Source organism: Melozone crissalis, unplaced genomic scaffold (assembly GCF_028551555.1).
Source record: "Melozone crissalis strain CALT ecotype California unplaced genomic scaffold, PUWL_Pcris_2 ptg000004l_1, whole genome shotgun sequence".
In the NCBI taxonomy this organism is placed as follows: Eukaryota; Metazoa; Chordata; class Aves; order Passeriformes; family Passerellidae; genus Melozone; species Melozone crissalis.
Genome location: NW_026535782.1, coordinates 10,226,231 through 10,298,319, shown reverse-complemented (window position 1 = coordinate 10,298,319; position 72,089 = coordinate 10,226,231).

Sequence of the window (72,089 nt, the reverse complement as noted above, 5' to 3'; positions counted from 1 at the left end):
GCTTCGTTACAAAGGGCCATACCTGATGACAACTAAATGCACTGGACTGTAACTTCAGTTTGTAATCCTTTCTTACAGTCTTTTGACAGCCTCAACTATAAGCTGCACAGTTTTTATTGTGTTTTTTTCTTGCAGGAGTTTTTTAGCTGGCATTACTCTTCTCATTACCAAAATCCTAGAAAGACTATTTTCAATCCCTTGTTCTTAATCTTTGTTTGATTTCCACAAACAAATACATTTAAACAGGATTGTTTATAAACATACTGTAAAGATTTTATTCATGTCACCTTTACAAAGTGATAGCAGCTGCTCTGTGGTGCAGAGAATACATCAGATTATCAAATGATGAAACTTCCCCAACTACTGCTGATATCAATATTGTATCTATTCCCTGATTTATATTACTGATCAAATAATCTTTCAGTGACATTAGATTTTCTTGTCCTGAGAAATACACATAAAATGGATTTTACTTCATCAGAGAAATATGATTTCAGCTGTTTCCCCGTCTCCTTCTGCTGTTGTAGATTTTATACTGGTTCTCCCCAACACAAATAGGAAATGTGGTAGGCAGAATCAAAGCTAGTATATGTCATGTTCTTTTTACTAAGGGAAAGTTTAACACGGTTGGAACTTTTGAGAATGTCTCAATTATACAGAAGCTGTAATATTTAAAAGAATTTTGAAGACAGTTAAATACAATTTACATGTGTAGAATTGAAAAAACTGAGTAATAAAAAAGAGGTCTCAGAAAAAGTATGGAGACATGGAGTCTGGGTAAAAAATCAGTGTTGCATATGCATGGTCTACAAGATGTGGGAATTTCAGACTATTTACAGGATAAGCCAGTGGAGGTCACTAAAATCTGTTTTCCTCTGAATTCAAAGAATCTGGGAACAACCACCCATGGCTCTGTCAGAGTGAAGGGTGTGCTTGATGGGGAGGGGCAATTGCAGCAATTTTTAACCAGCTAGAACAGCTGGTAGGCTGTGTCTGGGATTTGGCTACATAAGCAGCAATTCCATGCCCAAGGGTCTCTTGGTGGCCACTAACAAGTTTTTTTGTTAGGATAACTAGAAGACTGGCATGTGGGCTAAGACTCTTCTTGCACATGTCTTTCTTTACTTTCCACCTTCATGTGTAGCATGTGCTTCTCTTCAAGAGCTTTTAGCTGTGCTAAGACAGAAAATAATGGTCTGGGGATGCTTGAGGTCACCAGGAAGCAGACCAAAAGGACAGCTCTGGGATTTTTTTATTCCTCTTGACACAAGTTATGTTTTTTCATCTGATTATTCATTCTTCTGGGAGACACATTCCAGCTCCATAGGTGAGGTACATGAAAAATGCTACTGGCTCAGAAGTTTTTTGTCACACTTTGTCAATTTAGCCACAACTTGTGTCAATTTAGTGTGTAGGTAAATGACTGACACAGAGAAATCAAAGATCTTGCAACCTTACATTATTGGGGAAATTTGAATTATGAGAATTTTGAATCAAATCAATGCCTCTATCTCCCAGTGGGCTGTCCCTGGGCTTCCCTTCAATAATTTATTAGTTCCAGAGTTTTTGGCCAAAGAACCACTTCTTTGTCCTATGTGTTTGACTGTACTGAATAAATTACTGCTGCCACAGCATCTGGGACTTGGCAAAAACTGTCAGGTATACAGTAAAGATACAACTTTGTTCTGGATAACTCATTAGAGCTGTCCTGCCCCTCCCTGAATGCATAGATTTAGCAAGATTAAAAAAAAGAAACAATTTGGTCTACAGGGTTAGAGTTGCACCAATTCGCACATGATATCAAAGCTTGTCTGTAAAAAGAAAGAAGCAAGAGAAAAAAATTTTAAATGGTGTTTATTTAATAATTCATACATTTCAGTATGGAAATTTCAAAATTTGTTTCTTCCTTTTAATTTAAAAAAATAAACTCTCTTGGTATATGTTTTAATGTCTCTGGTGTTAGGCTACTTTGTGAATTTGTTCTCCCTCACTTCAATCTGTTCATAATCAAGACTTATTTCTGTCAATAAGTGGGTTTTTACCTGAGACAAAAAGCTGTATTTTAGTTTGATAACCTAGTGTTTTCTCTTTCCATGGTTAAGGTAATATCTTAAATTGCCTAAGAAGAGGTCAGGAGAATTCTGGCTCCATCCATCTATATTTTTATCCCAACAGATCACAAGGACTAGAGCTCTGTCTGCAAACGACTTTTTTATGATATTACTCCACAGTTTTGGAAAGCTGCATGCCAAAGTCTACTGGATTAAACTGTTTATTAAAATCCTCTTATTTTCCCCATATTAGCTGCATTGCAAAATTTTTTGAAATTTTGCTGAACTTCATTCAACACAAATGATGATGATTCAATTGCAAACATATGTATTAGTGTGCTCAGCTTCAGTCATATCCTTTGAGCATCATAGTGATGAATTTTTTCTTGTATGAATTGTTCACAGGAATGGATGATATCAGAGAAGTGATGCATCTAAAAGTTTCAGAAAAGCAAGTTAATTTTAGAACACCAGACACCCCACAATCTTTCCAGTAGGAAAACATTAACCAAAAGTTGGTTCCATCTCTCTTTTACAAGACTTTCAAGTAGTGTTTGCCCATTCATGTTCAAATTACATATCTTCAAAGAAGTATTTTTTAAGAATAGTTATGGTGTTCAATGGAGAGTGAAAATATTACATTATTACAAAATTCAATATGCACCTAAAATACTTATATATCTATCTATATAGCTATAGTTATATCTATTTTACAGTAGCAGATCTTTGAAGTTAAGTAGAAGGTTTTACAGCTAGTCAAAAGCAGTCCTGGGGCCCTTTAAATTTTGGAAGCCTGAAATTTGATCTAATGGGTGAGAAGGAATGAGAAATTTCAAATGAACAGATGGAAAAGTGCAAAAAATCTAATTTCATAATAAGCCAGAGAAATAACACAGACACTGTGAAGAAAGAAAGCCAAAGCAATAAAACTCCTACAAGAAACCCAATAAGAACTTTTCAAATAAATGCACATAACCGACAACATTTTCAAAAAAGATTATGTGGTTTCCATTTCCACAACAATTGATAGGTTCAGAAAATCCAGGTATTTTTTGTGGCTATAAACTAACCCTCTCAGCTAAGTTTACATGTTTGACTATCAAAATGGGCATCTATAAGCTGGAAAATATTTTAACAGTATCTTCACATGCTTTATTGCCACAATAGGAATGAATTTTTAAAACTATATTTGAATATTATGTTGGGGCTTTAGCTACTCATTTATCTTTAAACTAAACAGGAACAATGAAGGTGCAAACTCCACTTAGCTCTATTCTCTTCCCATGGACTTATTTAAAAGTTCTATTTTTTACAATTTTAATAGGCTTCCCTGGTTCAATTCTCTTTGGGAAAAAAAAAAAAGTTATCAGCAGAAAGAAGCAAAAGCATAATTTCTTCTTTTGACAGAAAGTACAAGTTATGAGTACTGGAGCTACTTAAGCTCAGCAGAGACTCTCAAGAGAAAAAAGGAGTTTCAATCTCCCAGCTTTCTGCACATTTCACTGCAGGCTCACAGATGGTAGCTCAGGGACTATGATGCAGAAGGATGGGGATTACTTTGATGGAAAGGTGTAACCTTGTGAATGATTTATGTGAGTGCTGCTATATGCTCTACATTGTATTCGGTTGGTAAGGATGTCAAAATCTGATTTCCACCTTCCTAGAAGGGTGAGAGTTCAAAGAGTTAATGTGAAGGCCATCAGCAGTCAATTTGTCATAGGATTTTATGAGCTGGATAGGGGTAGAAGAAGCATCTCTCTCTACAGCCTAGTTTAATCTCACACCATCTATACTGTTCTAGTACAGAGTTTTGGTGAGATACCATACGGATGAGACATCTTTTCCATTATTTGGATGATCTGAAAAAATGCACTAGAGAGGATCACAGTGTCAGATAAATTGATTTGTCTATGAGAGACTTTTTGAATTGTATAATTTGGGGAAAGTAGAAAGGGGAAAAATAGAACAATGGAAGAGAAGGGAGTACTTTATCCTCCTGGTTTAAGGAAGACATAGTGTTTTTCAAATTCTCTATCGCTACCAAAGGTTAAAAAGTACAACAAGTAAAGCAAGTTAGAACAGCAGTCTCAGAGGAGTTATTAAATTATCACACTGGTGAAACTTGTAGAAATCTTTGGGTTGAATAGTTTGATCCATTTTGTAAAATTATATTGTCTTCAGTCAAAAGAAGTGCTAAATCTTCAGGGGCACTCCTGATTATATTGGGATTGCAGAAAATTGTCCTGGAGACAGGTAACTTGAGGCTCATTTTCTTTTTTTCACTTGGCGTATCTCCTTCTATTTTTCAATGTTCAATGTTCAGTGACCTTAAGCAGTCAACTAGGCTTTTGAAAGTTCCACTGTTTCCTAATCACATACATGAAGTTTCTGGCAGCCAGTAACCCAGTTTTGAATTCCCTTCCATTCACCACTATATCCTTTCAGCTCTTTAGCAACCTATGACAATTTTATGCTGAGAGAAATGCTATGATAAAAGAGCTATTTTATACATTTTAAATTAAAATAGTGTAGTTCAATTTAATGAATTTAATGAATGCCATATTTTGAATTCAAAATAATTTTTCACCAATATATAAAAGGGCAGAAAACAATTAACAGACAATAAATACGAACATTTAAAATTGTGCTCTCTTCTTCAGAAACTATTGATGACTTCATCTTCTACTGTTTAGGATTCCTTTTCCTTCCAGCCATGGTGTCTTTTGAGTTTCAGTGAAATATATTTCATCTTTTATTATGATTATAAGGACACATATGAGACTTTCAAACTAGCATTAAGTACTTTCCTAACATTTATTTTCAGCTTTTGTGTGCGGTTTCCTTAATTTTATACTTATTTTAAGTAAATTTAGAAAAGAATTCTAAAAAGGTTTCTAAAAATTGCATACTCTATTTTTATGGGGACAATTTGTATATTTTAATAGCTTCCTTAGAAAAGTCTAAATATCTAGAAAATAAATATCTCTGTCTTGGACAAAGTTCTGATTGATATTATACTTAAGTTATATGATACATGCAAGACTTCAATTGCTAATATTACAGGAAAAATCAGAACTTTTTATAGATCCTGTGCAAATGCAATGGATACTGACTACAGATCCAGTGTGTGGACTATAAATTTTGATCATTTTGATGATTTTTCAGTGAAGTCATTATTTAATTTCTGATAGATGGACTATGTTATTTCAGGGTTTCTGATTAATATGGTATATCTTTCAGTTCTGGGCATAAGAGAATGATGTTTGGTCTCCTTTACTGAATTTCCTGGCCTGACACTTTCTCCCTCCAATACCTGTATTTAATGTTGTCTATCCATTTGCTTCACTAGGATTACTTACTGTAAGAAGTCTAAGCAATGGTAGAGATATTTTCAGATTCAAAGGCTGAGAGAATTAAAGCTTTTACTTATTAGAGACTAAGACAGCTCTTTTTTATCTTAACAGAAAAGTAATGAAGCTGCTGAGGGCAACCATTGGTTCTGACCTCAGGGAAACAGGCAAATTTGTTTGTACCCTGTAGTGTTGATGTAGAACACATCAGAAACTACTCTTTGAGAGGTTTTAATCCCAGCAAAAACAGATCTGGAACAGATAAATCTTAACAGTGGAGAAACGTCACTCAAAAGAAATACAAGATGTGTGAGGAAAAGGGTGATTATAATTCATAAGATAAAATGTTTGTTTATGCTCAAGCTGAATAAAGTATCAGTGGTAAATTAGAGACTCATACTCTCTTAAAATTCTGATTAGCAAAAACAACAGGATAGAATTTTATCCTGGAGGAATCTCCTCTTAATTACTGAGAGCAATGATCCTTCATGTTTTAAAATAAGTGTGTGTGGGGTTTTTTTCTGACAGCTGTTGAATTCATTTCTTGTATTCTAAGGAGTTTTAAAGCTAATTGCTCAACTAGCTCATCTTAAAAAAATCTAAACAGTGTGAAGACTTTGTAAAAATATGAATGATTGCCATGAACAAGATGGAACAATCCAAAAGTTAGGCTTATCAGGCAGTTAAATTCTCATATTTGGTTATATAACCACTTTTATTGTGATTGAGATCATCAAGTGATTATTTTACTTCTTTGTTTTCTGCTTCAGAGTGTCTGGATAATATCTGAAACGTTCTGTGAATGTTTCAGATATTTGAATGATTAATATATCTGAATATATATCAAAGTTTAAAATCTAGATAAATGTTCTGTGAGGTATCTTATTAATCCAGAGTTTTTTATCTATGTCTTTCTAAAGTGCATATATTGCAGTCTAGATTAAAGACAGTTAGTTAAAGAATGGAAGGTGATAAGACAGACAGTATTTCCCAATATATGCAAAATTGGGACCCACGTGGGAGTAAACCTATTGTTTGAGTACAGTGTCTTGCTGCTCATATTCACAAGACTTCCACATATATTTTTATTTTGCTTTACAGATTGCCTATTGAAATAGTTTATTCTATTTAAAATAAGCAAAGATATAATTGACTTTTCTCTGATTGTATTTCATAGTGAAGACTTCCATCTCTGGAATAATTAATAGTGTATTTTCAGAAGAAAGATCCTTTGAATAAAACTGAAAATTTATCAGGCAGATGGGGAGGTGTTTGTGTTTTTTTAATGTATGAGCCTATGCCATTAAAAATACGAGCAGAAATTTTTAAATGGACTCAATGTCCTTGTTGAATGTGGGACAATAGACTTTGGGACTGGACAATTTTCTGGGTTTGTTGTCATCTCTGCTGTTGTGGAGACAACAGGTTGAAGAAGTTTCTAGAGGTTGCCAGCTCCATGAGAGTTCTATTGGATTTCTGTAGAGAGAATGTGATGAAAAAATGAGTTATTAATACAAAATCCCTGTCCATCAGGATAGGACTGGATTGCTAATCACTGCAACTTGTCTGACACAATCAAAGCCCTCCTGGCTTGATGTAGGTATATGATGATTTTGAACAGGTATATTATCTTCAAGCCAGCCTTAAGGAATCTCAGATGACAGTGAATTGTTGTGCATCTATCATAATAAAACAAAAAATGCCTTTAGAGACAAAAGGAATATTTTGTGAGAATAAATTTATGCTATAATTTTTCACTAAGCATAGGTTCCCCCTGTAGCCAAGACTGATATAGTGATGAATGAACTAATACAAAATTGAGAATTTTTAAAATTTGCTTCACTAGTTATGATTTCTAAAATGTTTATTTCAAAGAAAACTTCAGCTCATTATTCTCTATTAACTGGTGCTGATTTGTTTACTAAGTCCTTTTCGTGTTTCCTTGTGGACTGCAGAACTCAAGTCTTATAAACGAGAGCATAGAAATCAAACTCAGTTTTCTTTTTTTTTTTTGTTTTGTTTTTTAATCAGTGATGCTCACAAACAGTGACATCAGACAAAAGGATATGGTAAGGTAACTGTAAACCTATTTTGTGTTATGCCACTTGTGGTTTATATCAGGGTCTGGCAGAATTTAGGCATAATGAAGAGAGAATCACCAGATTACATTACAAATGATTTCACTGCCCAGATATTGAAAAGCTCTGTCCCAGATATTGTCCCCTCTCCAGGCCTACTTGGAGTTCATTTGCTAAACCCTTGGCCCTAGACACTTCAGAAAGCTTTTTTTTTGGTAAATAGGGAAGAGAAGGGTAAAATTCTGAAAAATTTCTTTGACGATTATTTTATCTTCAGTAGCATTCTCAAACTCTTTCATATACAAAACCCAAAGGTTTGGGGTTTTTTTTCCCCTTAAGATTCCACAGTAATGTTTTAATATTAAAATATGTTTCCAAACCCTCACTGCATTTTCTGTAACAGTAGAAGGGAAGCAACAAGGCTAACTTTAGACTTTATGAGGGTAAAAAAAGAGAGACTCATTCAAAGGATGACTCTTTGTGATTATTAGGCTCCTGCTCTCAATAACTCTCTGAAAGGATTAGGGCAAGTAGATTATAAACACCTTTGTAACATACACTCTTATCAGGGAGTTATAAAGAATAAGTCTAGCAAAAAATTCCCCATGTGGGAGATTACACCGGATTTTAACTACCAAGCTTTTTATCATAAAGTTAAGTAGTTAAGTAAGACTTGGCAATATATATTTCTAAAAACCCCATGTGGATGAGAGAATAGCTGATATGAGCTCGTTTTGAGCTAGAAAATATCTATTTTATCTTGCCTAAACCTCAACAACATTCTATTTTTTCCTAAACTTCTTTTGTTGGCAGTGTTATCTTTGATGTGAGAATAAATCGTGTATTTTTTTCCTACACAATATAAATTTATGTGGAAATAAGACGGTGAAACAATAGTTATTATGTGTAGTTATCTTCCAAAAAGTCCAATGTAAGTGCTAAACAATTCACTGCACTAAAAAGACACTTTTAAAAACACACTTTTAAAAATACTTTTAAAAACAACGTGTCAGGAAACCTCAGGTCAGTTTCGGAGTGCAGCAGATAACTGTAAGGGAGAAAGGGCACTGAGCACTGGAATTGTTAATCAAGAACAACTACAATTAAGATATAATATTATAGAGGCAGGACTGGAAAGATGTGCTGGTTCTGCCTGGGTTAGAATTCATTTTCTTCCCAATGGCTGTGGGGGGGTTTGGGGGGCTGTATTTTGAATTTGTGCTGAACATAGAGTTGATAACATAGAGACATTTTTGTTATTGCTGAGCAGGGCTTGCACAGACCCAAGGCCTTTTCTGCTTTCTGCACTGCCACTGGTGCAAGAATAACTGGCGAAGAAGTTGGGGGTGTATGGGAGGCTGGGAGAAAACACAGAGGGACAGTTAACCCAAACTGACCAGAGGGATATTCCAGACCACATGGCATCATACTTGGTATATAAAGTGGGAGGAAAGAGAAAAGGACATTGGAGTGATGGTGTTTGTCTTCCCAAGTCACTGTCACGTGTGCTGGAGCCCTGCTCTCCTGGAGATGGCTGAGCACCTGCCTGCCCACGGGAAGTAGTGAATGAATTCTTTGTTTAGCTTTGCTTGTGTGTGGCTTTCGCTTTTTCAACTAAACTGTTTTTATCCCTACTCTCAAACTATTCTGGCTTTTACCCTTCCAATTCTCTCCCTGATCCCACTCGTGGGGGAGTGAGTGAGCAGCTGTGTGAGGCTTGGTTGCTGGATGTGATAAAACCACAACAAAGGAACACAAACACTTTTGAGTTTTGGAGAAGGAAAAGATTGTTAAAACAAATTCCTTCCAAAAAACTAATTACAGTTTAAAACATAACAGACAAAATGGAGTTGCCAGATTGCTGCTTTCTTGAAAAAGTAAGAAACCTGCTTTATCTCATGCTCTGCTGTATGTAAATTTTTAAGATACAGTATGGAAAGTAAGTAATACAGTATATTCCTGTGTATATTAACAATTCTTGTGTATGTGAGTGTGCATTTGGTTTTTTGCTGTTTAATATACAATAGTCACATAAAAACTGCTACCAGAAAAGCAGTTGTTATTACTGGCTTTGAAAACATGGGGTGAAAATGAGGCAGCAACTTTGCATTTAGAATCATTAAAGATATTTATTTGTTAATAATGATGCCATTTGTTTTGAAAGTTTTGAGTATTGACAATTCTGTAGGACCTGGTAGTTCTAGAACCAATAAACCCCCAAATATAAATGTCCTCACAATGTATACCATGGAATCTAGAAAAATTCTTTCTAATTAATTACTGCCTTGACTTTTTTGACTTTTGTCCTGTTTTAACAAAGCTGAACTTGATTAAGTTCAGTGCAAGTCATTTTTAAAAATCCCTGCCAGTTGCAGGGGTATTTGGTGAATGGAAAATGCTGCACTCATTTAGCAATTTTATGTCTCATCTTCCTGGTGAACTTAATCAATTAATTTGATTTAAGTGATATAGTAAGATTGTCCTATAGAAACACTGTTGATTATAAAGGGACTTTCCTGTGTATATGATGTTAAAATCGAAATCTGTTATATATCTATTAGTAAATGATAATTCAAAATGTTTTCTGAACCATATAACATTTTAAATTACATTTTTATTCTTGAAAGATTTAGTCTAAGTGAAATTTATCTTGGTAGTTCAATGTATTTTTACCCAAGTCCACAGGCTGGGAAACCATTCTAATTCTTCCTTAGACAGTATTATTCAATGTCGAACTTAAGAGGTTTTTTTTCTGTACAGTTTTTCCCCGGCAGCTTATAACTTCCATTTAACTCTTTGCAGTCAGTCCTTAATAATGGGCAAATTTTGACTGAGACATATGAAAGCTAGCTATTATATTCTCTGCAGAAACATTTTATAGATCTTCGGGGAAAATATCCCTGTATCTCAGTCTTATAGAGATTTCATTGACTGTATTTACTACTTTCAGTTTTTTTACCAAGGTTTTTTTAAATAATGAAATGCTTAAGTATATTTTTGAGCTAGAAAAACTATTTATAATGAATTTATTTGCTCTGAATTTAAAAGTTTTCTGAGAATGGAGTAAAAATTTTTTAAACCTGATCTCAAAACCCTTTTTCCCTTTAAAGATAAATCTTGCAAGGCTTGGTTATGATTTTAAGATAAAAAATTAAAACAATAGTTACTGCAAGGCAAGTCTATTAGAAACATAGCACTAATTAGAGAGAGATGACTGCACAGTGCTCAAATACTTTTGTGTGATTATGTATGTAGAAGAGGTTCAAAATGTTAAGACTGATGCCCTGGTGAGCAAATAGATGTTCAGTGAGTTGACAAAATGAGTCAGATGATATTTAGTTGTTCCTGCCCCAGTAAAGCAATAACACAGATGATAATTGTAGAATTTTTAAAAATCCACATTAGACTGCCATCTACCAGTCATAACTGATGGGGCGTTGATCGACACAATTTTTCCACTGTGTTCACAGAATTGTGAGTAAAGTAATGCAATTGGCAAATTCTCTGTTGAGCAAGGACCATCCATGTACCTTCCTATCTATGTTAAAGGCTCACCATGGTAGATCAAACAACCTCTTGTTGCCTGGTACAGCATTATTTTGAAATAGAGTGGGAAAGAACTATGGAATGGTGAGCAGGGTTCAAGGAAGGTGGAATAACTTTTGCTGTTCACCATTTATTATTCTGTTATTTGCTAACAAAAGAACCCACCTATAAATTGTCTGACAAAGGATCTGAATGGATGCTTTTTTCTCCATAGGTTCCACATCTATCATCATGTCATGTTTCCAGTTATGTTCTGTCATAAATTACTACCGCAGTAAATCTTGACAAATTTTAACAAATAGAGCTATGTCTCATACTAGGAACATATTGGTTAAAAAAAATTCTACTGTTCTTAGGAAAAATCCAGTGATGCTCCAGAATATATGAAATCTATGTTAACAAATGTGAACTTAACCAAATGTCATGGTTTAACCCCAGCCAGAAACAAAGCCTCTTCAGCCTCTCTCTCAACCAGGAGGATCAGGGAAAGAAGAGGAAAAATGCGAAAACTTGAAGTTTTGGATAAAGACAGTTTAATAGGTAAAGCAAAGTCTGTGCAAATGAGCAAAGGCAAGTAAGGAAACAAGTCACTGCCTCCCATGGGCAGACAAGTGTTCAGCCATCCCCAGGAAGGCAGGGCTTCATCATGCATAATGGTGACTTGAGAAGGTGTGGTGGTTTTCAACATTAATTTGGGGTTTTTATAATTAATATTTATATGTCTATGACATGGTGAGCAATGGGGGTCTATGAGTTGACTGTGCAGCATATGAACAAATTGTATTCTAATAACCTTACTGTTTTCTTTTCATTTCTGTATATTGGAAGAAATAGTGAAAATTAGCAAAGCAATGTTGCAAAGCCAAAGAGAGGCACCTTCACAATTTCTGAAAACTGTGAATCTCCAAATAAACTGCTGCTAGCTTTGATTAGTCTATTGTACACTCAAATAATTCAATTCCTCTCATCTTTCATTGACTGTATTTTGTCTGTATTTAGCTGTGTCAGTGTGGCATGATCCAGAGCTGTCATTGATAAAATGTATCCATCAATTCTTGAAAAGAGAGGAGAGGTTCACAGTAAAGAACAAGCATTTGTTCAACACTTATAAACAAGAAGTACTTGATATGAATTAGTTTATACAAGTCACAGTGGTTTTCTATGATGCAGTTTGAACATGAATATTTTTACAGAATTGACACAATTTATTACATAAACAAAACTACGTTTAAATCATGCCTATAACACCCAGAGAGAGGTCTGTTCTGACAAAGTGTTTACTCTCATTTTCCAATCTCAGTAAAATTTATCGCAAAGTCAAATGTTTCTGATATCTTTATGTGAGAGGAAATGAGTGTCAAGGTTACACAGAGCAACAGTAACTCAATATTCAGGGGTTTTTGTTTGTTTGTTGTATTATTTGAGTCATATATTGTTTCATCTTAGGTAAAAGAAGTGGGCTGGAAATTGCAATACATTGCAAAGAAATAGCAAATATGCTTGAGATTATACTTAGGATAGTTAACTTCTTTCATTTTGTTATTTAGTCCTCATTTTATGGTCCTAGTCATGACCATACTTGTCTGTCCTCCCCTCCCTCTTCTTCCTCCCTTTCCTTACCACACCATCTAGTTTCATTTAAACTTTTCTGGATGGTGGTTTATGATTAGAACAGTTTCCCTTTGTCAGTCTACTACACCTTCCCCACTTTCTCAAGTTCCTTATTTAATTACTTTTTAAAATAAGATTCCTTTCAGCTCTGTCACAGGGTCCCTTAGTAACATTAACAGGGAGAAAGCTCAAATTCATTAGTGTTAAAACATAAACTGATAAGATTCATAAGTGCTCTCATCTATTGAATGCAGCTGTCTCATAATACCGTGAAGATTTTTGTGTATTTTGTTCAAAAGAGAGTCCTCACTGATGTAATATGAAATGCAATTCTCTTCAAAACAATTTAGTAAATTGTTATTCAGTGGAAAGGTGTGATGGGTTTGATTCTTCACATGAGAAATTCAGTGGAGCAGACTGCAGATGGCATTTCCCTGCCATCATTCAATGATGAATTCAATGAAATTCTTGATTCAAAGGACTTTGCCACAGAGTCAGGGGCCAAGTTTATTTGTCTTAGGGATCAGGAAGATTGTCTTCATGTATATTGAAGAAGAAACATTCTACTGAAGAGATGCATGTAATAGAGCATTTCTGGAGAGAGCATTGGGCAAAAGTTATTAAAATTTAAATCAAAACAATTATCTCTTCATAAAGTAGATAAACAAATATTTAATATACTATTGTAGAAGATGCAATTATGTATTTAACTTGTTTACTGAAGTCTTTAGACCAATCCAATATTATATCAAATGATGCAGTTAGTTAAACATTTAGATTAATAAAACTTATATTCATGATGAGGTACTTCTGTGGTCTGGGGCTGTAGTTTTTAGATATATTTTTATTCATTATACTTTGCTATTTAGTATCTTCTAATGAAATATGAGGTTTATTTCATTTTGTGTAAGTAGTGTTTCTTTATGATGCCACACAAGATAAATTTTTTGTGGAACAAGATATATACTTCATGTTGTTTTTCTGTTACTTAAATGACACTTAGAGACATGACTCTACAAGAAATTCTGTGTTTTCAAACTGAAAGACAATAACTGCACTGCTCAGACCTTTGCCTTTAAGAGCATGGATCATTCACTGGGCTTTTAGTGATCTATTTATATATTTGGAATCTGAACACAGAGTTGTGAATTTGGGACAACACAATTCATGTGATGTGCTATTTCCATTGCAAGAATATTAAATAGGAAGCAAAATGCTTATCCTATAGTTTAAATGTTAAGATGAAATTATTTGTGTATTCAGACACCCAAATTAATACAAGCAAGATCATTAGTTTAAAAAAAAATCACTCTGTTTCATTTTCTGGATTTTCTTTGCAGGAAATCCAGATTTTCAAAACAGGTTTTTCTCAAAGACTCAGAAACTAGTCATTCTTTTTCTTTATTCACAATGAAATTTCACGCCCATACTTACCACTTTCTTTTGTACTTGAATCCATTGCAGAGCATCACATTAACAGGGTTTTTTCCTTCTTGCTGATTATTTAAGATTTTAAAATACCTCTGCCTATTTTTCCCTTTTAGCTTTTAAAAAAAACCCAGAAATCCTATTTCATCAAATTGAAATATCTTAAAGTAGTAAATTGAGCCCAAGATCTTGTGAAAAAGAATTCTTTGATCAAATATATATTTTAATGCTGTTTGGGTTCTGATTTAAAGAAATATTTAAATGCAACAAAATAAAGTTGAAATTCAATGACAACTTCATAAGCCATATGTATTCCAAACCTCAAATGACAGTTTACAGTATATGGATTGTTATATATGGATTGTATAAAAATTAAAGGAATGTTCTCCAGGAATGACAAAGATGGAAGATAGAAACTATTAGCAGCAATCTTTGTTATGCTCCTAAAATGGCTACAGATATATGATGAAAAAGTTGCTCTAGAAGAAAAATGGACCAACAACAGTTTCTTTTTAAAAAAAATTGTTGGTGTTTTAAAGTCATTTCTACAGTGAAAATTATTTTGGAGCTGTCAGAGTAATAGTGGAGCCTATGTTAAGGGACAATTGACAGGAATCCCAATTGTTAATCTGGTCCTAATTTGCTGCACGTGAGGGTTAGAGAGGGAACTTTGTTCTGTATGAAGAAGGTGCAAATGGATCTAAGATATCAACAGCCTTTGGGTCACTGACATAGTTTATGCAATTCAAAGTTTTGAAAGAAAATACAGCAGGTTCAAAAGCAGTAGCTGTCTTTGAAGTTTGAAAGCAATTTCTTCCCACAGGAGTATGAAAAATACGTCAAGTAATTAATGTTGTATGATATAAAAGCTTAACACAACTATAAAAAGAATTATGCTATATTTAAAACATTATGACACAATAATTTACTTTTTACATATTCTGTATAGTTATTCAAGGAGATGAAATATTTCAATATTTTATACAGTTTTCAAGAAACTTCTCTAAAATATGTGTGCTATGAGTCTCTCAATAACCCCAGTGTTTACATGACTTCTCTGAATTACTAAATAGTCACAAAATTAACATCTTCGATAGAACAGCTTAAGAATGGACCACTCTTCAACACTGTACACACTGGTGCCTACAGATTCCCATAAAAATGCATGTGATCTCTGATCAAAGCCTTTCATTTAGGCAAATGCAAAATTTTTTGTATCAACTCTGAAAGTTGTATCTACCTTGTGAAATAATTGACTCAGATTAGAGCAATAAACAAGGAAGAATCAGGACTCAGTTTTGTCTGCATGATGTGGAACTTTCTGGACCACAGTGTAAACTTAAGTACATCAACAAATTAAGGAATGGGTCTCATACTCGAATCATCTCAAATTTGTACTTTAGGGAGGTTTCTGTTCTAGGTGTGGAACTGCAGTGTAGAAGCCCTCTCTTGGTGCCTTGAGCATGGTGCTCACTTCCAGGTGGTTTTCCTGATGGTGTTTTTGCTGTTCTACCTGAGAGTTGAACACTGGGATGCCTATGGGTGAAATCAGAGAGTCACTGGAAGCTCTAGTATATTTCATTAGTCTTGGTTGGGTTTTTTGAGTGAGAGAAAAACTATGCGATCTATACAATTTTAGAACTGAATAATTACCAATAATATTTTCACCTCTCTGTCCTTTCACTAAAATCATGATATTTTGGGTCTCTGTGAAGCACAGAGTTTCTGTTGGATAATTTAATTTTTTTTTAATTTAATAAATCCAATACATAATAACTTTTAGGGAAACATTGCCCTTATTTCAATTATTACTTCAAAGAGGAAACTCAGAACTTTACATTTCTCACCTTAGATGAATTTTGAAACTAGCTATTGAAAGAAAATTCCACAAGTACTTCCATGCATACAATTCAAGCATTTTACAGTGCATACTAAGTGATATTTAAAAGACACAGGCAGTGGTGTTACTCTAGATATGCAATTAGTGCAAAAAAGACATATGATTAAGATGCATTTTTATTTACATAAAAAATTTCAGTCTATGAATTTTAGATTATAAACTGAGAGTAGATTTAGATTGGATATTAGGTAGATATTCCTGACTGTGAGAGTGGTGAGACAGTGAAACAGATTGCCCAGAGATCTTGATACCCCATCCATGGAACAGTTCAAAGCCAGGTTATATGGAATTCTCAGGAACCTTGTCTAGTTAAAAGTGTTCCTGCTTAAGGCAGGGAGATTGGAACTACATTAATTTTAAGGTCCCTTCCAGCACAAACCATTCTATGAGTCTATGATTCTGTGTTCCCAGTTTATATCTGAATTCAAGTTTTTCATTATCTTAAACTCTGTTTTATCAGCTGATAAAGAGTACAAATTCCATGATTATTGCCCACTCAGCTTCATTATGTTGTCAAAAGTTCTGTGGAGAGTTGTCAAATATAACCCAAACATTACGTATCAATTTTGGGTATAATGCCAGTCATTATACAGCTTCGGTCTGGCTTTCAGGCTTTGAGCAAATGACCAGAAGTCATATTTTTCTTCATTATTTCCACCTAATCCTTGTTAAGGTAAAAAAACCCCACAACTGAGCTTTCCATGGTAATCTTGGTTATTTAGCTAATGTGCATAATCTCCACAGCTTTCTTTGCAGCTGTCAAAATGGAAAAGCACTGATTTTCCATTGTTCAAGCTGACAGTCTGAAAGATGAATACTGCTCATCCTGATTCATAAAATACTCTTCTCTCTTTGTTTTAATAGTACTCGGCATGAAAAGCATAGAAGAATGGAATGCCTTTCACCAGTAGTAAACTCAGGAGGAACACAAGTGACTAAAATTTATTAGATAGTTTCAACCAGATGAAAAAGTTTAACAATTGTAGAAGATTATGGTCTTTTTAAATGTAAATGAAAAGTCAAGTTTTATTGGGAACAAACAAGCAGGATTCTACGATTTTTATTTCAGAGCTATTGCTCTTTGGTGATATAAAGTAATTTTGAGTGTGACATATTCCTATTGTAATTGTGTGAATTATGTTACATGGATATTTTACATTAATTTTTTGGGTTTTCCATAAGGTAAAAAAAAAAAAAAAAAGACATTTTCAAATGTCATTTTCAAATTTCCTGAAAATAGGGTAGAAAAGGTACTTCCCGCTTCAGCCAGCCATGATGGAAAAGCAAAATTGCTGTTCAATCCAGAAATTCCTTAAAACCCAATGATATTTTCCTATACATCTCTACATGTACCACAGACTGTCATTTTCTTGTAAACATAATAATTTCTTGTTCACATGTTAGGTGAAAATTGATGTGCATTTACGGTATGTGAAGTGAAAAGGTAAGTTGTTTGATTATTTCAGTATTTTGTAGCAATATATAATTGGGCTGCCACTCACTTGAAAAAATGATTCACCATTTTGCTTCAGACAAAAAAGATTTCTATGACCTTTTATCTGCTAGCAAGTGTAATTCATTAAAGATGTCACCTTGTCCTAATTTCTCTTAAACGCCCTTTATTTGATGAACTAAACTTTCACAGATAATCTCTTATTTTCAGGGATGAAATACACTGTAGCTACATTTGCCACAGGTTATTGATTTATGTCATGAGGCAAGGACAATATGGAACACTAATGTGTAGTCAGGGCAATAGATCTAATTCTTTGGGATTTACTGACCTGGCCAGTCTATACCAATAGTGCATTTAATATTAAAAATTAGTTGCTTTGGTATCTGATTCATGGATTTTGAAGAGGTTCTCTCAGGGTATTTACTGCTTGTGAAAATCCCATTAATTCACTTGGAAGAAGTGCTAAGAGGCAGAAAAGTGTGCCCAGTTCTTGCAGGGGAATCAACGTAATTTTGAACACACACATTTGAAAGAGGGAGTTTAAATATTTTGACTTTTTTTAAATTTTAGACAGTTGCATTCATCTTTGTAAGTGGCAATGATTAGTTCAGAATCTGTGGGTTTTTTCCCCTTACATAACCATATTTATAGAAATCCTTCACAAATGGTGGAGAGAAGTCAGGAAAATGACCTCAAGATCAGCTCTCAGACTGCAGTTTTGCTTTGAGGACTTAGTTTATGCAAACATCAGAGCTTCTTCCATGTTTACTGAAGCTTGATATCATCCACATCAAAAAGACTCTCTTTAAAAGTAAAGTGCATAGTTCACTAATTGCCTGTTCTATTTATTTGTGTGTGCTTTGACAGTGAACCCAAGATGCTTCTTGTTTATACAACCATTGTCAACAAAGCTGAGTTTATGCCCATGGCATTACCTACGCAACTTCACAGTTTTCATATTTTGCCTTTAGTGAGATTTCTGAAGCGCCTTTTCCCCTGTACTAAATAAACAATCCTTTCAAAATAGGAAATAAGATCACTTGCTTTTAACAGCTTGTCCTGAAGCAATGACAGAAATATTAATGTCTTATGATGCCTCAAGATAAGCATTACTGAAAAAAATGCAATTCATATTTTATAATCTGAATGAGAGAGACATAATGAATTCACCTGATTTAAAAAATGTCAAAATCACTTTTACTATTAAAATAAGTAGTTAAGAGGCTGAATGCAAGTTATGAATGATGAAGTACTGTTTTTTATGAAATGGAATATAAGGAGACCAATACATTTTTTTACGCTAGTATTGTGGACCAGTGTGTGGGCAGAACAGATTCATAGTTTCCTTGTAAGTCAAGATGAGAAAGTAAACTGTATTTTCCGCCTGTTCAGATAAGATCAGGAGTAATGGCTTTTACAGCTGACTGCATCTCCAAATTCATAGACCTGACATTTGAATTTCATATGTACAATAAGTTACAGAACAATAAAACCATTATATGCTGTGATACATACCAAATGGCTTATGAGATTTTGATTCAATAAAACAATTCTATGAAGCAAGTAAACACAGAACATATTAACCTGTATTTTCAAGACATAGATGGCAGACTCGATATTTGTCTGAAAATTTTAATGTTAAAATAGTTGATTTATTTATTTCTCTTTTATGAAATAGAAATCTATGTACCACTAGACTGAAGATTCAGCTTATAACAGCTAATATGGAAAAGTTTTATGTAATACAAGACTGACTGATTTACTAACAGATTTTCTTATTTGTGATTATAGGTACCACTAAACATGCACTGCATGCAGCCAGCTTGACAAACTTTTAGGATCGTAATGTAGGAAATAAAATTTCTATCACATTCTAAAAGAAAAAGAATGAAAAGAAAAATATGGTTGCTGGAAGCTATGAAAGAAAATACTGAGGAAGGTCAAAAGGGGATTTAAAACCCACACTGGCTTTTGTACGGCTTTTTGTGAAGCTGATTTACCTCAGATATTAGAGTAACACTTATAATATTGGTAGAAAATGTTGAGAGCTGTTCAGAGGTGAAGCAAAGCACATCAATTTGATTGAAGCTCACTGTTTGGAGACAATGAAGAATTATCGACCCCAACATATAAAAACCCAGTTCTTTTTAAAGTAGGTACACTGAGTGCTGAGAATTGCAGCTTATTCAACCTGTGGTAATGGTGTATGTCAAAATTACACAGTCCCAGGGAGGAATGGAAGCAGTTTTGACTGTTCCAAACTAAGAACAAAAAAAAAAAACCAACCAAACAAAACTGAACCAAAACACACTAAATAAAACAAAAAAAAAATCAAAACACCCCAAAACCCACACAACCCCCAAAAAACCTAAACCATAAAACTTTTACCAATGCCATTGCACTACTCTGTAGTACAGACTATTTCAGAACAATTTCTACTTGTCTCTCATTCATTTCTTTCCATTGCTGATATTTCTTTAGAGTTCCTTAAGTCCTTACTGCCTACAGAGATGATGAATGTGATTGGGAAAAAATTACAGTAGAATGTGGGATTTGGGTCTATTTTTTCTGGTTTCATCAAGCCCAGGCCTGAAGCAGTTATTAGCACAGACAAAATAAATTTGAAGGTAGCACATTTTCCTACAAATTAAAGCTTAAAAAGTGCATATTTTAAAGTGCTACTACTGTAGAAAAACTAGAGTTTATGACAGAAAAAATGCAAGATATTCCCTTTTAATCATCAGTTACAAATTCTGCTTTCAGTTCAAAATGAAGGAAATTAATGGTGATAGAAAAAAGGCTGCAAGTTGTTGGTTTAGAATTGACTGTTTATGCTTAATGAAGCGGGATGGTTTATGAAGGCAAAAATGATACCAACATTAAAATTGTGTATAAAACACCTGTCAGTAGCTCTTATCTGGATGCTGAGACCAGGCTAAAGTATTTTGATTCTTATTTTGATTATTATCTTGCAATTTCACAGGTGAATTGCTGAAAACTAAAATAGAGAAAAGACATGTTTCTTTGTGGATATTTTTCACTGACTTCTCTTTCGCTTGAAGGGAAAATCCAAGTATGACAATGAAAATAAGTTTTATTGGCCGCTTTTCTTGGCTAAATGTCTTTATTAATGAATCATCCTAATAAACAGACTTTAGTTCTGGTAGTGCTGGATCTTAATCATAGCCTGAATTTTTTCAATGGTGTGATATACTGTGGTTTTGAATTTAATTCTTAACTTCTGCCCTTAGCAAGAAACACCAAAGAAAATAATGTTGAACACCAATAAAAACCCAAATCCCTTTCAATCTTGGTAGAACACTGACACATGTGCCTTATCTTGCTTGTATTTATAACTCTATTAAATATAAATTTAGACATACTGAATAAATAAGAAAATTTACTTCATTATGATCTCTGCATATTTAAAAGGGGACAAAAGCAAGAAGAGAGCTGCTTTATGTGCAGTAGGAAGAAATATTTAAAATATTTTGGGCTATTGTAAATGACACCTTCCATCTAGAATGGAAGATGTCTTTACGGGCCACTATCACTTCAGTATTTCTGTCTATAACACTGAAAATAAGGAGGCTGGAAGCCTTTGTAAAGCCCAGAAGTTATCCAGATTTTTTTTGAGTGGAAGGTCCAGGAGTTTGTATCATGCTAGAAAACTTCAGTGTGTCTGTGAAGGTGTTTGATAGATATTTAAGAATGAGATATTACCACACTTCTCCTCTTCCAAGTTTACTCAGATGTGACACACAATGGGGATAGTATCCCCTGTTATTGGGGATATTTTCAACTTGCTGTGGTTTTACTCGAGAAAATGTTTTATTTTCCAGATATTCTCTTCAGCAAGCTCTTCCAAAATATTCACATGCAGAAGACAGCAAAAGGTTTTAAAAGTAAACAACATGTATTGTAGTGCATATATTCTTCTAACTTGTTTTTTTAATTCTCAGTGTGCTACAGCTGGGTATAAATGCATAAAATATGCACAGTTATGCAGCATAAGTTGATATTAGAAAGTTTTTTGACAACTGCTATGTTGTCTCAGATTTTAAAAGTCACTCTCAGGACCTTTTTCTACTGTGACACAAGGATACTATGAAGTTAATTGGCAATAGAAAGAAATCTTACAAAATCCAAATATCATTTTATCATTGAAACAAAAATGACTTCAGCATGACCCTGTAAAGGAGTGTATTGATTTTCAACTTCTATTATTACTGTGCTTTACCTACCTATGATTCCAGGTCAGCTCAATTTTCAGAAAGGTCTGAAGTCAAATACAGATTTACTCTTCCCACAATAGCAAAAAAAGAAGGCTTAGGTGTGTACACAAAAAGACTTAATACAGGGAAGAAATTATTATGGTATCATTTAGATTTTTTCTTTTATTCTTTTGGCATAATTTTATTGATTGTTTTAGGAGAAGACTAGCAGTATAGGAGCAGAAACAGGGAAAAGCACAAGATCCATCGATCTGTACAGCATTGTAACTTTGCAGAGAATCCTTTAGCCTCCATAGGTGTTTGAGGATATCAGCAAAAGTGTGAGAAACGGTATTTAATAAAGGAGATGTGGAAAATACAGATTTTACCTATTTCCAGAAACTTATGAGTGTATTGCCATCTCAGTGTTTATTTTATAAGTCTGATTATACTGAAGATGTTACTGTGCTACATTAGAACCTAAACACCTCAATTAAGATCAGGTTCCCACTATGCTAAATGCCAATATACAAATTTGAAGATACTAGCAGAGGATATGACAAAGAACATATCAATATTTACTGTTTATAAAGTAGAAGTTACTGGGATGTTCTAATAGTTCTTTGAAAGGTAGACCTGAAAACACTTCAACAACAGTCAACAGAGAACTTGAGCAACACAAGAGGTTCTGCAGTCTTTATTAATAAATAAGATGTCCACTTCACGTAAAAATTTCTTTGGTCCAAACATAGCCAGGTGAATCTACCATGTTGGAAATTTCTAAACATTTTTTTCACTCTTTCCTAAATTCAAAGTATACCAATAGTTTTTTCCGCATCCAAAAATGTAGGATTATGCTGAGGCTGAGGCTAAATACAATTAATTTTAATCCTACTAATAAAGAGTTTACAAAATTTGAAGATATGAAAATTACTGTGCTTTGAAAGTTCTTATTTTGTTGTAGCGGCCATATGGGTAATCCAAGCAAAGGATTACAGTCAGAAATGAACATGTGTGAACAATTATCAGTGATGCCAACAAGGGATTTATGATGTAGCTGTAAATTAATGTTTCATATGCCTCATTGCATGTGAGTAAAGGTGGTAAGAAGATTCCCCAATGGAATATCACAACGTCTGTCTTCTCATGTCTATGGATGGGGATTGCACACAATCTCATTCTCTTGTCAGCATCTAACCTAAAAGGAAGCTATGTCACAAGTCAGTAAGCATATCAAATCCTTTAGGATTAGCACATTAGGTAAAAAGAGATCCTTTGGTAGCTCTAAGGGAATATATTTCACTGTCCTGGATACTCCCCTAGAGAGGAGCATGCACATGCTTCTTTATGGTTCTGTTATTCACACCAGTCCCTAAAACACTTGTGGAAAGTTCTGTGTGATTTTCAGCTGACTATAATGAGCCCAGCTTTACATCTGTAATTGGTGTTCCACATTGGCAAGTTCAGTTTAGGGGTGTGCAGGGGTCTGATTCAGGGCTGAGTCTTCCTGAGGCGTCAGCTGCTGCATAACGTGTTCCACTACATGTGAAGGTGGAACACTCCTCCAGCACTGACCTTTCATCAGCTTGTGAGATGTAACAGCCAGAGCTGGCAGCGCTGCTATCCTTATTAGAAAATGTCAATACATACCTTGCTGTTAGATTCAGAGTCTATTTGTACAACCTTTAACCAATACTAGACATGACGTAGGTCAATGCAGTATCTTTGGCACACAGGTTCAAAAGCTTTACTTCAAAAACTTTACAACACAAATCATATGTCTAAATGTTTATCATTCCAAACATGAGGCCACCATGCTTTGAAAATTTCAGAAGGATCTATATCTTGTTTTCTTTCTTTCTATCTCTGTGAAAGTTCTATCTGCAATGATTTCTCGTGGATGATTTTTTTGTTATCAAACACAGCGATTATGCTTTAAGAAATAATCTTTGATGTTGGTCTGTTACTTACATCCTTATAAAACTCATAAAATAAAAATACATTAGTTCCTGAAAGAGGATGTTGTTTCTGATGAGTCTATTATTTCATTTGTTTGGAGAGCCAGATACATACTTCAGGCTTTATAGACATTATATTAAAAATATCATGACACTGTCCATAGAGGAAAAGTCCTTCCAGTTCAAATACACACGTTCTACTAGAATTCAGGTACCTATATTGAAAGCCATATATAGATTTTTCAATTGTTTAAGAAATGAAATTGTCCCTTAATATTGAAGAAATTAGAAGGTTTGAGTACAGTCACTACGATGAGAAAAAGAATGTTGTGTTAACATGCCTCTACTGAAAGTTCATTACTTGTTTATTATGGTTTTTTTTCACAAATCTGTCTGTATAATGAGGGACATTTATGTGTACAATTTTCTTGAGAACTGGTTCATCTGATGAAGTGAATTAGTATGTGTAAAAGAAAAAATAGACATTTACTTCTCTTTATTGAAATAGAAAAAATTGTTTGAGTCAAAGGCATCATTAAAAAGATTCCTTGTTCAGGACTATAACAGCTGTAGTTACTGTGGCAGTCAGAAATAGAAGTGGAACTTGTGGGTCTGACATCTGATCTCATGTGTGTTCAATGTTAATTGTTCAACTGTTCAACATGTGTGGAACAGGGAGTATGATCAGTACCAAAGCCACTCTGAAGACTGTAGTATTAATAAAGGAATTTAAAATATCTATTTAGCACATTTTCCTAAGATTTAACCACTGAGATTTGCTAAAATAGTTTTATTTGTTGTGCTTGTTGTGTCTGTTTCTTTACTTGTCGTACTGCACGTGTAAGGGAGAGTAGCGCTCCTTTGAGGAAGGAGAACTGGCAAAAGAGACATAGGAAAGCTGTGGAGAGAAATTATGTGATTAATCTTTTCTGACTAGGCATCTGCAATGTGGCTATCTGCTTTTGAGCTTTTAGTCAGTGCAGAAAAATAGGTACACTCAGGATGTAGCTCATCTGACTTATTTATAGATAGCTGTTTTAGGATAAAATGGATTGCTCCTCAAAAGGGCCTATGTCTCTCTACCAGCTCTGAAAGAGAGTTAGACACTTATTTTAAAAGCATAAATCTATATTATAAATGCTTGTGTTTTTTCAGATGAATCCTACTGATTGCCTGTAGTGAACGAAAAGAATGAGAAATTTATTTTATTCTAATAAAACTGTGCTCAGTATTTGAGCAAAATGTTTATGGTAATCCAGATTGAATCTTTTTGAAGTGTTAAATATAATTGAAGAAAAGCAGTGTAACACTAAATTGGAAGAAATACCAGTATAATATTAAGCATGCAATTGGTCCTAACACAAAACAACAATGCAATCAATGGCATGTGTCTGAGAGGATTTTTTTTTTGTGCACCACCCGCACAGGAGTTTTCACAGCTGCAGAAACGAGATGGCCTCAAAAGGGAGGGAGGGGGGATCTGTGAGGGATGCCAGTCCAGTGTGCATCACACAGCACATGCACTAGAGCGGGGTGGGAGCGTGTCTTGCTGCAGAGTGCAATGCAGCACGGTCCAGACTCTCCTGGGACCACCGTGCTCAGTGCCAGCCAGGTGACAGGCAGCACGTGCCACAGCAGGCATTGGCTTATTCACTCAGCTCTGGCTACAGCAACTTGAGTCAGCACTTACCACTGCACTCCAGGCACGTGCCTGTCCCGGTGTGGTTAGGGCAGGTATCTCCAAACTCTATGAATTTAATAATAAAGTAGCAAAAAATGGCTGTGATGCTCCATCTCTCTGCAGTGCTACAAGGTGGACTGCAACTGGTGAGGGAGGCCAAAGTGCTAAACATTGCCAGACACAAATGTTAAAAATCCCTGATTTATGTAAAACTCAATAAAAGTGGTTTCATGATACGTTATTTCTAGCATAAATGCATGTCTTAAGAAACCAAATTTTGCAGACTGGAAGATCTAGGCAGTCCAATTATATAAATCTCCTCAAGCTGAAATATGTGTGAGAAATTTAGACACCATTCAAAGTTCATTCTTACACAATTCTGCATTTTGAATGAATCTTGTAAATTCAAAATTGTTCCAATTCTTTGCACAAAAGTAAGAACAGAAGAGAGTATTTTCTACATACTTACCAATATAGAGATTTTTATCATTGCATATACTATATATCTATTATAGATATAAAATATATACTACAATTGCTTATATATAGATAGGTGTCTGAATATATCTCTCTGAAGATATTCAAAACCCATCTGGATGCAATCCTACACAACTTGTTCTAGCTAACCCTGTCCTGAGCAGGAGGGCTGATGCTGATGACCTTGAGAGGTCCTTTCCAACATAAATGATTCTGTAATCATATTAATGGGTTTAAGTAGTAGGTTTTAAACCAAAGAGAATAGAAGAAAATATGACTTAACACTTTATTGGTTTTCCTTTTGCTTTTCCCCTCAAAAATATTAATCAGAATCAATTATAGTAGAAGCAAAATCATGAAAAATGTCTGCAAACAAACTTCAATCAAAAGCCCAGATTTCACCATAAATCACAGATTTCTCAAGTGAGACTTTGGATCACGCTTACATTTACATTTAATTTTAATTATAAACTCAATTCAGAACTTTGTTTTACATGAGAACCAAGGTGCATTCTCTTCTGAATCTCTGTGATCCTTCTCAACCTTGGCAGCATCCAGTTGTCGTGTTCTAATTAATTTTATTTGTTAGACCAAGGAAAAGAATTTGCAAAGATTACTGGGAAAACAAAAGTCTAAAATACAGCCGTGGATTGTATAAAATCGTTCAGAAAATCTCACAGGTTCTTAGAAAGACAGCTGTGATTAATGCTCAGTTCCACTTGTAAAATTCACCAATAAGGGTGGCTAATGACCTTATTGGGATCTATTCTTCTGTGAAAGCTTCTTCTCATCACTTCCCTGCTAGAGTTGCGTGTAAGTCTGCTGTGAGACTGTGTGTGATCACATGAAAACTACAGCTCTTTCTTGCTTTTGAATTCTAATAGGAAAGGGAATCAGGTGAGTCAGTTATGGTTAATTATGGAATGCCACAGAGGATGGAAACCACAAAATTTCACAGTTAAAAAGTATTCAGGCTCAGACTCAGCTTGATGCTGTGGGTAAACAGAGATAAGAAGGCAGTGGAATGGTCTCCTTCCAAACTTGTGCAGTATGTCCATGCTAGAGCTGCTATCAGATCTGTGGCTGATGTAAATTGACACAGTACGAGAAATTCAGCAGTTTCACTTGCAGATATCAGATAGGGATGCATTCCAAAGGAGAACAGCATGCTGGAAGGTAGAACTACCAACAGTCCTTGGCGCTGCAAAAGTTAACAAAGGTGAATTCCAGACTGAGACACAATATTGCAATTCTTTGCTGACTGCTGGCTATTGATTTTAAAAAATAAATCAAAACACAGTTTTTTACAGAATTCATTTTCTTTTTATGATTTTCATATGTTCATATGTTGTCACCCCTTCCTGGCACATTACCTTGCTATTTATAAGCACTTCCCTCATTAGCATGGTTCCAATCTACTGCAGTTGTCATTATAATGTTATTTTTCAAGTCACAACTGTAGTTGTGAATGGTTATTGAAACCTGTATGTGGGTTTCACATATGCAAACCTTGTGGTAAAAGTGCCACTACAACAGTCACTATATACACTCTAAAAAAACCAAATTCAAACCATGACATTAACTATAGAAAACTGGGTATATTTGTCTATTGCTGTTTATGTCCTTCCTTTGCAGTCTTTTTTTTTTCTCTTTTCACACTGTCTGGGGATTATTGGATTTTTTAAAACATGGTTGCAACGTGCACTGCTCTAAAATATCTAATAAAAGGTATTTTTTCCTGTTTGTTTGCTTTTCTTCTGTTAGATATAGTTAAGAAATAAATGTAATCATTAAATGCATTAAATTTCCCCTTCTCTGATCAGATTTGCTAGCATTTCAAAATGACTTCTATATTAATGAAATGATAAATTTGAAGCAGGGTTGTGATTCCTTTTGCAAAGTTTTGTATTATTTTGATAATGAATATGTCCTTAAATTCATGCTCTATATTATTAGTGCTTTATTTTGTTGTCACAAACTAACACTTTATATCAAAATTAAGATGTATTAAATGTTCTTATAATAAGTTACCGTTCATTTGGACAACTATCCATTAATAAATGAAGCGGACAAGAAGACGTGTATCTCTGAGGGATTTTAATTCTAATTACTAAAAAAGAAGAAGAGAAATACTGTACTAAACAAATTCTACAGTTTGATGATGAGTAGGCAAATGCTGTAGGTGACATAAAAAACAGACCTCAGCTGAACATTAATACTCCTGCACATAGTCCTTCTATAAACTGTAAAGATTATTATTTGTTGCATTTCCTAAACAATAATTATTTTTAAGGACCATGTTTCACTATTTAAAATACATTCTCTCCCAAACTAGTACTCATAGGTGTCATAGCTTCAACAGTTTCTTAAGTAGCCCATAGAGCCCCTGTCTTAGTTTCTGGCTGAGTTAGGCAAAAAAAGGAATCTCATACACAGAATTACTGGAAGATATAATCCTTCTAAATCTCACTAGAGAGCCAAAATAAGTAGGCAGAGAAAAGTCCTGCTGAACAAGCATCATCAGGGAGGAAAAAATATATCCTTGGTAATGGCCCAGGCCCTTATTTTGTGTTTCTAATGTACATCCCTAACACAGGCACTTGTAAATCCATGTCAGGTACTTTTCCTGGGGAAGAGATCAGGTCTTCTTAAAATTAACACCTATAGACAAAGTCAAAGCTATGAAATTAATAGGTCTCCCTGAAAACCTTTCTAGTCTAGTGTTCCAGGAGAAAGCTGGAATTGCAAAAGATGTCTGACTTCAGCTTCACGCTGGAAAGCCTTAAAAACCCCCAAACATGCTCACAGTACTGTTATAAAAGCTCTCTTGAAAAGAGATGCAGGTGAGCTACCATTACTGATCAGTGACAGCATCAGGGATGCCAGGCTTTGGGATCTGATTGGCATCTCCCTTGTATCTGTAGAATACAGTATATACACAGGAAATTGTACCTGACATTGAGATATATGACACAATAAGTCAATACTGCTAATCTTTTTTTTCTTTTCCCCATGCAACATTTTTTTGTTGTTGTTTGCTTTGTTATTTCATTTAATATACTTTCACAACTGTCATGGTTTAGGGTGAAAAAAACCCCAGGGTTTTTTTGTCTTTCTGCAACTCAAATGTTTTTCTTTACCACGAGTTTACTAAAGAAGCACTTTCAAGAGAGCAGATTTTTTTAAATGCATGTACTTGTGTGTGCTAGCACAGGCGGGACTCAGCAATAAACCCAAAACCACAGCTGTAATGCAAAAAGGAATTTTATTTTCATTACCTTGCCAATGAAATGATCCTGCAAGCAGCACCCAGGCAGAGGCACACAAGTGGGGACACAGGGACTGAGAGTGACTGCTCCTTTTGCCTGTCCATCAGGGACCCACACCACTGTAGTTACCCCTGTGTTCTGACCTTCTGTGCATCAGGGCAGGAATCTCAAGCACAAGAGGGTGTCTCTAAGTCTGTCAGAGACCTGTGTTAACTTCCTTCCTGTAAGACGAAGGTTTTATTCTCAAATGGTTTACAGTTTTGTCCATTATGTATCTATGAAGATCACAGTGCTCATATACGAACATATTCCAGCTGTGGCCTTTGCCAAATGTTCCATGAAAATCTTTGCTTTGTGTGCACTTTCTTAGGATGAAAAAACAGCATCCAATGCAGCAAAAGTTCACAGTTTACAAAAACATATTTGGAAGTGCTTTTCAAGGTTAATATGATGATAGTGAAAAAGATATTCTCTTTCCTATCTCCTGTTTGTCCATTCCTGTCCACTCTAAAGATATTTCTATCAGCAAAAGGCAAAGATAAAGGAAAAGAAAAAGATTTTCTGAAGAGATGCTCTGAATTAAATACTCTGAACTATGACACCTATGGGTATTACTTGGGCTTGTAAGAGACATCCTTGGTACAGACCTTATCTACCATGCTCAAGCAAAAACCAGCAAAAGGAGCATTTTATTTTGGAAGCACATTTTAAGTTTGAGAAAATATTTAATTTTTTATCAAGGGAAATGTTAAAATCATTGCTAAGTCATAACTTCCTGTGATTATTCTGTTCTAACTCTCATTGGAGTGGACTGCTTACTACCAAGGGGTCCCCTTAGAAAAATCATAAGGGAAATTCTATGTCCTTGAAACTAGAGAGAATTCTGACAATTACTCCAGCAGTACCTCAGTATGTCCCCAGATATCAGAGGAGCTGTGCTCAGGTCTGTATGGAGTTAGTGGAGGTGTGCTGCCCAGCCCCGACAAACTCTGCAAACTTGTGAGGCTTTGCTCGTGAGTGGGTTTGCCAACACAGATCCAGGTGCTGGACTAGGGACTTGAAGGAAAACCAAACCAAAGAAGGAACACAGAGAAGCAAATTTACAGAATGAGAAGCCAAATCCCCTACAGGTGGATTCCATGAAAGTTATCTGTATAGCATTTCTGAAGTAGATGAAAATCAGAAACAAGGGAATTGGGAAGTTTTAAACAATAATTTTAAAAATAAAAGATTTTTTAAAATGTTTTCTAAAATTTTAAAAATAAAAATAAATAATATGTTCCACTCTCCTGGCCATTCTCACTAGGATTTCCTGCATAATCCTCTGTTCCAGGAAGACACGACAATTCACTTTGTTCATCAGACTGTGCAGAAATTATGCAGCCTGCCCTGATTATTTCCTATGTAGCATCAGGTCATCCTATTTTTGTTCAATCAAGGCAAATAGAAAACTTTTGGTCAGCTTGGTTTATACTTGGCACAGTATGTTATTTAAAGTCTTATTTTTCTACTTGTAAGAAAAACTATATTATAAAAAATTAGGTGGTTTGTAGCAAACAGATTCTTTCATAAGATGTTTTGAAGGTGCTTAGAGGTTTGCAGTGTTAGAAATTGTTTGCAGAATGATAAATTAATGGGCAAAATGTATGTGTAAAAGGTCACAGTTCTATTACGTGCAGATAGAAAGATCAACATAATTTTTGCTCAGTCTTATAAAGATAAATCGTGCTGTTGACAAAGCCAAAATATGCGAATGTCAACCCAAATATTTCATCTGCACAAGAAAAGGTAAAACTAAATCACACAGTTTTAATAGAAAGATATGGGGAAATTTTATTTTAAATGCTTATATTAATTAACTGGTAATACCATGTTCCAGTTTTTGCATTAGTATTTTGAGTTCTCTTGGAAAAGAATTTGGACCAAGATACTTATGAATCAACTGGGCATCAGCAGATCATCATATAAATGAAGATATGAGGAGCATGTGCAGGAGAGAAGTATGTAAATGTAACTGAATTCATACATCTACTACAAGGAAATTCTGATTTCATTGTAGTTGAAAAACTTAAACTTACTTCAGTGCAACAAAAACTAATGCATAAAACCTCAGAATGCAAGCTATTTTAGTGTGTGCTTTCCTGCAGTAAGTGCATTATTTACACAGAAATTACTGTTAAATATATGGTTTCATGGATTTTCTAATGTCAGGAAGCAACGTGAAAACCTGAAAACTTCCCTCTATGTTTTTTGTTTGTTTGGTGGGTTGGTTGGTTGATTTTGTTTGGGTTTTTGTTTGTTTATATTTTTTGGTTTTTGCCAGAAGAAATAAAACAATGCAAGAGAAAAATTACCAAAGGCACATATAAACATAAAATATTTGGCTAGAAGGGAAGATATATTTTAGGAGAAGATGGATCCTATAGGCTGTTTAACCCTTTTGTCCTGAAACTACTGCACAACTTATCAAATTTGATATTTGGCTTCTCATATTAAAGAAAATAACTATGAAGAGATATAAATATAGAGTTTGTAATAAACCAAATTTTTGCAGTCCTTTAAGATGAACAACAATTTTTATGCTCAAGGAGTACAATCTCAACCCTGTGGTTTCCCTAAGGTCAATAAGATGCTGTAATGCAGTTACAGCAATCAGAAATTACCTTTAATAGTTTTAATTTTATTTTCCATTGTAATTTGAGGAAAAAAAATTTGAGAAAATCGTTATACTTTTCTTACCTTTCTTGAATCAGCCCATTTTATCTAAGACAGGGCAGCATACTCACTAGACAGTGTATTTAATAGGTTTATATGCGGTTCAGTTCCCTCTCAGGCAGGAAGTGGTGGATTTACAAGTTTCTAAGGAATTCACAGTGCAAATTTACTGTGCTTTCTGCTTATGAAGGCAGGAATAAAGGTACATACAGATACTTAGAACTGAAGGGGACAAAGGAAATGGAGAAGCCTCAAACTTGGGAATGTGAGAGGAGGATTTAGTGCAATGCTATTTTCTCACCTGTTCCATAAGCTATGCTCTAAAACGTAGGGAGACACACAGTACAAAACAGTTTATGGCTCTTCTGAGAACTTCTTTGCACAACTTGAACTCTTTTTGCACTGTCCATATTAATGAACCAAGCAGTTAAACTGTAGCAGGAAGCAGCTGCACTGCTAGGATATTTATTCTTCTGTAAAGAAGTTTAGAAGTTTGTGTTAGAACATAACAGTAGTTGTGTTTGAGTCAAATGAGTAGTTGTGATTTCCCTCAGAAGGATTACTTTCACAAATTTCTTTCTTAAAAAAGTGTTTAACCCATCAGGACTGCAGCTACTGGCATCTGGAGCCAGTGAGACCAGGTTGCAAGTTCATACAGCACTATGACAAAGAATATGATATTTTTAATCCAGTGAAATGAATTTCTGCTTGTTTCACAAAGAAAACAAGTTTGCATATGTGTGTGTGCATGTATAATTTCAATATGTACTGAAAAGTATGATATAGATTCAAACACAGCTCAAAAACAAGTTAATTAAGAAAAAAACACTGACTTGGGCTGAAATGGCCTAAGATTTTAATTAATTATTTTTAAACACATTAACATCTGCTTATTTGTTTTGCTGTTGATAATATGAGTATTGGTATTGACATTAATTGGGGCCAGTTGATTCTCAATTTGGAATCTTGTTGCTATATCTATCATATGACTCACTTTTCTTTCAACTTTGTCTTTTGCAGAAGGAACAATGACAATCAAAACTCAGTTTTACTTTGACAAAACCTTTCAAATTTTGTTCAGGAAGAGAAAGAAACTGAAGTATATGTCACATGGGAATACCGACATCAGGAAAACTCAACTGTTAGACGGAACATACGGAAAATTTTTCTCTGAATGCTTATTCACTCAGTGTCAGAAGGAAAATTAGGGCAAAATATTCAGTCTGAAGAGGGAACTTGAAAGACTGGAGCCAAACTTAAAAAAATTAGTTATTTTATGTATCTAGAACAGAATAGTGGTGAATTTCCTCAAATCCATTTGGGAGCATCTCTTGGCTTTCAGTTGTTTACTTTCTTGGTAGGCTTTTCAGGGGCTATAAAATTGGCTAGATTTTGGGATTTGGTCTAGCAGTTGGCTTCACTGAGGAGGAGATAATTAGGAATCAGTGTGTATCCTTTTTATCCTGGACTCTTAAAGTGGAGGAATATTATGAGGGAAGCAAACCACCTTTTTTGGATTTTCTTATCCTGCTTTTCCCAAGAAACCATTTCGGTTCTATGTGGTGTTTATACAGCAACTGGGTACCTGTTTCTTGTGTTGAGTAGCCTTCAGAAGTGTCAGATAATGATCAGATCATTGCTTATTATTTTGCAATGAGATAGCACCTTTAGTTGGAGGACATCCAAGAACTTGAATATGCATCCATTATCTGCATTTTCCTGCTTGTCAGCTCTAGGAATCAAAAAATGAAGTTTACCTGTGTTTCTTTCTCTTTTCTTTACAGGAAAATATAACAGGCCTGTAATCCTGTGAGCCTGCATAAAGATAATTGAGAACAGGAATATTAAATTTGTCTGGTACTCAATAATTACTCTGGACCTTGGCTATATTGTCAGGGTCCCAGCTGTATTGAATAGAATATATTCACTGTAATTTTGGCCTGAAGTATCTCAGTCTCATTCTTCCACCTGCACTATTTGTAGTACGTGCACTTCGAACCCTGCAAATTATTGGTTGGCATTAAAAATGCCAAAGTCCTTATCCTTGCGTCCAGTTTTTGGCTATGACCGCTGAGTTTATGCCAGCTTCCTGCTCAGTGCCTGGTTTTCTCTGTGGTACAGGTCTTCCAGATGCAGTGCTGACTCCAGCTAATCCATAGCCAGAGAATCAATGCTTCCTGAAACCAAACTCCTGGCATTTGAAATAAATAAAGATTAGATGTCCGTTACTGAAAACCAGGTTTTGGAACATTTTAAGCCCCTACATTTGAAACACTAACACTTGAAAATATTATCTGTTATTTGACAGGATTAGTTAAGCTTTTATTCTTTTCTTTCAATGTTTTTTTTTCCAGATGGGTTTGCAGGTGTGGTGGTGGCTACTTGCTGAAATACAGACAGATTTGTGGTGGCAAGGCGTGAAATACAACCTGGGTATTCAATAGTGTGTTCTCTAAGCTTTAGGATTCCTTGTAGTATGCTCAGAAACTCCATTTGAATTTAGCCATTGGCAAAAACATTTGCAGATGTGGAAATTGCATTTTAATTAGTTTGTATGACTACACAAGGTAGGTTTGTAGCAGGATTTACCATAATTACTAGCAGCAAAATTGATCTAATAATGGCCATATGGGCATTTTTCTGTAATTATCATTATTATCTAATCAGCTTCTGAATGGTCAAAGAGGACTTCTGGGGGCAGATTATTGTCTTGTTGAGAGATAAATGAATGGAAGTGCACTGATGTATTCTTCCCCAGACTATTTTGATCACAGCAGACACCGGCCTCATTAGTGCTTTGAGAAATTCCTAGTTGAAAAAAACAAACCCAAACCCTAGTGTTGGCCAAATTCTTTCATTGCTGATAGTCCCTCTTACTACTCGGTATAGCAGCAAGAGCTGCCTCTCCCAGGGAGAGGTCAGTTTCTCTGAACTGCTCCACACAGAGCTCAGGGCGGTGTGGGACTAAAGTCACCTCAGAATTTGGGTTCCCAGGTGAGCTGAGAGTCCTTGAGGTGGGCAGGAAAGGAAAAGGATGCTGCAGAGGGAGCTCAGTGCAGGGCATGTCACCCCTCCACATACAATTCCTGGAGGACTCAGGTCCATGAAACTACCTGACAGCTGCCGATACAGTTTGGATGATCCTTTAAGGTTCTGCTTCATTCTTTCCACCTGTCAGCTTTTTCTGCACATGATATGCTGTAATAAGAAATGTACCATCTCCCCAGAAACCAAATTGATACAGAGCTTCTCTTGCCTTTGATGTAAAGATGTCAACATTGCTTCAGAAATTGCTATTTTCTAAAATTAGTTTCAAATGCATGTTAAATTTTTATTTAGAAAAATGTCATTTTGACATAAGAGATGTAAAAAAGAAACATTCTTTTTCTTTTACCCTGATATTTGCTTGTGCTTAAAATCCAGCCTTTCTGAATTCATTTTTTATTCATTATTTCTCAATGAAATAAATTCTGTCTAAGCAAAATATCTTCTTTATTAAAATCCTTGCATGGACCTTAGATTTTCTTTGCTTCATTGAGATCTGTTACTTAGCTTTCCTCAAAATACTTGCAGGTTTTGGATTAATATTAAAAGGCCCACTATGGAGACAGAAATCTACACTGGCTGCTGTTCCATAAATATGCAAAGAATTGTGCTCTCCTACACTTTTCCTAAACTACACTAGATTATAGGACAAGAGACTGATTTCTCTTTTCACACCTGCAGCACTGAACACCTGCTCATCACTGAACGTCTGTATTTTTTGTAGGTTTAGTTTCTTGCTGAGTGCATGCCTGGAGCATAAAGCAAAAGTACACTTTTTTTTCCCCTGACAGTGTACCTGTGCACTTACCTGAGAAATCAAGTGAAAATATATCTGAGATTCTTTTTTAACTGTTCTTGATACAATTGCAAGTGTTTCCAACAAACAGAGCCAGAATAGTAGCTAAAAAGATGCTACCACCTTAAAAAAAGTAAAAAAGAAAAAAAAATGTTCAAAAGGAATTTTCTTTTAGTTTGGCTTCTTTTTTTTCCTTTCTAATTCCTTTTATATGCAACAATTCTATTTTTTCTCATCCTTACTGATGATGGCTTTTGTTTTACTTCACTCCTTTTATCATAACCAAACAAAATAACCTAATTCAATGTATCTGTTTGATTTTTTTTTAAGTTTTTCACAGGCTATAAACGTTGCTCTTTTGAAAACTGAAATATCGTCAGTGAGACTGATAGAACACACTCTTTTATTTTAGTTTTTGCAAAGCTGTAATTCAAATTCAAATGCACACTCTAAATTCCTCCTTTTATTTTTAAAGGGTTGTTTGAGATGGATTGGTATATTTTTTCATTCTCATTTATTCATTTCATATGAAGAATCAAAGCTATGAGTCTTATGTTATCAGCTCCCATGATAAACTGGGACAGCTGGACCCTCTAAAGTCAGGGTCATCCAGCTGTCACTATTTTGATTTAAAAGACATAAAAGTTTTCTGCTGTGCCAGGGCTTAGGAACCTTAACAGAATTTTCCAAGCTCAAAAATCTCCTCAGTGTGACAAATGTGTTGAAAGATAAATTAAGGTACCACGCTCAAGTTCTAATACTGCAAAATTTTACATACATAGGTCAGTCTCTACAAGGCATCAATACTGTGAATAGTTTTATCCATATCTTTGAGAATAAGTAGCCCATGGAGCTACTGCATGTAGTGTTTTGCAGAGCTGGTGCTACTGCTCTGATTTCTTAATGCTCATTTACAGTGGTAAAATTTAAAATAATTTAAAATAATTTAAATACTCTATTACTGTGACTTTTTTTCTGGCCTAAACACAGTACCTTTTGTATTTAATCGAATAACTTATAATTGTAAAATTAATGTAAATGTCCTTAAGTGTCATTATGTGTCACTATCCCCTGGGGTAATAGATCATAGTATTTTCAGAGTTACAATCCTTCCAATACTGAGACAAAGGCATAAATAAAAACTGAATCTCTTCATATAAGCAGTTGGATCCTGAATTAAGAAAAGACAGAAGAACGCAGAGGCACCTGTTAGGCATTTTGGCAAATGATAACAAGAAGCAAGTCATGTTAAATGCATGCATTTAACAGATTATCTTCTTTCAAGAGGACCACTTTACTAGAGAAAATGGAAATGACAAATGATAGTAAGAAGCCATCCAGCTACATAATTATTAAATCAGTTCCTGTCTTCCAACAAAGTGTAATTACAGCATACATATATGAGTGTATGGGGGAGAAGCTAGTACAAAGCATAAGCCAGAATGAAACCCCAAATTATCCATGATGTCCTGGTACATTGTAATTCTCTTTAAAAACATTTAAAAAAAACCTTGGGAAAAGTCAGTGCTACAGAACTGCCTGAAGACCCCAATTATGTATCCATTAGTAGTTTTCCCAAAGAAAATAAAACACTTAAAAAATTAAAACTATCAAAGGCTTTTTTTTGGGTGGAACTGGCATCTAGACAGATTAAAAGCTATAGGTGGACCTACAAGTGCTTGGCAAAAGAGTGGCACATACAGCACTACAAAAGACACTGAAATTCTCCTATTCAATGCTTTTGGAGATCTTAGCATCAAAGTGTTGACAATCATCAGCTTCTTAAATAGTATATAGACTAAATCCAATTATATGATCTACTATTGTCAAAGACCTTAGAGTCATACAAGCTACTATAAAAAAAATCAGCTCTGTTCTATCCAAATCCAGCACACCCTTGTGCAGGAGGAGCTTTAGAAAAGCTAAAATATCCCCTGTTCCTTACGTAAACATTCCACAAAAAGAGTTATAGAGACAGGACTTTCAGAAACCTTTCCAAAGAAAATGCAGTGCCTTATGAAATGTATAGGTGGTATGTATCTAGACCTAGTCTGGAGTAGTGGTACCAGTCTCAAAAAAGATCAGATGTGCCTGGCTTTTATTAATTTTTATGCTAATAAGAAAGGTTTTCAAAATACCATGGTCCTTTCAAAAATCTTTTCTCTGCTGCTGAACCCAAACCTCTCACTTTGATGCTTGAACCTCTTCAAGGATTAATTCTGGAATGGGAAGGACAAGGTCAGCTTCTAGTCTCTGTCTCACATTTAAGCTCCACAAAACTATGTGTGCTTTCATCCTTGTAAATCACCTGCTTGCAGTCATGCCTTCCCTGGAGTACACAGGAAATCCAGCACATCCAAAATATCAGGAGCTGCTGGTAGAGGCAATCTCAGCACTTCTAAATTATATTGGGTGAACAGTACCTGTTATTGAAAATGTTCTATGAGTAAAGCATTTTTTCACCTCAGGAAGAAATCCACATACAGGGTGGGTGCCTCAGGTAACTGATGGGAACATTTCCAGCTTAAACAAAGGGCAGGTTTTATTTCTGCAGCACAAGATTCTTCAACATGTCTTCCAGCTGTTGCAGTGACCTGATGCATTTCTTTCCATCAATTAAAAAAAATGCAGCATCTACTTATGCTATGAATGAAATGGTGATCACATTGTTCTCTAAAAGGGGTTTATTCCTCTATTATTGAGCTTGTCATATATAGAAATTTCTGTTGCATAAAACATAATGAAGAAGCTGCCAGGAGTCCTGTGTCTTGGAAAGCTGTGAGGTGAAATAATTGGGCAAGAAGGTTTATGTGCATCTTCTCATCTTTATACAGAAATCTAAACAGCATATTTAAACATTTAAAACCATATGAAAAAGCCTGCAATGCCGAAGTATAATGCAAAATTATGAACTTAAAGTACATAGATGTAAAAACAGATGTGTATAAGGCTCTTTTGATTTATAAAGAAACTCTGCTTCACAGCGGGTTTCACTGGGACAGGACCAGTTAAATTAGACAGTTTGAAAACTTTTAAAACATGGCTTTCTACCAGTAGGTTTTTCAGAGACAGGACATCCAGATGGCACTTGGAAAACACAATGATGAATCAAGCTTTTAGGATGCAATATTCATCACATTATCAGATACAGCAATTTTTGCCAGCACCTGGTAATCAACAAATTATTCTTGCAGCAGAGCCATTAAATGGACTAAATAGAAACTGTGGGATACCTGTTAGCAATTTCTTCAGCTGCAGAGAATGTCTGGTTTTCTTTTATTCCAAAGTTTATAAATCACAACACACAAACCCACCTGAATAAGTTTGAAAGAAAGTACTTCACAAGAATTATTTAACAGAATAATCCACTGAAGACAAATTTCAGAGGGAAAAATTGGTTTTTGCAGGAACATATTTCAGGTGAATATTTCTGAACATAAATAGGAAGCAAGTAAGCATTTAGTTCTTGCTTATATTTATGCTTCTTAAAAAATGTTCCTTTGACTTTAAAATTTCCTTATTAATTTTTTCAATTCTGATCTATATGAGCACAATAATTTATGAGAGTACTTCTATCAAATGAAAAAGAGTAAATAAGGGTTTGTACTGATGTGAAAAAGGTTTTTTACCCTTGTCAACAGTTGTGTCATATGAAATAGTTGAAATTCATATTTTAATGTACTTTCTTTATAATTTTGTTTAAAAAAATAATAGAACATGATTTAGATCTCTTTTTACGGAATGTTATTTTAACCCCTTTGGTTAAAAATAGCATATTTCAGGTCAGATTGATCAGTTTATTATAGTCATACAATGTAGAGAATACTTGTGGACAAAACCTCTTGATATTGTGGATTTTCTCAGTGTCTCATAATTGGATGTGAATTTCAGCTCTCAGAACTTTATCAAGATACCAGTTTTCCATTACAGAAAAATAATTGCTGCTGTCAAGTACTAAATTGCACCTCAGTTTATAGACAAAGTACAGATAGCAATTTTATTTCCATCATATGAAACTACACAGACCCCATTTCCAGACCATCTGAGCAGGGTGCCTTCCCATCAGGGTAGACACAACCTGAAGCATCCAGTCTGTGCGTGTTGGAATGCAAAGGGCTCCATGCAAGTCCTCCAAATCTGGTATATCTTCTGCACAGAGCAAATGTAACAGAAATATGATAAGAGGCAAAGAAGGAAGATTCAGCAGTGTGGAAAGAAAAAAAACCAAACCAAAACAAAACCAAAAATAAAAACAACCCAAAGCCCTAAAACCCAGCCAGGCATTACCAAGAAGACAAACGTGTGGTTGTGCTTTCCTTTCAGTGTCCTGGAAGAGTAAACAGAGTATGCATATTCTTTTAACAGTTTCCCAGTATTTAAAATTTATTTACTTGAAGGAGACTATAAACTATTATTTTTTCTTATTAAACCAGATTTAACTAACACTTCTGAATTATTTTCTTCCCTTTATGTTCAGATAGTCTTCCCTTTTTCTTAGAAACAGATTTCTCAGTGAACAAGAGACACTACATTTTGTCAAACCATTTCCAGCTACACCTTTTTTTTACAAGCTGTGGGATATGAATACCCAGAAATCTTGAATCTGAAAGAGGTTAAATTTGGCCCATATACAAAACAAGTACCATGGTTTTATATATTACTATAGCTGTTGATTTCTGCTTTTCTTTCTAGTTGGAGATTACAGCAAAGGAATACCTTATTAAGCATGAATTATTCCATAACTTACTGTTAATCTGAAGTTTTCTTCATTTGCTTTTTAAATTAGCATACTTTCTGAGGACCTTTGTTCTCCACGAAAGAAACATCCATTCCTTTAATATGTCAGCAGCCATTAGGTTTTTATTTCTCTTCCTTTCAACTAAATATTCCATAACTGAAATCAGCTGAATAATTCCCTTAATTAAATGTAACTCTACCTGCAAGGTGATTTGGTTTAAGACAAGCACTATTTATGGACAATTAATACATTTTATCTTTGAACAAAATGAATCAATCTATAAATTACACTTCTCTCAACTGATTATTAAAGAAATTTAGATGTAAAACTAAGGAAAAATATCTAAACTTCTAAAGTTTACCACTTCATAGATTGCATCCAACCATAAATCTTTGGGATAGAGATTGAGCTAAAAAAGGAATAACAGAACTAAAATATGCTAAAAAAGAATATAATCAGATACTACCAAATAATATAATCATAAGGTACCCTCATATACCTTACTTCAGTTATTTAATTCAGTTATTCAATTCAACTTTTAAAATTCAGCTTAAGGTGGCATATTAGAAACATAATGCCTCTGTTTGCTTTCTAGCCCACTGCTATTGTGATTAAAACATTAGGCCTGCAGAATTTTTCTTCTTGACAGAAGACTTATACATGATTATTTTAAACAGTCTGAAAGTAGCATTTCACTTTACAGAACAGTAGAAAAATTATGGCTGGTATGATCAACATACAAAGATAGGCAGAATTCCAGGTATGTGCTTCTAGCTCTCTTCTGGTAATTGAGGTAACAAAAAAAAGTATTTTGAATCAGATAGTAACAAATATTTGCCATCAACTTCAAATGAGCTAGGCAACACATCCATAGGAATGATATAGTATTTAAATTCATGTAGATGCTAAGGAAGTCTATGCAGATCGTTAATTCTTAAATTGTTAATTTATATTTTTCAAGGTTAGGAAATGCCCACTTCCCTCATATTTTACTGCTGCTCAACTGGAAGAATTTCATCTTCCTCTGCAGCATCTGGTACTAACTGCTGCTAGACAGAATGTTGGACTGGGAGGGCATTGGTTTGTTCTGCTGTAGCCACCAATATGTTGGGAAAACATTGGCTAAAATATACAAGCAATCGATTCAAGAAAAAAGCTTAAGAAAAGAATTGCTGCATTTCTAACTGAAATAGACTTACTGGGAAAAGACATTTAAATAAGTGTTTATATGCTCTGTTGCCTGTTAGTCCCTAATCTGACTGAGAAGTGAGAATGGCCCAATGTATAATTTAAATAAAGAGAGGAGGTATGGTAGCAAACAATATTGCAGCATGTTTAATTTATGTCTTTGAATCATAAAAAACACAAAATTGCACCTGGTGTTTATTTCAACCAAGACTGAAAATGTTCCACCTACTTTCTTTGCTGTTTCAGTTATACAGCTCACTGATTCTTAAATTTTAGAAGATCAATCACTGAGGTATTGATTTAAAAGACGTATAAAAATCAAAGCTGAATGAACATATCTGACTTGTTCATAATGCATGGTCAGTGTTGGGGAAGAAAAATTGTGAAATAACCTGGTGGTAGAGAAACACTTGGACTGTGACTCGAATAAAAGAGATTACGTTGGCAACAAATCAATGATAGAGCTTCGCATTCCATTTCATACCTTTTGCAATAGACAGATGCAGAAAGGTAGTGTAGGTACAATCCTATCAACATTCCATTTTCTAAGCTGGGCAAGGGAATAAAATGCAGGCAGGCTCTGAAAGAAAATTACATGTTTAGATATGGAACTGCAATAGTTATCTATCTTCAGAACCAAGATTTGTTTGGAATTGTACACTGCTGCTCACTACAGTTGATGAAGATGTATTTTCACAGCAGAAAGATGGTACAATAGCAAAATACTTGACAGAATTAATTACCTACAGAAAATAAGAAATGGCCTGCTTCACTAGCAGGCTACATTTCTTCATTAAACAGGAAAAAAAGTCGGACTGCTTTTACTTTGTTGTATTCCTTCTCTTTGTTACTGCCACTCTAACTCTTTAAAATTTTTACCTAGGAAAGCTTTGAGCAGGATTTTATGCAATGAGTAAGAGATGAGTTAGAAATGAGGTAATAAACCATGAACATAACAGCTTAGAACACATGACTAATTCCTGCCCTAAAGACATCTTCACCCCCTCTGGATCCACAAGTGTGGAGAAATGAGAAGAATAATCTGAGTGAGAGAAGGAGGGAAAAGAGAAAGGTTTGGTCTCATTTAAGTTTGTTGTTTTCCCTGTGAAAGTACTGCAGTAAATAAAAATGTAAGAATACGACTGAGAGCGTATCTGCCATAAACAACATATATTTACTATTTAAAGCATAATATTCTGAATAGAGAGATAAGAAATTCAGCAAATCAATTTTTTTTTCTTTGATAGAGGAAGCTTTCTTACATGGCTTAGAGCATTGCAGAGGAATTAGCAATATATTGCTAAATAATACATGCCAAATAGTTTGAGAAATGTTCAACAGCTAGATATTTAAAAGGAAGAGCTGACTTATATGTTTTCTTTACTTTGGTAAATGAGCAAAAGTGTCTAGACCTTTTATAAAATAAAAAGACTTTTATAAAATAAAATTATTTTCCATCCCAAAGAAAGAAAGAAAGATAACAGTCTCCTGAAATCCTGTGTACTCCAAGGATTTCCTTAAAACACAGTGATAAGCATATGGGAAATCTTTACTGCAAAAATAAATCTGAGCTTAGCTTGCAGAATCTCTGCTAAAACATGATTTAGAAACAAATTGAGGAGTTACAAAAATATATAGATATACCATTCAAGAACAGTATGTTTCATGGTTTTTGGGGTTATGTGATTTATTTGGTTTTGTTGGTGTTTAGTTTTGTTTGGGATTTTTGGTTTTCTTTGTGTATGTGTGTGTGGTTTTCCTTTTTTTCCTTGAGCAAGAGGAAAGGAAGGAAAATTTCTCAATCAGCAGAAATAATGGCTTAGAGTGAAGAGCATGGCACACAACCTAATTTCATTCTGACCCAAAGGCAGTAACATCTGGAGAATACTTTTTCTATCAGAGATATTTCCTCTCAGAGACTTATAACCTTGAATGGTAAAGGAAAAATCTGCCATGAAGTTTCAATTGAACTAAAATGGTGAGAATAAGGTATCTAATATTCATTGTCTGTTTTCTAAGGAACAGACATCAGCATTTGTACCTTATTTTAGGAAATACCGCAGTGATCTCTTTGAGAAAATATAAACCAAGAGGTTTAATACTTTGCTATATTTTTCTGCTTCTGATTTACATTGTCTATAACAAGAATAAAATAAGAACTCCTATGAAATTACAGGCATTTTTACTTAACACATTTTTACATAATGTGGGGAAAAATGTTCATTTTAAGCAGTGCATATATCTTGAAGTTCAGTAGTTTTAACTGTATCACTCTAAACTGAAATTTCTCAAAGAGAAAGCAAGGGAGCGTTCCTGTAAAATTGAGGCTTTTCAGTTCAGGTAGAGAAATTCCAAAATAAAAAACTTTCCTTGAGACTTTTCTACTTTCTAATGATGTGGGCATCTCAACTAGTGGGAGAACAGTTTCTGATACCACACATTGCTGGATGAGCTTCCAAGTGGCTACATGCCAGGTACAGGAAGAAGCTTACAAAATAATAATAAAAAAAAAATAATAAAGTAGCCTAGGCAGCTCATATGCTTGAAGCTTGGCCAAACTATAAGGAACTACAAACACAGCCTTGTAATGGGAAAATGTCAGACAAACCTAACTACGGGCATCAGCACTTGTGTCGTGGAAAAGAACAAGAACATAAATGACAGCTGCTACAACTAGAAATCATTCCCTATTGAATAGCATTATATAACACTGCTTATTATTTCTTCTCCACATGGAACTCAGTATAACAATTTGGCTGACATTTCCTGTGTTATTAAATTTGACAGTTTGCAGGGACTGTCGATGAGTAAACCCTATACTTGCTCACAACTCCATACTGGGATCGGAAAGAGGATTGGCTACCTTAGCCTGAGAAGTCAGGGCTACACAATGATGAAGTGCTGATTGTACTTTGGTAGCAATCGGGAAAATCTATCATTCTTCAGAAAGTCTTCATGCTATAATGTCTTTTTGCCCTCCATCTAGTGGAGGAAAGGCAGAAAAGACTCTGGACCTGCTTTGCTGTGAACTGTGTAAACGCCACGTGATACAGCAACAGAGGGAAAAATTCCCTCTTGGCCCTTTAAGATCTTTAAAGATTTTTAACACTGACAATATAAAAAAAGAATGTTACCAAGCTTTTTAACAGGAAATATGACTACTCTGGACTTTTGATAAAGTAACTAAATAAAAATTAATTTTCATCTTGTTCCATCAGGGAGCTCTTTTCCTGTCATTGCAGCAATTTCCACCCTACTTATATATTTCATCTTCTTTTTTTTAATTTAAATTTTTTTTATTTTTATTTTTTTATTCCTGGTACATGCTAATTTTCTCATTTACATCATATTAACTGTTAGACATATGCAAAGCATATTTAAAAATTAAAATGCAGTCTTTTTTTTCCCTATTTAGTTTTTTACTATTAATGTAGCAATTGACCTATTTATTACCAGTAGAAAAAAAATATAAATACTTAAATATCTTTAAGTGATATTTTAATGTAGTTAATTTAGAAAATATACACAAGGTTAATCCTACAGTCAAAATCCTTGATCAAAAAACCCTTTTCTCATTTATCTGTTATTCTTTTTGTGTATTGTCTAATTTGTATTTGATTGCATTTGCTTTTACTGCTATCCAGCATTCAGGGGAACACAGAGAAAGGATAAAAAAATACTGCTCAGAAGGGCTTTAGCCATTAACTAATGGTTTCCCCTTGCTCTTCTGCTGACAGAAGTAGCAATGCCAACAGTAAGGAAAATAGTGCTAAGAACAGAACTGAAGTGCTTGCAAGTTATAATTCTCAAACTTGTAAGTGAAAAATGGATTGACTATATTGGAATTCAATGCAGTACCTAAATAGCACGTAACTACTTTGCATTTCAAGGATGTCTCTGTGGGGGGCATGAAGGTACATGCAAGCATTTATCACATGGACAGGAAGAGTAAACCTTTGGAAGAATAAAAAGAGCCAAATCCTTTCAAGAGCTCATATGTTTAAGTAAGGTACACTAACCACTCTATGAGTGAGAGGGAAGTGCAAAAGAGAAAGGGAAATACACTAGGGAGCCAGGGGCAGACTGAATGAGACCAGAGGAGAATGTAAAAGTGAGATTTGTTTGAGGACAAAAAAAAGAAAAATCCACTGCAAGTGACATAGAAATAGCTAAGGTTTCAGATAAGGCCATGTGCATCACTCTGCATCACATTTGCTGAACTCTTAAGCTCTTGATAACTACAGATGAATTTAATCAAGCAAAAGACAAGGGAATGAGGAAGTGGTCTGTAGAAGTCCAAAAAGAGTGGGGCATCAACGGGAAAAGTTAAGAAAAAAATAGTTAATAAAATTTTAACCCATTCTGGATTAGCCACCTTGAATCTTTCCCTGAAGAGAAGTGGCTTAGTCCTTTTTTCCACAAGACAAGATAGATTTTACTAAAAAATAGCTGAATGGGAGGCTGCTATGTAAGACCACAGCACTGAGTGCATTCAGCCTCTACAGCCTTCAAACATTACTGCTCCATACAGTGCTGAACAATCCAGCCACTCTCTGCTCTGTGCTGAAAAGACTCCATCAAAAGAATATATTCAGTCCCATGTCTACGCTGAATGTCAAGTGGTTGGAGATTCACAAGATGTGGGAGTCTAGAAATGTCTGACTTCTGACAATAAAAGTCCTTTGCTGATTTGCATCACAGAAAGAGATGCACACCTGGGCACTGAGAGGAAGCTGTGGGTGGGAGGGCTTGGGACCTCCTGCTGCAGGGAAGTGGGAATGGCAGCAGCCTCACTTCTGGGGGAACAATGAATAGAGGCTGAAGTTAAGGCAGGTAAGGCAGGGAAAATGTGTGTGGAAGAACAGTGTGATGAACACAGCTCACAGACCTCCCCTTTTGACAGCAGCATGAATGGGTATAGACAAGAAATGCAACCCAGAGAACAGGAATTAGAAGCTGTGCATAGTGATAGACATATCGTCTTATGGGGTTTACAGAGACATGTGGGTGTGCCATGGACAGATAGAGGGACAGGTCCTGGCCAGCAAGGTCCCACTCTTAGCTCCTGGCTCCCTGTCCCTTCAGGTGCAACACCTGTCTTGGTAGTGCTCTGACATTGGCATTGACATGATGGAAAGTTAAAGATGCAAAAAAGGGAAGGATGAGAAAGTGCGGAATGATGAAGCAAGGGGTGTTGGTATAGAGTATAGAGAAAAATATGTAAGGGCGAAAAGAGGAAAATTTCAGAAAAAGAAAAAAGGAGATAATAAAGTTCTGATTAGTTCATTTATGATTCATTAGATTCATGTTATGAATGCAAGATGCTGTCCTCTTAACTGCTGATCTGATGATACAGCAGCAAGGCTGAAAGCTGAAGATATGGCAGGTAACAAACACCTCATTTTAAACATGTCACTGAATGGAAGAGTTAATTTATGCACTCTTAAATATAATTTCTCATATAAATAAAAATTACTTTTGGGTTTATGTCTGAATGTATTACTCTTCATTTGTGCTCAAACTTCCTTTTCAGCGTCAGCCGTGACCAAATACTTCTTTACCTCTCATATGGAAGCAAGTTGTATTGTAAAGGAGGTTATGATTTCTTTAGGTCCTGTCTAAATATAAAGAGATTTTAAAAACAGTTCCATGGCTTTTATTTGTAAGATAAATAAACTGGACAGTTTTCCAGGATGTCAAATTATTATACTCAGACTCACAGCAATATTTGATTATTAGTCTTTGCCACAACAAATCCAATTACTCTACAGATAGCCAGGTGTGTTGCAAATGTGTATTCTGGCTTGACTTAATAATCACAGATGCATTATTTCTTTATCCAGAATTTCAAGTTGTGTATATTTAGTCTGAAAAGGCATGAACTGTACACGGCATTTTGCTTAGACTATTTGAAAGGTATCAACTGTTTAAATGACATTTTCACCTTCAGCAAATACATCTTTGCCTGCCAGAAATAGTGATGCTATCATGCTGCAGGCAATCTATGATACAGTCATGTCACAAATAGGTGTCAACTCTTATTACATTCTCAAGTATAAATTCCACTTATCAGTTCCCACATAGTTGCAGATGTTTTAACAATTCCATCTTACCATGATTGCACCAAGGCTCAACCTCAAATGCTTTATGATATATTTGTAGAACCTACTGTAGATTACCAGATTTGGGAGCACTAGCTGTACTTTGTAGCCACCTGGAAATTTTTATTTCCAAAAAATATTGAATTTACTAGTAATATATTGTCCAAATATCTGAACAAATTAGAGTAATAATTGGTTATATTTATTTTGACTTTGTTTACTTCATTAGAAAGAAAAAACTTGTTATTTGAAATTCAGATCTGAATTTTCCTTTTCTGAAATATTTATTTCAGGAGAATTTATCAGTCAACTCATGCTATGATGATTAGTAAAGTTTCTGGCTAATTCCAAAAGCCATATAGTTTATTAGAAATATTTTTTAGAGAAAAATTTTTTGGAAAATATAAAAGAGTTCATATATCCATTCTATAGGGTGAAAAAAAGCAATAGAAAGTGATAAATTTCATTCTTCCCACAGGATGCAACTTGCTTAACTCTTTCCTGAACAATCTCTACAGTAGTTGTTATTTATTACTAAATAATGTAATAGTGGTGTCACATGAAACAACCTGGAATTTTATTATTTTGTGGTGACTGAATACAATTTTTCCATACAGCAGACAAATAATAAAAAATAAAACAAAACAAAACCCTCCCACCCCCATCACCATCACCCCCATCCCGCCCTCCACCCCCAAAAAAAGAAAACAAACACAAAAGAAAAACCAGGTGTCTTTGGTCAGTGCATCCTCTTCTGAACCACAGTGTAGCCACTCAAACAATAATTAGTTCAATGGACCAGCAGACAAAAAGTTTGGGTTGTTTTGGAGTTCTTTTTAAATATTTTTTGTGGAGAAAACCTCTCATCTGACAGGTGATAGGTCCAGCTAAATCTGTAGGCATTTCATATTTTGACTGAATGAAAAGCAAAATACTATTTGGAGCAAGGAGCAGGACCCTGCTTGGCCTGAAGGGACTGCTCCTCTCCTCAAGGCAGTGTTTCCGCCTTGCCTTTTTATTGCCCCTGGCCCAGCACAGGCACAGAGTCACACAAAGCAGCACAAATTGACATTAATCCCTTTCACTATCTACGGGAACCAGAGGGAAAAAAATCACTTAAATAGTAACCCTCTTCATAGGTAGCAAAGTAGCTTGAGTGTAGTAAAAAGTGTGTCATCTCTTTCAAGACAGTCAGTGTCACCTCCAGGATGATTCTAGGTCATGGCTGTTTGAGGAGAGTGGGAAAACTTGAGGGATATTGCTGAACCAATACCTCTGCATCTTTTACCATCAAATGAGAATACTCCAGAAATTACATTTTTGCTGTATACCCAGATACTCTCACTAGAATTTAGTGTTTTACAAAAGAAAAATGAGCCCCAAACTTCCAAACCTGCAGCAAGATATATAACATGTTTCTAAAATGTACCATGATTATAGTTAATACTTAATTACTCAACATTGTATTTTTCATGACACAATGATTATATGGCCTCGAAAAAAAATTGCCTCATCTTAGTTAACTTTAAAAATACTCATCATTGCATGTTTGAACAAAACATTGATGATCACCTGTATCTAAGTTTTAAAGAGTTCTATAATTAGTAATATCAAACATGATGACTGTGATTAGCACTAACAAGTATCATTTGCTCATATAGTAGGTAGTAAAATTATTGTATGCTAAATCAGATCTTTAGTAATCAGCGAAGTTAAATTTATACTAGAACTCAGCACTGAAATTTTCAATAAAAACTGACTTTGAAACTAAAAGCACTGAAATCTCTGACTGTTTCTAATTATTTTCAGAAGGTTTCTTGCTCAAAAATAAGAAGGGTACAATTATAAGCAGATAATTCAAATTCTTAATTTCTTTTTCCCTGAGAGAGGTGACAAATTCCTGAGAGATGAGGTCACACCTGCAGTGGAACAGAAAAATAATCCCCTATTACCTTACAGCAGCAACTTAGATAATAGCTTTAATTCATTCTTCCAAAAGCAAAAACCTTTATAAGGCACAGGCCTAAAATTCCAATATATAGTTTTGCTCATTTACAATTAACATATTTTCTCATAATGCAATTATCCTACACATATATATTAAATTATCAATGTTGTAAAAAAAAGTAAAATATTGATAGGAAAAATATAAAAAAAACAAGATAAGGGTGATAGAAAAAAAAAACCAAAACAGAAAACCCCAATAAAATATCCAAGCTGTGATTCTCATTTTTCTTTTATTGTCCAGAAATTCACTAGAAGTCTCTTGGTGCTTTAGGGAGATGAGTTTAATGTACATGCAACTCCCAGAGAGAACAGTCTGTTTTTCAGGCAGATTTCTTAATGAAGTAGCAGATTTTCTAATGAAGCAATGGAAGATTTCAGGATGTGACTTGCCTCATGAGCTGCATGTATGGATGTGAGGTGAAGGGCATGTTCCCCCTTCATAGGGCCTGTGCAGAGGTAAGGGCTTACATTGCACAAGAGCAGGGAGAATGCATCTACTCCTCAGCAGGAGAATGAACTTTTACCATAATAGATAGTAAAAGCTTGTAAAAGACACTGGAGACTTGTGATTTCTGACAACAGAGTTCCCTTCTGCATATGTTCCTTTGTGGACAAGCTTCAGACATGGCAGCAGATGAGGAGATATTGTCTGCCTGGGCCAGTTGCGCCTAATGCCTGTCTGAGGCAGTGAGGAAGGCAAGGCACAATGGTACTCAGGTGTCCCCTTCTGCAGGGGAAGAAGGCTCCTCCCTAATTCTTCTCCTTTGCAACTTGCCGAAGATCAACACAGAAATATCACATGGGCATACATGGAAAGCAAAGCTTGCCAGAAGGCTGTAAAGAACAAAAAAAGGGGACATAAAGAGGTATATCAGCTGTAAAAATGAAGTCCAATAAAAATAATTGTCCAATTGAATCCAATGAACTCCAGTAATAAATTGTAATGCTTTCACAATAGGTGGTGAACCAGTGGCAAAGGATATAGACAATACAGAGATACTTAGTATGATTATATATTTTACCAGAGTTTTTAGTTGCAAGGTGTGCTGAGACTGTCAGTCAGAGACAAGAGCTGCTCCACAAGAAAAGACCAGCTGATAACCAAGGAAGGATATGGGCACGACAGCACCTTCACTGATGGGGTGCATACACAAGCAGGGCTGGATCTGTGACTGACATGTTCTGGCCTCACTTTGGTAATCATCAGACATGTCAAGATAAAAACCAGCTTGAAGTTCTGTCCAAAGCTGCAGACCAGCTTGCAAGTCAGAGCTGGTAAGTGACAGGGCTGAACACTCAGGGCTGAGACTGAACGGTCGAGACTAGTGTCCCAGCTGAGACTGGTCAGGACAATAAACCCTGATCTTTCACTCCAGGCTTAACACAGGCATTACAGACCTCCATGCTTAGGAACAACATGTGGGTGAGAAAAGTAGGCCCCCAGTAGAGGATGACCAAACCAAGGTCTTCTCATAATGGACACGCTCACATTCATCAGCCTGGGCAGGGTGCCGTTATGCAGTGTGGTTAACATAACCTTGATGCCTCTTGTCTGACCTTTGGGAACAGGCTGATGGATACACTGAGGACTAAGGTGCCCAGAAAAGAAAAAAAGAGACAATGGTGCAAGCTGCAGCAGGAGAAATTACACAGTGCATTTCATAAAAGCAAAATCTTCATTATTGGAATGGCGAGCCCAGAGACCTTGTGAAATCTCTAAGCTTGGGGACGACTTCAAGTGACCTGGTCTAACTTTGCAACTAGCTCTGTTTTGAGCAGGAGGCTGGACAAAAAGACCCCCAGAAATCCTCTCCAAACTCTTTGTTCTATGATTCTAGTACAGAAGGATTTCAATGATTTTCTGGCAAACATTTATTTTATAACTTTCTTATCCCAGCACAATAACTGAGAAAAAACATTACTTTTGGAAGCTGGCTACCTGATTTCTTCATATATTTATTCAAAAGTGCAATCTATAAATTTAATTCAGTTGAGCACACCTAAATCTTGTCAGAAATGTGCAATAGTTCAGTGCAGAGTAAGAAAATTCTATTGCCAATTGTCTAAATACTTGAGCTGGAAGAAATATTTCAAAGTTAAATAAAAAATGGTGATAATAAATATAATAAAGTTGTTTTTGCATCTGTAAAGTCTCCAGAGTTAGTCTTACTATTTTGGTCCTGAAGTTCTGGTTGAAAAGATACTCTAAAATAAAAAAAAAATTGAATTTAGAATCTGTAGGAAGGTGAAATATGAATAGACGGATCTCCATGTAGAAAGAATAAAAGTATCCTTTAGGCTTTTTTTTTGGTCTTTGTTTTGGTTTTTGTTTTTGTTTAATTTTCATTCCTAAACCTGGAAAAAAAACAGAAAAGGAATCATTCAGATACATGCATTCTTCTTCATAATCCCTTCATGATTTAAACGTTACTGAAAGTTTTCACAAACTTTTCTTCTATTTCTATGTGCCTAATATGGATTAGGAATTTTAGTAGGAGACACAATGTGAAATCCTTAGCTTTTTCCTGTCACACTGTGTTTCCAGAATCCTTATCCCTAAGTAGTCTTCCCAGATATTATGCTTTGAGATAGACACACCATTGGCTAATAAATATGAATTTTTCAGCAAAATTCTGTATTGATTTCTTGAACATTTAGGAATATAGGATTTTTGAAATGTTTATAAATATGTCATTAATTAACTCTTTTTATGCAGATATTGATATCAGAATATTGGCAGGAACAGAAGGTAAATGTGAAAAGAACAATTTTTAAAAATTTTTCTTTCTGAAGAAGAAAACAGTTGAATAAAATTATTATGTTCATCCAAATAAGGCTGGTTTTTTACTTGTTTTTGATCCATGGCTGATGGTGGGTTGTTTAATACACAACTTTCAGAGATGTAGAGATTGTCAGAATAATATATCTGTCTTCCTTATCTGATCTTTTCAAGAGCAATTCTGAATTGACAAAGATTGATAGGTTTCTTTGCTAGCTTTTTTTCTCTTTTACATCAGTCATATGGCACTTGAGGAAAAGATAACTGCAAAACAAAAATTGTTTAAAGATTAAATACTATAAAAAGAGATAAATTACTGAATGTATTTCCTATTTTTAATAATTAAATATCTATTATTCACCCATTATCATAAATTTTTGCATTCTATCACAGTTATATTTTGATTTGATATTACAAAAATATTTAACATATATAAAATACATACATTTTATAAGTCAAAAATATCTTCACTATTCAGAAAGAAGGAAGACCTCAAAAGAAAAATGTATAAGCTTATAAAGAAATAAATACATTTTATATGAACCTATTGCATTCATCGTGGCTGAAATGAAGCTATTCTAATCTCATAGATAGATATATAAAATTTAAATAAATATGAAATACTAGTGGAAAAAATACTTTCTGCAGAGCAAACAAATCTTATCTTTAAAAAGTCGTATCAACATAGGCAGATCCTTACACTGGGTTGACTATATAATGATAATTAACTCTCCACCAAGCAAATTTTCTAGAAAATATATTATTAATCTATTCAGCCTTATTTAATTCAGACTTTTTAAATCTGTTTTGGAGATATAGAAAATGACAGTACAGTTTTAAATTAACATAAGGAAGCTTACTAGTGGATTAGGTATGGACACACAAATAACAACTTTTTTTTTTTTAGAGAAGGTCTGAATCAGCAAACTGTCTTCTAATGCATTTCTGAGGCCAATATGAAAACACATTCAACAAGGGAATTTAAAGACCATTAAATATTTCAACTTCCCCCACTCTGTCATGACTATACCAGCTTCTGTGCTGATTTACAATGAAAATGCAGTTTTACCACATTGATTTATGTAAAACACACCCACAGACATAGTTGTACATTAGAGCACATCAAACAATATGCCAAAATAGAGGAATTAAATTTTCTATGAAATAATTTTCAACACTTCTTTTCATGCAAATATATACTGCTTCTTAATGTGCAACATTTTGTACTGATGCTTAAGCTAATCTAAAAGGACAGAAATATATTGTCCTTGTATACAAATCTGAAATGTCAGAAGCATGAGCCTTTAGCTGATCCAGCATACTGTGAGAATCAATCACAATAATGTCTCTACAATCTCCCTTCTACTGTAAACATAGGTCCCGGCCAAATACCCTTCTCTCTTGCCTATTCAGCAATGTTACTGAAAATGCTACTCCTCCCAATGCCAGAATAATGATAATTAAACTTTTTTAGTGAAATTTTGCATCTGTGTTATAGCCTGTCTTAGTTATTCATCAGACACTTTATGTTTCATTTACAGTTCCATAGTTGCCACCATCTTGATGCAGACTTCAGAGCCCCATGGTCAATTCATGCGAAATATAACTTTTGTCAAATCATTCCTCAGTAGCTGGGAAGTGTTGCAGAAAGGAGGAATCTCTGAGAATTAATCTTTGCTTGAACATTAATGTTTTACTAGATTGTTTTTAACGTTTTGGGGTTTGTGTGATTTGATTTAATATGAGCCAAAAAGATAAGCACTGTTGAGCTTGCTAAATTATCTGGGTTTTGAAATTGTAGTTATGTTTTCTAATTTAAAGTTATGTTTTCTAATCACTTTGCCTTCTGCAAATATCCTGGATGAACTAGGTTTCAATCTTCTTTCTTTGTTGGCTTCATACTTTTGATCCAAGTTTCTAAGCATCATCTCAATCAGAATAATTTTGAAAAAAATCTAAGACAGAGAAATCTTTCCTAATTCCTCAATTTTTTTCTTTTTATTTTACCTCAAAATTGGATTAAAAGTCTTATTTTTTGAGAATTCTTATTCCTGTAGTCCTATAAACAAGGGAACAACAGACACATCCGACCAGTTTAAAATCAGCTCTAGATTTCAAAACAGAGTTGCTTTCTCTAATGGCATTAACATGGATTTTTTTCTTTAAAATGGCTGTTTTAGTGAAAGCATTTTTTCTCAAGGCTTCTTCTCCTAAGGTCATGAATGAACATAGTTTTGCCTGAATGAGTCTACATTTCTGTTTATTTTTTGCTCTTTTTTTAAGCAGCTGGGTTAAAGGTTACACATTCAGCATTTTGTCCAAGACAATAGATTCAATGACATGAACATGTCAAGAACAAACCATGAGTTACTTTTGTTACTAATCTTATTGAATATATATTGAAAATTAAGTCTTTGCATCTTGGGAAAAAATGGAATATTTCAGAAATTAAATGCAACGTTCAGGAATGGTTATATGAAATAAGAACAAATATCCATCTAGAAAAATGCCCTGTGCTTACTGTGTCAAGTGGAAACATAGGTGGAAAATTAATATAAAACAGGTTGTGTAAAGAGCAATTTTTCCCCAGCATACCCTCTCAGCTTCCAACAGCTTGCAGTATTGGTATCTCCTTGGTTAAAATTCCTATTTATAACTTGGCATTTAAAAGGTCTATAAGGACTTTAAAGCCATAGATGGCTCTAATTGCTTTTTGATTTAATTTGTACTTTTGACTTTCATCCTGTGGCAATTTAATTCTGCAGTTTAATTTAGATAATAATAGCAGGATGGGCTTCAGCAAAATATTCCCTAAATCCCATTCTGAGATCTCCCTCAGCATGTTTTACTCACCTATAAAGAGTTGGTAGATGTCCTGTGATAACACAATGAGTTTCCTTTTTCCAGTAGATTTGGCACATCAAAAGCCTGACCTTTTAATTTAACCATTTATATAAAGTATTTTGTGTCTGAATATAATCAGGACTAGATGAAATTATTTCTAAATAGAGCTGGTCAGAATTTAAATGATAAAAAATTTCAAAGTAAGGAATTTTAACTCCAGAACGGAATAATTGATTTTGATCCAGAAAGGGAAAGAAGGAAACTCTAACAAAATATTGAGAACATACACTTGAAATAAGCATGGGTGTCTAATGTCTCGCTGCCATTAAATGTAAAGATAGAAGGAAAGTCTCAGCTCAGGTAAGTATAATAACTATAAAGAAATTTCTGTTTAATGTATTTATTAACTTTTTAAAGTAGATTTTCAAAGGTCTTAGGTCAGTCCCTGATTATACTTTAGATATTCAGATATAATCTTTCCTTTCCAGTGGTTTCAACAATTTGAAGATTAAGCTCTATACTTGCTAATAAAGAGACTGAAGATGTTACCTACTAAAACTTCTTAACAATCAAATTTTAAGCCTTAAGGATTTTTTTTGTTGTTGTTGTTGTTAAGTGCTTACTTATGTGTTAGAATGTGCTAGAGAATTAGTGTTGAAGATGGAGTTTTTAAGTGGAAAACAGAAAATATAATAAAAAATAAAAAACTACATGGAATTCATGCTCTTCCAAATAATTTTTTTCAAAAAGCAGAAAGTAGTGAGACAGTGTATGAAACTTAATAATGAAATGGATTTTTCAAGTTTTTAGCTCAAATATCATAGATTTAATAAAAAAAATACTGTTGAAGCATAATGGTGATCTTTTCTTGTGTTTTCTACATCGTCATCATCATCATCATCATCATCATCATCACTATTTATTATTATTATTATTATTATTATTATTATTATTATTGTTATTATTATTATTATTTCCGACTTTATTTTTATTCTTTACTTTAAAATCACTTCCAAAGTCAAATTATTTCCTCACTAGTTTTTAGCTCTGTGTTCTGGGTTTTTTTCTGACATTTTCCACTTTTAAGGAAAGAAGAGAAGTTTTACGAGAATTTTCACTAGATTGAGAAGATTTATTTTTCTGTAACAAAAAGAAAATTCAGAATAAAATCACTTTACCACAGTAACTGCTTATATAAAAGAAAAGCTTAAGAGACTTTATTTACAGCTTGGTTTTGCTGGCTTCATGGGTAGTATACGTTAGTGTATATTTCTAATATATATCAGAGACAGGAAGATTTGTTTGCTCCTGTTTTCTGAAATCTAGAGCCCAGAGCAATGACTTCTTCCACTCCTAGACCAGAGCTCTGAAAAACACCAATCTCAGAGCTGGCCTGGGCTCACCTCAGCCAAAGCTGGGCTGTTCCCAGCTCCATGCTCAGGACCAGACATTTGCTGTGTCCTGAGCCTGAGCCTGGGCCTGAGCCTGAGCCTGAGCCTGAGCCTGAGCCTGAGCCTGAGCCTGGGCCAGAGCCTGAGCCTGAGCCTGGGCCTGAGCCTGAGCCTGAGCCTGGGCCTGAGCCAGAGCCTGAGCCTGAGCCAGAGCCAGAGCCTGAGCCTGAGCCAGAGCCTGAGCCTGAGCCAGAGCCAGAGCCTGAGCCAGAGCCTGAGCCAGAGCCTGAGCCTGAGCCAGAGCCTGAGCCAGAGCCTGAGCCTGGGCCTGAGCCTGAGCCTGGGCCTGAGCCTGAGCCTGGGCCTGAGCCTGAGCCTGAGCCTGGGCCTGAGCCTGGGCCTGAGCCTGAGCCTGAGCCTGGACCAGAGCCTGGGTCTGAGCCTGAGCCTGAGCCTGAGCCTGAGCTTTGCTGGTGCCTCCATATTGGGAAAGTGAGCACAGTATCAGCAAAAAATAGGATTTATTTTATAAAAGGGTGGGGTTTTTAAAGAATTCTAAGGGTAATAATATATAGTTTTTCCTGTACTAATTTGAACTATAATTGTTACTATCATTGTAGCTGGACTGTTGCTTTTCATTTGGGTTTAAATGTTTTTATTAGGCTGATAATACATTCTTGGCCCTATACCTGTGCTTTTTTTTTTGCCCCTCTAACACTTCTTTGAATGTAAACCAACTCCTTATAAAAATGGGGGACATCTAGAGAAATCAGACGAAGGGCTCAGAATTCAATAAAATAGACAGAGTCTCCGACAGTATACTCTTAATATAATTAAAGTTAAGTCTTGTTGTGGTTTACCATATTTCTAGTACTGTAGACTTCAAAATTAATCTCAAAGAAGTTATCTCTACTTCACAATAAGGTAAATATCTCTAAACATGGAATTTTCTCTCCTCTCGTTTCTTTGAGGACTTAAAATACTTTAAATAACTTACACATAGAAGATTTTGGGAGTTTATTGGTATTTCTGGAATGCATTTTATTGTGCTTTTAGCTGCCAGAGACTTTGAGATGAGCTCTCTGCAAGGAAGGAATTTTCACTTCTAGAAAAAAACTAGGCATGAAATCTGATCAATTTTATTTTTGTTTCACCTTTTGTGTCTAGAAAGACACAGAAAGAATAGCAGTAAGCACTGGAAAATGTTTATCTTTAAATAATAATTTGAAGAAGCATATCCTAATGGTAATGAAAACTGTAAAAGATATTTATCTGCTATGGCATTGAAGGATGCCAATAAGAAATGAATGAACAATAGTTGATGTTTTAAAAAGAAAGAATTTTATAAACCTCATTACTGTCTTATCAGAAAATGCATCTGAGAAAAATACAGCATGCCTCTCAAAGTTTCTATTTGTTGAAAATGCTTTTTATTGTAATAGAAAAAAACCCCTGAACTGTCTCCATAAACTGCTGACTGCTATGTCAATTTCTGAATGGAAACCTGGAAATATTTCCAGTACAAATTTATTAGGCAGTGTCACATAGAAAAAAATATAAGTAGCTTATTGTGGCAATTAGTACAGGTACTGATCAGGGAGAACAATATGGGATGAAAATATTAATGAGCACATAAATTCAATGAGCTGATTATTTTACAGATAATACAAAACCCAAAACTATGTAGAATGTTGAACTTCCTAATTGTTATTTTAAATTTATTTTTAATATATCTTGTACAGAATAGAGTAATAGAAATCTTAGATTTAATTTTTCCTTTCCTTTGAAGAATTTTTCTGCCAAAACATTCTCCAACCTTGCCAAAACTCCCAACATTCTGACAGTATGAGCCCACAACATGCTACTTTGTTTGGGTTCTGGGAAGAGATTTTTCAAAATAATTCTTGAAATTTATTCAAAATAATTTTTGTCTCAAAAATTATTTGATGATTCAAAATGACAAAAAATTAGGAGAACATGAACACAGTCCAACAGACTGCAATTTTTAATTAAAAAATGCTAAAATCTTCTGCTTGCTCACCTTATTGAACATTGAATGTGTGCTTTCTCCTCACAAAGGTGGCTGCATGAGACAGTAATACAACTCCATTTCTTTTTTGTTCTCAGATAAGTTTATTCTGCACCTTTTAAGTTGTTACCTCAATGTTTGAAGCATTGGGAAAACATTGTCTTCATACAGGGAAGTCTCATTAAAAAAATGTTTTCCTAGGGAACAAAAGTCAGGAATGTAATCATTACCCTAGAACTCAGTCATGTGATGTGTTCCTGAGGTGGTATCTCACTGTTTTTTGTGTTAACTGGTTGAACTACTTGCATAAATCCTAATAAATTTGTATATAGATACAGTCTACACAGTAAGAAATAGGAGACTTAATTTTACCCAAGAGAATTTATACAGTAACTGGTGTCAGAGAGGGTGTTTAAGAATAGTTTGTTTTTTGAATTGGAAGAAGATGGAGATATTATTACAAAGGGAGATAGTAACTGATGGAATCAGTATAAGAATATCAAGAACTACTAGTTACTTTACTTTTTTTAAGTGCTGATGCAATCTTCAGACTCTGCCTTCCGATTCTTACAGTCTTCTCTTCTACTATACGCTTATGAGGAAGATAACCAACAAGACAATTCAGCTCTTTGTTCTTGTAAGCACAGTTTCAGGTTCAAGAGCTAATGCTCCAGAAAAAATACATATAGGAATTTAATCTGCTACCAAGGATGAATTCTAAAAATTTCTCCCTCATCTATAATCTTTTTAAAAATACACAATAGGCATGCTTTGCTTTCTCTTTCATAAAACTTTAGAACCTGGCAATGACCAGTCTCAATCAAAGTAAATCTTCTTATGAATTGTCTTTTAGACGAAGAAGAAAATATAAAAGATAACTGCTAGCTATCAGTTACTATTTACTTATTTTCAGGGACTCAAAAAAAATCCAAGATCCTGTATATATATATCTATAAATACTCTAAAAAAAATATTGCTAGAGTCCAGCCACAATATAGAGCAAGATGAACAGAAATGTTTAGCTTTTTTATTTTCTATCTTCTGAATGTAAAATGGTTTTGGGTTTTATTTGATTTTTTTTTAAATAATATATGACATTCTGCCAACTTCAGAAGAAGAAAAAAAGAGTCATTGAACTAGACATTAGGAATCATTAGCATAGTTCACTGTCACAAATTTGAAGTTGCTTTAATATACAATTATTTTCAGGAACGATCCAAGGAGAGCTTTAAAACTAGGGCAAAATTAATGATGTTACTCAGAAAAGCAGTAGTAATTATGTCCAGTTGCTCAGCATGATTACAGTTCCTCAGTGCCTTCACAGCTTTATACAAATTATATAGCAACACTTGGCAGTGGAGAACATATAGCAGCACATCTTCGAGGTCTGTTTAAAAATAATTAGCAACAGTGATTCATGTGCAGGCTCTGAAAATTACTAGAGCTTTCAAAAGAATAAAAGCTAGCTAATCTTGGTTTTACCCAAGCTTCAGAATATTCTTTAAAGCTTAGCTCTGAAGAAAAAGAAGTTTATGCACTTTTGATATCCATCCTACCTCCTAAAATCTGAGGCAGTGTATTTAGGAGTAGACTTACCATAGTGTAGCATTAGGAAGCAGACTACCTTAGTGGTGAACACTGAGACTCAGAAATGAAATTTATTTCTTGAATTTCCTTAGAAAGTCATTAGTCTGTCTGCTAACATCCCCTTGAGTACCACAGATACCAAACAACTTTAGTTTTCAGTCCTCGTGATCCTGCATTGTCAGTGTGTTATCGTCACTTTTTTGCCTTCAGTCCCAAAACACGCACATGCATGATTACTCCAAGGGGTCTTCCCTGAAAGACTTCCCTTCTAGGGTATACATTATAATTTAAAAGACTGTCTAAATATCTCAGGCCTTTGTGGCAACATGCCTCAAACTATATAGTGGACTGAAAAGACATTTGCAATTTAGTTTTAGGGTCTTGTGGTGATGATTCAAAACTCCAGGATTTCTTTCTTGCAGGTCAAATTGTTATGTTAGAACAGAGACATGTGTGATTTCTAGGTTTTCTTTTCCAGCTTCATTATTTTCACATGTCTACTTGCACAAGAAATAGTTAATGTGTTTAGTCAGGTTAAATTGTGGTTTTATGGTTGGACAATTCTCCAAGAAAGGAGAAAATAATGTTTTGTTTCCTTTAGGTTGAAAAGAAAATAAGACAACATTTACTTCTCCTGTGTACCTGAATAAAAACTTCTGTCCACGCGCTGCATGTCTGAAATGTAATTATTCAATATACCTGATCAATCAAGTCATAAAGAGTCAAATTTTAGGCAGAGTTTTAACTGTTTAACTAAGACAGACCCTGTTTTCGGCAGGTTTTGTCCACAGTTCTTTTTCACTCCTGAACACTCCCATAAACAAGATTATTTCATTCTTCTTGTGCTATATGATGATATACACAGGACAATTTGCCTGGATTAAAAATTTTTAGGATGTCAGTGTTTTATTTGATTCAATTCTAAGCCACAACAATACAGTAGTGGCAGTACTGCATGCCTATTCCTACAGATTTAGGAATGGATGATCAATGATGCTGAAAAATAATTAACAAAACATCCCTTCTGTCCCAGTTTAGATGTTATTTAGATAGTTCTCACCTTCCTTATATTTCTTGTGCTACAAAATGGGAGAAAGGAAACCACCTTTGTATATTATCCTCATTTAAATTGAAGTTCATGTGAGCAACTAAAATTAAATATTGCTATTTGCCAATATAAAATAAAGTGTCCCTTATTAACATATATGTTAACCAGATTGTGAAACAAATGGACTCATTCAGAGTCAACAAAGATGAATTCCTAAAGGAAATCAATGATTTTCAATTTGAAAGAGTAAACAAACATGTTCCTGTACTTTGGGCTGTGAATCTGAAGGGACACTATAAACTAATTTACTGAGGAGTTTATTAAATTAACAAATTAAAACTATGCATTTTCTTCACTGCACTATTTTGTTTGAAATAAGTTCCAAGAGCTATCATGACAGCTTTGAAGCTCAGTTTTTTGTGGTCATCATTCACTTATGTTACTATCTTTAAGGTAAGAGTTCTCTGAAGACATTATTTTAGCCTTAGAAAAATATATTCTAAGGCAATGGTGCTTTCACCATTGTGATCATTGGTCCTAAGTGAGATTTGGATCCACATTCACAATGTGAATTAGTGAATTCTGCATTTTCATGTTTAATAAAATCAGAGAATCACAGAATTATTTGGCTTGGAAGGAAATTTAAAGATCTAGTTCAAACTCTCCTGCAATGGCAAGGATGCCTTTCACTACACCAGGTTGTTCAGAGCTCCATCCAATCTGGCCTTGAACTCTTCCAGGGATGGAGCATCCACAGTCTTTCTGGGCAATGTGTTCTAGTGTCTCACCACCCTCACAGAAAAATAAATTTCTTGATAGTATCTAATCTAAACCTACTCTGTTTCTGTTTAAAGGTATTTCCTTTCTCCTATCACTACAGATCCTGATGAAGTGTTCCTCCCCAGATTCCCTGTAAGCCCTCCTCAGATACCAGAAGGCTTCTACAAGGTCTCCACAAAACCTTCACCTCTCCAAGCTGAACAGTCCCAACTTTCTCGGCCAGTCTTCTAATCATTGATGCTAAGTGTCAGAAACCAAAAAAAGACTTCAATGTATGCAAAATTTAACAGCTTCAGAAAATACTTGAGGGTCAGTGCTTAGAAACTGAGGATGGCAGAACCAGTGCAATGTGGCATTTCTGAGTGTAATAAAAAACATTTTTGTTTTTGAAATTTATAACACAAAAAAGTCCTCTGTGGCTGCTGTACTGCACTCAGAACAGGAGGAGTTTGGAAGCAGGCACATGAGTAGCACAAATACAATTCCTAATAAAAATGTAGGGGATATAAAACAAGTTTCTCTGAGCTCAGGACAGGCTCAAATGACAGAGCATTGCAAGAACTGAGAGTTGTTAAATAGTTCTGGCACAAAACCAAAATCACCCCAGTTTTCAATTTTACACCTTATCTGTCTTTGGCACGACTAGAAGTCATGTGAGTTCTGGAAACTTTTCTAATGCTCTCTAATCAGATTTGGATTGCATTTACAAGTAAATGTGAAGCTTTACAGAAAACAACTTATGTTCAGCTGTGCCCATTTTCCCTTTAAAGCAAAATGCAAAATAGTGTTTTCATATTTCAAGATTCTGATGCAATGTTTCTTTTATTAATTAAAGTGGGAAGAAGTCTTCATGAAGAAACTCTCCAAAAGAGCTCAGTGAAAGCATGTTCATAGCTTTTTTTTGAAACCAGGTACCCGTATTTAATTTGTCATTGTATATTCATGAAGAAACACACTTTGTTCTGACAAACTAATTTCCTTAATCAGAAAAGAGTATTTCATAAGACAGGTATACAATAAGTGGCTTAACAGATGCTACTCCATGTAGACTTTCCAGTGATATATGTGATTGTTACTTTTTTTTGTTAAAACTACCAAATTGCTTTGCTGAAAACAAATTAGAGCAAGCATTACAGTTTCCTTTTCCATTTGTCGACTGCATGGAAGAGAATTGTGTTATAGCAAAATCACTTTATGTGCATGTGCATACAAATTTATCATCTGATTTAAAGTACATCTCAGAAACACACAGGTCAGTATACATTCAAATAATAATTTATTTTTACTGTGACTTCAGATCCTAGAGAATTTTTAAAGATGTCTCTATTAAGGTTTGCACTTATTGAAAAGTTATGCCTTTAAAATGAAATAGTCAGAAATATTTCTGTGAAGAAAAAAAACAATTAAATATAACTTTTCCATAAAAATGGAAAACTGTACAAGTAAACATTTGTGTACAGGAAGGTGATTTTACATTTTTAGTGGAGAGACTTCAAACATTGGAATGACCATAGTTCTCTTAACATTTCTATGAAAAATGGTATATAAAAAAAATACCCCAAAGGTAAAGCCTTGTAAAATTCAATATTACATTCCTTTCTGAACCTATTTCTTAAGGACATAAATTTTGATCTACATTTTTCTCATGATTTTTTTTAAAGTTCTTTGATTTTTTATTATTATAAATATGAACGGAACATGAGCTTTCCATACTAACTCTAGATAACAGGGTAAATCATCCTTTCTATTTTGCTAATTTAATGACTAACTCCTAGAAAACAACCATACAGAGAAATTTTGCTTTTGAAGCTAAACTGTAAATATAAAACTATTATGTATTTCTTTACAATTTTTCCAAGGAGTCTAGTAAGATTCCAATCCTTCAGAAATTAATGCCATTTTAGCCCCATTCTTTTATGTATACTTATATATGTAAAGTTTTTGAATAAGAAGATGTAAAAAATGCTTAATAAATGAAGACTCTATGACATATTGCTGCAGTTTATTCAACATAATAAACAGATATGTAACAGAAAACTAATTTTTTTTTTGTGGATGCGTAGTTCACATATTTAGTGGAGTAATTAATTTAAAAAAAAAGCAGAAAGAAGAATTAGTTATGAGGGATATGCTTTTGGATGTATATTTATTTTGTTTTTAAAAGAAACAGGTGAAGCTGGATATTATTCATTTATGCACTAAATATGCAGAGAACTTTAGTAATTTATCAATTATACTATTATAAATTAATTCTTTTAGCTTCAAGATATATGCTCTTTTTACTTGAGATCCTATATATGTGCTCTTTTTAAAATGAGATCCTATACAACTGGCACTGCAAGCTCTGTGTGAACTTTATACGAATTGCAAAATAATTTGTATAAATTGTTTTTTTTTTCCTTTCACGAATAAAAAAAAACTTCCTTGAATACATTATGTTGGGGAAAAATTGTTTGGAAGAAAGAATTAAAAATTACCCCAACTAGGCAGGGAGTATCCACAAAAAATCCAGATGTATGAAGTTGTCAGAGCTGAATGATCTCAGCTGCTGTTCCAGATGCATTTAAGATCTGATAGTAAGTTCAGGACCAGACTGATTTGGTTACAGATAAACACTTGGCAAAGAGAAAGAGAAGAGGTTGGGTTTATGAAATTATGAAGATGGTGAATAACAAAAATGAGTAACATAGTAAATAATTGTCAGAACACTAGCACCTCCAGGACAATTTTAAACTATTAAGAGATTCAAAAATAGAGAAAGTATCTTGTAGTATAAAAGGTCATGAATTTCTATGATTTTTTTGCCACTGGATGTTGTGAAGGCAAGTAGAATTCTAAGGTTCAGAAAAAGATTACATGAATTCAAGGATGACAAGTCTGTAAACATACTCTCAAGGGATTAGGTAGGAATGTTCTCACATGTGCAGTTGAGAATAGAGGAAACACCCTGGAGGAAAGGACTTCATAAACTGTCCAGCTTTGTTTGTCTTTCCTAGGTATTCTATATTTGTCATGGTATGTGGCAAGCAGCGCAACATAGTAGAGCAACTTTATGTCCCATGAGTAAAAATGTAAGGAAAGGAAAAGAAAAACCAAAATGGCCCAGTGTGGTATGAGAGTTTCTATGCTCCAGGCTGGTTGTACAGTCAGTGAACAACTGGTCATGTTTCAGAACATGATTTAAAAAAAAAATCACAATCATCTGGCCACCAACCCTGCTCACGACAGTTGTGACAGGCAGTGAGAAATCAGTAAATCAGTATTTACCATAATAGAATATGAGAGATATCAGTGTATTATGGTGAAAAAAAAATGCATAGTTTTAATTCAGCTTTCAGGATTTAGAGAGATATATGTATAAGTTTGGGTTTTTTCCAAGGCACTTTTTACATGAATACAGCATATTCAATTTGTTTACATTTTCAGTATTTGTCACTAAAAAAGGTTATTTCTCATTTCTAAATGTAGTTAACTATTGCTTTATTGCTACTTAAAGAAATTTGATCTCCATTCTTTTAAAACTGTTAAACTTCTCAGCTTGCCACCAAATCTCAAATATGATATATTAGCATCAAATGATTTTTAGCATGATGATATATTAGCATCAAATTGCACAGAAAATAAATAATATACAGGTTCAAATGATGAAGGCTGCAAAACATTACAAATATGCCTGTCCTCTTATAAATAAAACATTGCAGTTTAAGAAGAGTAACAGCACAAATGAGAGGTCATTATGGCCAAGTTTTGGCAACCTGGTGACCAAGTTAGTGTTGAATTTAGGTGCTGTACTGTACCAAATACTGAAACAAAAAAAACAGTCAGTCTTCATAGGGGCCAGAGGGCTGCAACTTCTCAGTAGTTCATAACATCTGCAAAAGTTTGTCACCATGAATATTTGGTCGGCAGCTGATCTCCAGTTTCCTTTCCATAAAAACCTTATTTTGCTGAGTTGCTAATGAAGAACACAGTTCTGCCTAGAGTGCTGGAATCAAGCCTACAAGACTCTGACTAAGAGCATCCTCATAAGCGAGAAATAAACCTGGATATTGGAGAACCTAAAACATGCTCTGACTGGGTTATTTTCCCTTTTCACAACAACTTCCAGTAGACTCCATCTCCAAGAAATTAATCAAAGTGTTTCAAATTTCAAACGCATTTGAAATCTGCTTAGCCATATAAAAAGCCAGGGTTTTATTGGATGCATTTACATTAAGACGAGAGTTAGCATATTCCTAAGATCTTTGAAATTACAGTATCTCTTTCTGTATACACATCGTGGAGACAGCAAATTTTCTTCAGGAAAATTGCTTTAGAATGCTTTTTTATGTTTTTCCTTCTTTTATTTTGTTTTGGGCATAAGGTATATTTTATCAGCATGTCTTTTTTCTCCATCAAAAACGATAATAAAATTCCTCATCATGCCAGAGTCTTACCAGGCAGAATATTTGTATTATCCTCATTTATCAATATTTTACAATATTTTTACTGTCAATTGTCTGGCAAAAAAAAGTATCTCTCTATGCTGTGTTTCTGCTCTTGTGTTTCTTCAACTTAATATTTTATTTTACTTTGGCTTGCCAGAAAAAAGCCTTTGGAGGAAATAATAAAAAAGGTAAAGCTACTACAAACAACCTTTTTATTTTCTGTCAGAGCAAAATATACCTTATATTAATATTAATATTTTATATTTTATGGTGTTTTTGAGCTACTTAAGTAATTCCTTTGTAAATACATATGTACTATTCCTCTTAATTCTGTCAGTATTTAAAATATCCCAGAACTACTCTTGATTCCGACTTTACACACATAAATAACATATTAACTGATCAATGTATTTTAATATCACCAGACCCTTGACATCAATTATTTATGCCATAACAGGCTCAAAGACAACTGAAGCTGACCATACTAAACAGGGCTCATATTCCAAGTGGCTGATGTTTAGCAATGCCATGTTCCTTTTTTCTGATGCTGAAGCAGTTTAGTTCCATGGCATCTCATATTAAAAACAAAACCAATCACCTATGGGCTTTCTGTTTGCAGCTCTGGAACCTTTCTGTGAAGCTGCTGAGGCAGCATGTTTCTGTGACTCTCTGACAGCATTTCCCTTTTGTTCCCAGCCTGTTGTGCTCTTGTTGTCATTCTCATGGCCTGACTGCTGCAGACCCCTGATTTTGCTGGTTTTGTGGGGTTTCATGGGATACTGTTATCAGGGATGGGAGAATTATCTTGCCCACCTCAGTTTAACTCTTGATTTGTAGTTTTTAGTTTAGATTAGCGGAAATAAAGATGTGGCATAACAAAATAATATTCATGTAAATACTTGGCAAATATTGCTCAACCCTTTGTATGTAAAGATGGTTAAAAACCAATGTGTAACATTTGTTCTTGTTTGCATAGTTCTGCTGGCACCAAGAAGATCAGAAACAAGAACAACCAAGGGCAGGGAAAAGAGTGAGGACAGTCCTGATGAAAAGTACATATACTAGCAGGAAGCATGATGATAAACTCTCATAACTGGTTGCACTGGAGAAAGTGCTGTCACTCTTCTTTCCAGATGATCAGAAATCAGTTTTTCCTTTCCTTGTTCTGTTCTTCTTTTCCTTTTTTTTTTTTTTTTTTTTTCTAAAGGCAACTTGGACTTTTGAAGTCTGTATGTTATAAGCTAGAGAACCCAACGGTAAATCTTTCTGTGCTTAAACCTGCCTCAGCATTCTTTATGAATCCCTATCATTCAGAAACTGCCTCATAAGTGACTGACTGATCAATTTTAGAAGTGATGTCAGCAAGCACTGTTTATCTTCTTGACACCAAGCTGGGACACTGGAATAGCCTGTCTTGAAGAAGCAGCCATATCCATTAGATATCCTCATCACAACATAGAGGAAGAGGCCAAGCTAAGAGACATGGATGCATGCCCACTAGCAAAAAAAATCAAAAAAGGTGATAGGGAGGAAAAATTTCTAAATATGTTCCATATGTTATCAGATATTCAGAAATATATGAAAAATATGAAATTAATTTTTCTAAATCTAGTGTGATCCTTTTTCACTGAGAAAATTTTATAATGTACTACTGCATGATGTTGTAACACACTTGAAAAAGCTTTAAACTATACAGCTGCCACCAACTGCAAAAGAACATAAAAATGAAGTCAAAGGATAGAAATAGAAACATAAATTCAGACAGACCCAGAAAGAGCAGGGATAAATTCAGTCACTGAATGTGAGCAAGTAGAGGGTAAAAAGGGAGAACATTCTCAGCTATAAAGATCAGAAAAGATAAAACACCCATGGAAATTATCACAACTCTATATTATATAGATTCAGAGTCTGAATTTATTTTTTAAAAAGAATCAGTGAGAGAAGTAAGAATAAAGGCAAATGAAAGAGGAGGAGGAGGAGCTGTTCCACATGAAGAGAGGATGTGTTATGAAAACCTCCGGAGTCAGGCAGAAGTGAAGGGGAAGGAAGGAGAGCTTTTGGAGAGACATGAAAGACAGAAACAGCTAAAGATTAATACAGAAGTTCTTTCCTGGAACTGGGTTTTAAATGTTTATTTTGCAGCTGTATTTCTGAACTCCTGATCAAGACCCTTTAATTTGATTCACATTAAACTGTGTGAGGCGGGATTTTTTTTTAATTTGCTCAGAAATATAAGGAGGCTGAAAAATAATAAACACTCATCTACAGAAGATTCAGGAAAGTAACAAAATATTTTCCACCAATTCTGAGATAGAAGTGTAGGAAAATTGAACCTTTCTCTTTTACAAAAAAATGAATGGAGAACAAGGTTCTTAAGTAACAGAGAGATGCTGTCTGCAACAGCCTCATATGAAACAGGGGCCTAACTGTCTGAATGGCAAGAAATTTGGATTTCTTGACTTAGAAAGGCTGTTTCTTATTTCACATTTCTTGCGATACACATTACTGTTAATAATATTGAATGTCAATGTTCAGGAGGGTTATGCAACCGATGTGTGTGAGTAACATTCAAATACAAATCCAGTTCTGAAGACAAACTAGAAGAGCACACATGGAAATGTAGTATTGACATAAATTAGGTCCCAGTTTAAGAGTGGGAAATTAGGGAATTTCATTCCAGTGTCTTACTGATGAGGCTGTGTATCTCATTTAGAAATGGCCAGCACAACATGAAGCCACTCATAATGGTGATGAAGCAATGTGGAGGCAAGGGCATGGAAGTCTGTACTGCCTGTGGGGATGTAGATAACACAGCTACCTATCGAATCAAGATGTGCAACTTGGCTTCTGTTAGACAGCACATGAGAATTCAATTTCCTGGAGTAAATATCCAGGAAACGACCACTATTTTATCAGATAATTCTCCTCAACTAGACTGGATTCCCTTCAGCAAGAAGAATGAGGAGATCCTTCTGCTTTGGAACAAAACAAAACCCATGAAGCTTCTACAATACATTGAGCAAGATCACATATAACATAGTGATCTTTCATGGTCTTTGGATGGTCTCTGCATTTCTAATGCAGCTGATAAAATTATAGCAATTTATGTAATTTGGGTTTTTAATCTGTTGTCCATAACTTCCTCAAAGTGAGTCAGGGAATAGTAAACTTTTACTTTTGTTTCATCTATACTCATCTATGTGTTGTCTCTCCCAGTTTTATTTGGTATTTTTTTGAAAGAAAAAATTTAAAAAATATTAAAATTAATGTCTTGTCTGATGCTGAACACCACTGGTTTGGATTAAATAGCTAATATTGGTTATTGTCTAAAATTGAAAAATTAAATCATTGCAGCCATGATGTATTTATAAATGTTGAAATTAATTTTTTTTTACCTCACTATGAAACTGAAATGCCACATTAGTGGAAGAAATCTGATGTGTACTGGCCTACATCTGTCTGTTCACACAGTCAGCTGCAAGAATATTTTCAAAAACTAGCATTGTGTCAGTAGAGAGCAGAATGCTTTCATGACTCTGGCAAAGATCACTGCAGGGACCGCTTTGGTACACCAAGCTGGAGAGGGGCTGCTGTGATAAAGTATCATAGCTGGAATTAAAGGGGACCATCACAGAAAAAAAGTTAATATGAATATAACATGAAACTATTTAAGGAGAGGGAAAAGAACAGAAGGAGTGCACACAGAGCTATCATATCGAGGACTTAATTATCTAACTATTCAGAAACTTTCTCTCCAAAGTGCTGTGCCCTACAGCAAAAGGAATTACAAAAGGAAGTGAGATAAGGGACAGAAATGAGATTGCCATTGTCTGAAACTTAAAATATTTCCATTAAACAAAGTCAAAGAAGACCTTAGAGCTCAAGATAGAGGAAAAGTTACTAAATATTACAGGAGAATTTGAAAAATAAAATTATCAAAATATTTAGTCCCTCCCAGCATAAAGGCTGGAATAAGGAAACATGACATTAGGGCATTGTATGAGAGAAATTAGTAAAGATTCAACATTATAAAAAGTAGAAATATGCAAATCTGCATCAGCAGTAAGCCCCATGCTCTGGAGTATGTGATCCACAGCTTTACTCAGATGAAATGCCACAGGTTATCTCTGTCCTGCAAATGGACCATAAGAGTCCTGAATAAAATCCTACGTTTTTTCTTCACTTGAAACTTTGATTTTCTCTGATTCTTTAATGTCTTGCAATCCTATTAAACACCTACAAGACAAAATGAATTCAGTTTTTTTCAAATAATTCAACAGTAAGCCTGCTCCCTCCTCATTCTGCAAAACCTAAATGGCATGTCAGCATAACATTCCTCTTTTCCCAGTCAGCTGCTTCTGCCCAGCGGCAGACCCCACCCTCTCACAGGCACCGGCTGAGAGGCTCCCAGGTTCCGAGGGGCAGCCGTGCCCAGGGCTGGCCCTGGCCCAGGGGAGGCACCTCCAGCTGAGGCTCCTGCCTGGGCCCCACCTGATCCAAGCCCCTGCTGCCCTGCAGATGAGTGCCTGCCACAGGTGCTGTCAGAGCCAGATGCAGGACATCTTCCTTGGTCTTGGCCATCCTCAGAGAGGTCTCAGATCTGTCTCAGCACCATGGACTGGCCAAGTGATCCAAATTGTCAGTTGATCCTGGTGATCCTGATGTGCTGAGCTCCCACAGCCATCCTCAGCCTTTCCTATTTCCTCTAAAACCTCAGTTGCTTTATTAAAACCTAATTATTTAACTTTGATTGTTCTCAAAATATTCCTGAAATCTGACTTCTGCAGCACCTTTCCTGTGCCCCAACTGAGAAAAAAATTGAAGTCCTATGTCTGCTAAATCTAAGTGTACATTCCTGTACTGATATTCCCTTTCTTCTCATTTTAAGTTTATATGCTAATAATACTTAATGGATCTAACAAAATGCTTGCAAACCTGTAAGAAAGGAATGCTATTTAGGAATCCAGACGTAACTTTGAGCGTATACTACTTGGTCAGTTGAGCTATAAGTGCAAGATTAATTACCTGTGGGGAGGGCTCACTTCTTTTGTCTTGACTACATGAAAATCAGAGTGCCAATCTTACACACAAATATCTAAAGTTGGTCAAGTGAAATCCTCTCCTCTCCTCTCCTCTCCTCTCCTCTCCTCTCCTCTCCTCTCCTCTCCATCCAGTGATGTTGGTTTCAGCATAAATCTTAAAAATATTTTTAAAGTATTTGCCCTTTTTTAAAATCCAAGTAATTTTTCACACCTGTCATGATAAACTACCAAGTATCTCCTTTTGCTCTCTAGGCTCTGCTGCCTACCAATAAAATGGTCAGAGGACACTGACAGTGAGGCATCTCTTTACATAACCAGGACCTCTTTTTAAAAACTGCCAAAAGAAACAAGATATGGAAGTTTACAACTAAACTTAATCCCAGTCATGCTCACAACACATTGTATAATTGTGAGGCTTAGACAAATGCTGCTGCAGCATTCTGTCTATGCATCAGCAGAAAAACTCATATACATAACTTCTATGCATGGCTGCACACATTTTAAGTGCATGTGAGGAAGGATAACAGATTTCCAGAGGAGGATAAAACTTTGA